Genomic DNA, 72,089 nt, shown 5'->3' on the forward strand with positions numbered 1-72,089 from the left:
AAAAAGGAGAGGAAATTTTGCCTTGACAAAAGGGCACTTTGGGCACCAAGGGGCAAAAGGGCAGGTGCTCGAGCACCCAAAGCCCCCCCCCCCCCCCCCCCCCCTCTGCACGTGCCTGGTCTTTTACAGTTAAATTGACAATTTTTTTTTCAGAGCTTTTTTTTTAATCGTTGGTATAGGCTACTTGTAATGGCGATTTCACAAAAACATTTAATGTTATTATCAAATTTGTTTTGCTTTTAAAACTAGAGCATTAATAAATAAAACAATACACAATTATTACAACTATGATTTATTTATAATTATTATTAATAGAGCTATTGACAAAGATGAACATTAAGAAAAATAATGTTGTAGTCAATTTCAATGAATAGTGTATATTATACAATATGGCCATTCAAACTTGTGGACTGAGTCAGGTGTGTTCTGATTAGGACATGTTCAATGCTTGGGAGCAACATGATGCTTTAAAATGGTTCATTTCTCTGCACTTCTCAAACGGTGTAATTTATGGACATCTGGTGGTGAAAGGACGAATAACACTTAACCAGAGTGCTGTTGGTACACTCTAACCCAGTATACCTGGGTACATCCGATTTCAAACACTTAGAATTAAAATGACTGAAAATATTTTATAGATGGGCTTAAAAATAACAATAGTATAAAAGACAAAAAAGGCAACAACAAAAAACATAAAACAGTGTACGCTATGTGCATATTGAAGTCATTTTCACAATTATATCAAATGCAAGACATGAACATGAAGAATAAATCTTTATTCAGGCTACTTATCTATCATTTATGTTATCATTATTTAAGAATGCAGAGACAGAGAGAGAGAGAGAGAGAGAGATTTCCATGCAAGAGTTCAAATGCTAATAATATAATAATAGTCGAATTCCAAATCTTTAGTTTTACAGAGTACATTTTCTTTAAAACACATAGCACATCTTTATCTACTTTATGTACCGTTCATGTTATTTCAGAATGCAGAGAGAGAGAGAGAGAGAGAGATAGATGTCAATGAATGAATAATAGCTGAATTTATAATTTTATTTTTTAACACATATAGCATATTAAATTTACTTAAATCTCTCATCAATTTCAAAATGAAAATGGTAAAAAAAAATATGAATGCAAATTTGGAAACGTAGGCATCAGCCGAAAATGGAAATAATATGCTTCAAATGTATTACTAGAAAGATATCATCATACTTACACCCTTTATTTCTGCAGAATAGAACCTATATGCATTTCTGTATACTTTTTAATGATGATTTTACAAAAAATATCTATCAAAAAAAAACTATAGTAAATGGCAAATGGTGTATATTATATAATATGACACTTCATAGTGTTTAATTAATATATAATTTTACTAAACTACTTTACAATTCCTTTAATCAATCTACTTTTACTAAAAATAAAAACCCCTTTATATTCTTAGAGTCTTATGTTCTTCAAATTTTGATATAAAGATATAAATTAAAGATTACTAATTACATTTATGATTGGAACTCGCTTTACGGTTGATCTCCTGATGAAACACCTCTTCACCTTCTCCTTTTCTCCAGCTTATTTTGCTGTCACTCTCCAGTCCCATGATCTTTAGCTTTTCACTGATCTAGAGAAGACCGAAAAAGAAAGAAAAAATAGTCAAATGAGAGTTGCTTGTCTGCTCAAAACTCTGAAGCACAATGCTATATGATGTTCTGAGCGTCTGTCATGCTACTGTTACGCATTCAAAATTTGACCCTGAAACTGAACACAGTTTTTAAAGCAGAGACAAACCTCATTCAGAATGGCAGTCTGTAGTGAAGGATCATTCAATGTACATTCTCCATTACAGGACAATTTCAGTCTGAAAATCTGCTTTTTAATTAATGTGTCATCTAGAAAAATTAAAAGAGTTTATCATCATCAACACAGAGGATACATCAATAAGTGAAAAGATATGACGGTTGTTTGTAATGTCCGTTTCAAGAATTATCTATAAATCTCTTTAAATCATTTGAATCTGTTAACTGTGGAAACTCACCTCCATGGCAGATAAAAGGATGCTGTAGATCACAGCTGTATTGAGCCCATTTCCCAGAATTGGTTGTTGACATGCCGACACAGTCACCAGATCCTGAACTCTGGGATGGTTGTCCTGCTGCCCAGTTTCTGAAACTGAGATTCCACCGATCAGACCATTCCCAAGAGTCCAGGAACAGACCAATCCAGAGCGATGATTCATTATTACTGATCAGATTCTGTTGCTCTGCGCTGCTGATACTCGCCAAATCAGTGTGTTGTTTTCTGCAGTAACTCTGAGCATCTCTCCATGTCATAGCAGTCTCAGTGATGATAAAACCAGTGCTGTCTGTTCAGAAACACCAGATATAGACCAGCCCTTAGTCCAGGATCAGCTAAAGTTTGGGGAAAATGAACCAGATTTGAGGACTCACCATTGAAACACACAACCGGGAGAACGGTGCTGCAGCTCTCATCGTACCAGCTTCCATTAAAACTCCTCACACACTCCCCATCACCGTTTGGTTCTCCTGGATTCCAGTTACTGTACTGGGACAGTGAGCCCATAGACCAGACCCAGTGATACTCTGTTCCATTGTGGAGACCTATCCATACTGAACCACTGTATCCAGCATCCACTGTATTTACCAGTAAACTCACGTCGATCATGTTGTCAGCAGTGGCCAGATCAGTGAATCTCGCTCTGCAGTAACTCTGAGCATCTTGCCATGTCTTACTTTCATTTATAAACTGGTACTTGTACTGGTTCCTGCACCCTTTAAGAGAGAAATATTAGGATTTTAAAGATAATAGATACCTGAAGATAAAATGACAAACATAACATTTTTGTGAGCAATTTATAAGCTGAATCTGAGCCAAATAAAATTTGTAATAGTCTTAATTTTATTAGTCTAATAATAAAGATGGCTTTAAACATATCCAACGTGATCGGAAGCATAACTATGTTCTGAGGTGGTGATTTCGTATTCATTTCTACGATGTGAATTTCTCAAAAATGTATAATTAGAATTAAAACTAAGCATGAAAACGAATGAATGAGATAGTCTAATTTGTATGAATTCATACAAAATTGTCAAAACTTAAATTGCCATGAGATTGTTACTTTCATCAATACAACCGTTCCCTGAATTGCACCCGTGATCTAACACAATACTTTACTGTTTGAGCTACACTATGTTATGTGGATAGCAGATGAACCCAAGCGCAGACAGGATGCAGTGACAAAATTTATTATGAACAGAAAACAAAACCCACGAGGGGGCAAACAACACTGGTAGGGAAAATAAAGACTAACAACACTAGACTAAGACTGAACAGTAAACTAGACAATAAACTCACAGCAGATACAAGACTAAACAACTGTTAGACAAAACTCTTACGGGATACTCCCAAGGATGATTACAAAGTATGACACAACATCAAATAATGAACCAACACAAGACTGCAAACACAAGGGGATTAAATAGGGAACAATAATAACGAGGACAGGTGAAACTGACTAGACAATAATGACTAGAGGAGGGTAACAAGGGGGCGGAGTTACATAACGAGACAACACAAGCACATGGCCCAAACAACAGACCATATGCTTGTACACAAAACATGGGTCTGTCACTATCCTGCCACAAGACCAGGAAAAATCAAGGACATGATGGCAGAATCATGACACACTAACGCTGTATAAGTAATTTGGAATCTTTTGGGCAGTTAATACTTAATGGATTTTTATTTTGAACATATGGGGGAATATCATAGTGCATCTCGACAAAAATGTTACAATGAGTTCTTATTCAATTCAAATAGCTTTTTTGTTTGTTCATAAAGTTTGTTTATTACAATAGAGTGGTGAAGTAATTATGTAATTTTGTAAGCCAGCCCAGAAGTTACAGTAGCATCACCCTGGCCTGGTTCACTCGACAAAAAACAATTATTTTTTGATTTTTAATATGATTTTTCCAATATGATTTTTCCATTGGCTTTTGGATAATTTCAGAAAATAAGGTCTATGACTAACAGAAGCTTATGGTTCTTACACATTTGTTAATCCTGATAATTTTCACAAATGAACACAACAAATGAACACCACAAATGAACTGGTTTAAGGGTATGTTTACACAACAACGTATGCTTAAAATGGAAAAGTTCTTCCTTTGAGTTTTCCACGTACAGACATTGTCAAAACTATCCCCCATTTATACTGATCCGTGAACACGACTAATGCTGTATTCTGCTGCCAGCACATAAGATGGAGATGAAACACTATAGATTGAACACGTAATACGCATGTACATGACGTCATTGTTGTCAGAGATTTGCGTGATTATTGTTTACATGGAGACCGTTTTCAAAAACTTGCACTTTGAAACGTGTTTTCAAAAGTTTACATTTTCAGGCGACCAAAATGCAAATAATGGCCCAAACACCAGTAAATTGAAGAGTGCAAACCTTAGTGAATCACCTTGCATTATTCGCTTATTCATTTAAATACTCTCCTTCCATAAATTTGCCGTCTGAAAGGAAACTCCTACAAATGCATATGCAATAAGGTCAGCCGGAAAAATAACTGTTTCTACTCCTTTTAGTAAATTCTGACAGTAGTCTTTTAATGACAAAAGAAGGCTTCCACTGGCATTAGCTGTTAGTAAATTTGGCCCTTAATGTCCCAGACAACCTCTGTAGTCCCATTTTATTCCTCTTGAGATTTATTTTTAAAGCTTTTACTTGTCTTATAAAAGGCTTATAAGTGGCTAAATGGGACCTCGGAGGTTGTCTGGGACATTAAATATCATCAGCCAAACAGGTAAAAACGTCTACTGACTAGTTGCTTTCACGGCCTCATTGTGTTTATAATCGTATGCTTGCAAACTATTATAACTCGAACTTTCATTGAATTTTTTTTAAACCAAGACTGAAAGAGTTGTCAGAAGCTTAGTGATGGAAGCTTCCTTCCACACTTTCTGTGTAGGTGTCATTCTGTTTAGCATGATCTAATTTATTAGATGCTCACATCCACCATGGCAGATAAAAGGATACTCCAGATCACAGCTTTCATGAGCCCATTACCCAGAATTGTTTCTTGACATGCCGACACAGTCACCATATCCTGAACTCTGGGATGGTTGCCCTTCTGTCCAGTCTCTAGAAGAGGCTCCATTTATCAGACCATTCCCAATAGTCCTGGTACAGACCAATCCAGATGTAATATCCAAAAGAATCTTAGTTATCTGTTAATTTTCCTCAGGGTTGTGGATGGTGGGAAGATCTGTGTAATACTGTCTGCAGTATCTCTGAGCATCACTCCAACTTTTAGTGCTCCTTACCAAGATGTATCCATTATTTTCTATTGAGAGATGAATAAAAGAATCAGTTCATAACTCTTCTTTCCCAGTTAAACAGCAAAAAAAAAATTAAAGAAAGGGGAACTCACCCTTGAAATTACACAATCTGCATCCTCAGTTGGCTCTCCTGAAGCCCAGTTAAAGTAAGAATTTTTGTTTTCTCCATTAGACCAAGCCCAGCGTTTCTGTGTCCTTCTTTTCAGTCAATCCACACTGATCCACTGTATCCAGCATCCACTATATTCACCAGCCTGTTCACATCATCCATGGTGTCTACAGTAGCCAGGTCAGTGTACTTCTCTCTGCAGTAACTCTGAGCCTCTGGCCACGACATTCTCACATTTATATAGTGGTACTGGCGAGAAAGAGCAGAACTGCCCCAGAAGAGCCCTGTTAAAACCAACATAAACCATCTATATGTGTACACATCATTGTAACGACTGAGACAAATCAGACATAATTATTTGTTATAATTAACAAATAATATTTAAAGCTCACTCTGGGATCTGTGGTCCCATCCCCCTAACAAGGGCAAGAAGGGACTTTGGTTACCATGACTACGATCAGATAAGTTGGTTTTATTGCTGTTAAAAAATGTGGTCACGTGGTCAGCACAGAGAAGACAGAAACAGACTTTAAAACGGACTTTGCTGCATTAATGATAGACGGACTGATCTATAAACGAACATGCATCCCAGAAACTGTGTGAATGATTTACTGTCTTGTGTACTATGTATTTGATACGACGGTATGCATTTTATAATAGAACCAACGGTCAATGTAACCTCACCTATACATGTTTGGTCTTTATAAACTGGTACTTTGAAGATTGAAATGATCGTGTATATGATATGTTGATAGCTGTGCAACATATTAGTATAACAAGAATCTTTCATAGTTTCTTCATCAGCAACCAATCGAGCTGCACATGAGCAAATGAGCACGCTTGAAACAAAGATTCATAAATCAAATTCTCCTGCTTGGAAATTCCACCTTTCCTATTGGTCGAGCCAACCCTGAGAGATGGGACCTTACTCAGGCTTTAAATTGCATCTACACAAGCCCTTCCCTCTCTTGGCCTTGGTATCTTCGGGGTGCTGTGCTGTGCTGTCCTGCGTGGCCTCAGCATGGCCCCAGGGCAGCAGGCCTTGACTCACAAACAGCTTCATTCAACGCAGAAGAAGTCCATCGCAACTCCCACCATTTGCTCTGTGTGTCCTCTCTGGCCCAGGGCCGGCCGGCCACAATCTGCCCTCCAGCCATGAGAACAGAGTCGAACTAACTACGTAAGTTCATCATATCTTCTTCATCCAACGGAGAAGAAAATGATTGCAACTTCAACGTTTGACAATCACAGAATAAGTCAAGACTCTTTTTCTGGAACTTCAAGAAATGGTTTTACTGCAAAGGCCATGCAAGTATACATTTAATGAGGTGCTCCTAAAATAATAAGCTGATGGTTCTTTTCATGTTCAATGAATCTTTGCGTAGCTTCATTTCATTTCCGGTTTCATTCTGTCATTCACCATTTACCCATGTATGTGTAATTGTTTGTATGTTAGTTATGTTTTTGTTAATAAAACGTATGCACAATATGTTTTTGGTTCTGATTCTCTGCTTGCAACAAATTTTATTTTACGATCTTGATCTTGTTACATGCTAAGAAAGATTTTTTTTTCTGTGGCCATGAAATATATACTTTTCTTAGAATAAATGAATAATCAACAGAGTTTGTTGGACGAACTGATTGATTGTTTGTAATATTAATTTAGCTACATCAAGTTAATCCAAGTAACTGACCCAAATATTCATAATTAATCATAACAAGTTATGAGTTATTATTAATATTTCCCCTTTGTGCTAACTTGTTACATCATCAAAAATGCAGATTACAAATTGCACACTAACCTGACAGCAGCAGCAGCACAAACAGACTCCTGTCCATGACTGAACACACAGACCCTCTCTGCTGGATTCTAATAAGAGATGATCAAACTTATATTTTCTGTCACAGTTCTGTAAGGAGTGAATACAAATAGTACATTGCAAATTTATTGTGACTTCACATACTTCATGTCAAGAAATCCATCCCAAATATGTTTAATTAAACATTAGAACTTACCAAACCCTTTTGTTTGTATTAATTACATTTTTTTGTTTAACAATTTCTGCATTTTATTCTCCAACTTTTAATTATTGTACTACATTATACTATACTTATATTACATTAAACTTTGAAAAGGAACTATTTTAACAATGTGCATAGTTTAAAACTGGTCCATACAATTTTTGAAAGACAGTGTAGTGTAACCTTTAATGGAACTGATACTTTCTCATTCTAGTAAGATTGAATCTGCTGGATCATACAGGATTAAAGGAAAACACTTTTATCCAAAGTGACTTACAGTATACTTTACATCTGATCAGTTCATATATTCTCTGGGAATCGAACCCATGTTGTTAATGACATGCTCTAGTTTTTGAGCTACAGGAACATAGAGTTGCTGTACTTGAATATTGTTGGTTCTTATGATAATTTGCTGTTACTCATTCATTAGTCACTTTGGATAAAAGTGTCTGCCTAATGAATAAATCTACATGTAAATGTAAGTTGTCCAGGTTACTGACATCAAGTCTTTGAAAAAGATTGCACTTCTATTTATATTTAAACTTCAGAATGAGACTAGGAGGTTCAGTCTGCACTATAATATGGCCTTTGGCCTCTGTTGCAGGTCTAACACAAAACAATATATGCAAATTTTTGTGTTGACAAGATGCAAGTCATTTTCATATTGAAATGGCTTTTTCATTGAAGATATTTCTGCACGTAGCATCTTATCGATGTACAAAACATTCCATGTGAAAAAAACAACATCTTGATATCTTGACACTATGGTTTAACACGAAATACTAACATGTAAAAAAATAATATAAGTTATGCCATTAAAGTGATAGTTCACCCAAAAAAAATAATTTTGTCATTACTTACTGACCCCAAGTTGCCCAAAACCTGTATGAGTTTCTTTCTTCTGTTGAAAACAAAAGATGATATTTGAAAGAAGGTTGGTAACCAGACAGTTTACGGCACCCATAGACTTCCATAGTAGTAAAGAAAAAAAGAAAAAAAAATACATCAACTTTTTGTTTACCAACATTCTTCAAAACAGCATCTTCACATTCTTGTGTTCAGCACAAGAAAGATATTCATAAAGGTTTGAAACAACAAGAGTTTGAGTAAATGATTACAATTTTCAGTTTTGGATTACCTATACCTTTAAATTATCATCATTTATATTATTACTATTATTATTATTTTTTACATTGTTGATTAGAGGAAAACAATGAGTGTTGCAACGTAGTTTATTTCAAATGAATGTGTGAGGTACCGAGTGGCACCCCAAATACTGGGATGTGTAGGCTCACTAGCTTTAGATGGTGGAAGTGGAAAAGACGGTTACCAGAGCTCAATTGTTCCAAAAATAGAATAAAGTTTATTTATATTTTATATTTTATTTATTTATATATAAATTTATAGTTTATTTATATTTTGAAAAAAAAAATCAAAAATATATCAAAATAGCACAATGCTTCTAGCTTTCAACAATAGTACAGCAAACACTTTGTACATAGCCTCACCGCAAGCTAGTACTCACCCTCCCTCTTCTTAATGCAGAATGAGGCCCTCTTAAATAGGCCAAAGCATTAAGCCAAATTGGCCTGTTCAGGACCAATTGGACCATACCAAAAATCAGGGTATTACTTTTAGCCTAAGGCCATAAATAATCTATCAGCTAAGTAGAAAATAAACATTACATGGAAATAAAATAGTATCATCATATCACTATCATTTTATACAACATTTACACCACCTATTCACACCACCCATATACATACAAAACATTATTACAAACAAACACCCCTATGACCTATGCTCTGCACCTTCTGCCCTATGACAAGGATAAATACCGCCCCTACAGCGGCGCGCGCATCCGCATAGGAGCAATCGAACCGGACCGGGATGCAGGAAAGGCGTGAGTCGAAATATGTATGAATTCACTAGGATTTTAGCCAGAAACAGGGAGTAAATGGGACATGAACTAGTGGGTACCGCACTACATGTCATGGAGGTGGTAAAGTAGTGTTACCTTCCTCAGCTTTCTTACACTCCGAACCGTAGTTGAGAGCGAACTGACATCAATATAACAACTCGGCTCGTTGCAGGTAACTTGCGTTTAGTGGTCCGGGCTAACAGAGCTGAAACACGCAGTGAGTCGTCGGTTGATTGCAACAATGAACTCGGCTTTATTACTCACAGCGGTACACATTCACGGGCATACAAGGCACTTTTCTTGCTAGCATTCAACTGGAGCATAGCCTGCATCATTATGTTCGCACCGTAAACTTAAGACTGCATTTTCTCCGCCTCCGCTATACTTTTTGTTTACACTCGCATCATCCACCTGCCCCACTACGTCACACATACGCATTTTTCCCCAAAAACCTTAAAGGGGAAGCAGAGATGACAACACTACCCCCACTCTGGAGAATGATTAAACCTTTAACATATCTCCAGCATCATTACCCTGTACACAGGAAAATATTAATTAGACAGTGATCAAACAAACATCCCCAACCATGACCCCTTGTTTCCACAGTCCTTGAAGGGCTCTCCTCCAGTGGAAAGTTAAGGTGAAAAAGGAAATGTCCATAAAACGTCCATTAAAGCATATCGCATACTCCTTCGTTTGTACATGTAAGCAAATGTCCTAAACATGACACTTATACATTCCCTGAGAAAAATGTGACCACTAGTTTAACTATTAAACTCCACGTTAGCATAAAGTTACTCTAGATTGCAGGATTTTGAGTGCAAAAATAGTGCAAAATATTCTGTTAAATAAATTAACAAACTCCCCTTTTTTTTTTTGTACATCATGTTTTTTTTTTTTTTCACACCCATACTCAAAGTGCTTAGCAGTAAACATACCCAGGATGCTATAACAAAACTATGCAGCCCACTAGTATCCAAATTACCGACTGTTGATAATAAACAATTATATTTAACCCATACCAACTTCACATTTAAGCTCAACATAGTCACGTTACTTTGGTAATAATACAATACTGGAACTCTTTTGCTTTGACAATACAGGAACTCTTTTGGTTTGACAATACAGGAACTCTTTTGGTTTGACAACACAGGAACTCTTTTGGTTTGAGGAGGGCAGCGATCCGCCTACACCCAACCTCAAACAGATATGCTCAGTGAACAATCCAATCACCAAACATGTTAGGAGCTCTGCGGACCCTCCGGGGTCGACGCAGAGGGGTGGAGTTCAAAAGAGGGCGAGTAGCTTGTCCCCCGGCCTCATGCAGGGTCCCAGCTTCATCCAGTGAAGGCCCAGCAGTGCGGCAAGGAAGCTGGCTGCTCCTCGGTGAAACTGCCAATGATGGTGGTAAAGAGAAAAGACCTGGAAGGGACCCCACCAAAGGGTCTTCAGTCTCTGGTGATGTGCCCCAAAGGTCAAGGGGACTGATATCGATTTCCGAGGAGCTGGTGTCTGACAACAGGGGTAGCGCCTCCACTGGTGTCCACATTTCAGCCTCTTGAAAAACCCAGCTGTTGTCCAGTGTTGTCCTTGAGTGGTAAGCTTTAAGTTTGTCGTGATGAACGACTTTCATCTTCGTTCTCGGGCCCCTTTTAATTCTGTAGACCAAATCGTCCAGCACACCCACCACGAAGTACGGACCCTCGTATGAAGGCAGGAACTTTCGCACTTTATTCTTTACTCTTTTTGTTCCTTTAACCAGGAACCATACTGCATCACCGACTTTGTGTTGGACTCTGCAAACATTCTTGTCGTACTGTCGTTTGGCACGCTCAACAGATTTTCCCAGTGCCTCCCGGGCCAACTGGTGAGATAGCTCGAGCCGTTCCCTTAGCTGTACAACATAGGACGATGGGGTAGTAGCGTTGCCTGTGTCAGGTGGCAGCCCAGCAACAAGATCCACCGGCTCTGTAATTTCCCGTCCGAACAACATCATGTTAGGCGTTAGGCCCGTGGAGCTGTGTTTGGTTGCACGGTAAGCCATGACCGCATAGGGGGTCATAATGTCCCAGTCCCAATGACATCGTTCTGCTGTGGTGGCTAGGATTTTCTGCAGGGTGGCATTGAAACGCTCCACTTGGCCATCTGACTGAGGGCGAAACGGTGTGGTCCGTGTCTTGTCGATTCCCAGCAGCACACACATGCCCTGGAACACAGCTGACTCGAAATTGGTACCTTGGTCACTGTGTAAGCACTGTGGAGCTCCGTACCTACACACCCATTCGGAAACAATCTTTTCAGCCACTGTCGTTGCTTGTTCGTTGGGAACGGGATAGACTTCCACCCATTTGCTGAAGTAGTCCTGTACCACTTTTATGTAGCGGTTGCGCCTTTCGGTTTCATTTAATGGTCCCATTAAATCAACTGCAATCTGTTCGAAGGGGGCACCAACTCGCACTGTGCCCATGGTGGCTTGAGGTGTTTTCTTAGGACGGGCTTTAGCAGCACAGCTGGTGCAAGTGCGACACCACAGAGTGACGTCATCCCTCATATTGTACCAGTAGTACCGGGCCTTGAGACGTGCAAGGGTCCTCTCTCCTCCAAAATGGACAGCCGACTGGGCCATCGTGCAATTGTTCTATCACTGAGGTGCGGTACTCTCGAGGCAGCAGGATCTGTGGATAGAACACCCTTCCATCCGTGCAGTAAAATTTCCTTAGCAAAACTCCCTCTTTCTGGTAGAGCCTTTTCCACTGTGACCAGTAGGCTTTGGTGGCAGGGCTGTAGGGTGCTATGTCAACCCAGGGTGGCCTACACCTCCCCTCGTCCATCCACTTCTTCACTGGTGCTATCCCTGGATCAGCTTCTTGTGCACTTATTAACTGCTCTCGGGTCCAACCACCGAACAGGTTAACTTGGCCTGGCTCACTCACCCTGTAGACATTTGCACGAAACGAAGAGCCAGCCTGATTGTCACTAGAAGCGTCCACTACCCCCACTGGCGTTGCTCTGCAGGAGATTCCCCAGCATCCTCTGAAACTGGACTCTCGGCCATGTTGCACTGGATCCCTTTGTGCTGGGGCTGGTTACTGAGGCTAGGCTCTGGCACTGTGCATGGGCACGACGTCCCGCAGGGTCTTCTGGAGAGTGCGTCCGCATTTTGGTGTTGTCTCCCTGGACGTTGGATCACCTGGAAGTCGTACTCTGCCAGTTTTCCCAGCCAGCGAGCAAGCTGGCCCTCAGGCTCCCTCATCCGAGTCAACCAGCGTAGGCTGCTGTGGTCAGTACGTATGATGAATGATCTCCCTAGCAGGTACTGCCGGAAATGAGAGGTGAAATCGACAACTGCCAGAAGTTCTCGTCTGGTGGTGCAGTAGTTTTGCTCTGTGGCTGACAATCTCCTACTCCCATAGGCGAGTACTCTCTCCTCACCTCCTTGCACTTGGGAGAGGACGGCTCCAATTCCGCAGTCACTGGCGTCTGTGTCAAGGAGCAACTGGCCACTGTCGAGGGGATAACCCAACACGGGTGCTGACGTCAGCCGGCTTTTCAGCTGTTCAAACGCCTCCTGGCACTCGCCCGTCCAGTTAAAGCGTGCATACTTTTTCGTCAGTTCATGGAGAGGCTTGGCAACGGAGGCGAAATCTTTGACGAAGCATCGGTAATATGACGCCAGGCCGACAAACTGACGCACTTCAGATACGTTTTGGGGTGCGGGCCACCCAGCCACCTTTTGGATCTTTTTGGGGTCGGTGGCGACACCATTGGCGGAGACGATGTGCCCCAAGTAAGCTACTTGCTCTCTGAACAGGACACACTTGGAAGGTTTAAGTTTCAGATTAGCTGCGCGTAGTCTGTCGAACACTTGACTGAGCCGCTCCAACATTTCGGTTCCGTCCCGCCCCAGGACAATGATGTCATCGAGATAGACCAAACAGGTCTCCCACTGCAGCCCGGCCAGGACACGGTCCATGAGCCTTTGGAATGTGGCCGGTGCGTTGCACAGTCCGAAAGGCATCACATTCCACTCAAACAAACCCTTACGGGTGCAGAAAGCAGCGGCCTTTCGGGCTCTCGGTGTCAATTCCACCTGCCAGTACCCTGATGTTAAATCAAGCGTGCTGAAGTACCTGGCAGTGGACAGTGTGTCTAAGGTGTCCTGGATGCGGGGTAGTGGATAAGCATCCTTTATAGTTCTCTCATTCAGGGGCCTGTAGTCGACACATAACCGAAACGTCTGATCCTTCTTTCTCACCATGACGATTGGTGCAGCCCAGCTGCTGCTGCTGGGTCGGGCCACACCAGTGTCCAGGCTCTGCTGCACCTGCTCTACAGTCTGTTTGTCCCTAGCCATCCGGCGCGGTTGCTGTTCCACAGGCGGCCCAGGGGTGGTGAAAATATCATGCTGCACGAGGCCAGTACGTCCAAGGTCAGTGGGCCCCGTAGAGAAGACGTCACTGTAAGACTGTAGCAGGCGGGCCAACTTCACCCGGTCGTCCTCGGGCAGACTAGCACAGCTCTCACTATACAAGACCTGCAGGTGACTGGGTAAAGAAACACAGACAGAGTTAATAGGTTCAGGGGCCGGTGAGGCCGGAGGCAGCTGGGTCTCCACCTTCCTCACCACCATAGCTGCCTGTAGAATCCCTGCCACGGCACCTCTCTTCAATGTGAGAGGTAAGGCACCAAGGTTGAAAACTCTGATGGGAACGTTGGTGGGCCGCTGAGCCTGTACGATGATGTGAGCCACTAGAACGTGGTGCTTTTCTATGAAACCCCTGGTTGGGCTCAGCATCAGGTCTCCCTCAGTAGCATGGCGCAGGTGGGCGGTGCCAGGCACTACATACTCACACCCCGACTCCAACACTGTTGTGCGGGCCACTCTGACAATGTGCACCCGGGGCTGATGGCTTTGGTTAAAACGAGGTACCTTTTCTCCGAAGAGGGTTATCTCACGGCGACCATAGTCGAGCTGGGCACTTGTCTGATGTAAGTAAGGGTGCCCCAGGATAACCTCGGTGTCCTCTGCGGTGTCGGCCATGATAAAGTTCACATTGGTAGCCCTGCTCCCAACTTGTACCGGTAGGTTGACCTCCCCCAGCACTGCCAGACCACTGGGCCCAATGCCCTGCAGGACCTGTGCGACAGATGACTCTATTTGGGGTCTGGACTCTACGGGAATAGAGTTAAAGAAATGGAGAGGCAACACATTCCTCTGAGCACCAGAGTCAAGCAGAGCACACATTTCCAGTCCATATATCAATATTTTAACACACATGTCATCTCCTTGACTCGCCGTACAGGTGACCACTATACCTGTGTCAGGTGCTGTGTTCTTGTTGACTGTCCTTGCTGATTGGCCTCGCTGTCTGGGTCGACGGGGAGAAGGGCAATTTCTCTGGATGTGCCCCAGACCAGAGCAGTTGTGGCATTGCACATCCCCCATTGGCGTTTTGACATTTATGTCCCTTTTCTGGCGCCACTGCTGATTAAATCTTGGAGCCCTCTCTGGCGAGTCGATGGACCAAACAGTTACCCCCACTGGCTCTTCACCAGCTGGCCTGCTGTTATTTTCGCGTACTACGGTGGCCCTGGCTCTCTGATTTGCAAGACCACGTTGGCCAGGCTGCATGAACTGTGTGACTGTTCTGGCGGCCCTCTTGGTGGTCTCGTAGCTGTGTGCGATGTCATATGCTCTGGCTAGGGTGCGCGGCTGCTTCTCCAGTAGTTTCTGCACCACCTCAGCGTCGGCCAGGGCGTTGGTGAAAACCTCCACACTGATGGCGTCCTGCTCCAGCTCTGTACGGTCAGCATACACAATGGACACTTTCTCGTAAATGTCATCCCTTAATAGGTGCAGGGCTTCGTTCGGCCCCCTAACCCTCTGCCTCAGTTCAATGCCGATGGCGGCCGCATGGTCGGACCGCGGCCCGTAGGCGGTCTCTATTTCAGCCACAATTCGCCGGTAGCTCCAACGGTCAGACCTGGGATTTTTATGGACGATAGCTCCAGCCGCGCCAGTCAGGCCGAATCTCAGTTGAACCGCCATCGTCGTTTCTGACCAATGGTTTGCCCGCGCACAGCTTTCAAACCGGTGAAGAAAGTCTTTGCACGAACCCGTTCCATCAAAATGGCCTGGCTTTAATATTGGAATTCTCTCTTGATATCCATAATGTTCATCATCATTAATGTCCATTATTTCAGCAGCTGGCACCGTGTGTGATGACCGTGGGCCCGATTTGGCCCTTTCCACAGCTGACTGACCACATTGGTATTGATCGCGGTGTGGGACATAGTTATCATTATACCTTATCACTTCACAACGTCCCGCGGCCCGGGCCACGCATGGTGGAAAAGGTGTCGAAGTGAACTGGGAAGGCAATGCGTGGGTCTTGGAAAAAAAGGTTTTGTACTGCACAGTTCACAGAAGTGAACGGGTTAGCTAGTTGATTAGCGGCACGTCGGGCAACCGTTGGGCCGGGGCTATTTTTCAGACTGTGCGGTAAAACTGCAAAGGGGCTGGCCGTCATATGCGTTGAACAGTCACAATTTTGCTGATAAAAGTACATGGACTCACCATCTGTTTTATTCTGTGGTTCCACGGGCATTAGGAACGGGTTAGTCACCCGTGATGGCGGTGGTGTGGGGAGCAAAACTAGGTTGAACGGCAGCATCCGGCCATAAACAATCTCTCTGTCCTTGGCTAGCGTTTGCTCCGTGCCAGCCGCGAAGGGGTTAGTGCTGTCAACATATTGACCATCTCTGTGATTAATTTTGTCTATGTCAGTGTCTCTTATATCCGTTAAAAATGGGTTTGTGCTTACGTTAGTGGTTTCCATCTCGACAGGCCTCTTCATCCACGCGCTAGCTTTAGCTCTAGCCCCGAGTGTCGTCATTCTGGGTCCGACGAAACTTTTCCCTTTATTTCTCGCTTGTTAGATCCCGGACGAGCCCCCAGTGTTACCTTCCTCAGCTTTCTTACACTCCGAACCGTAGTTGAGAGCGAACTGACATCAATATAACAACTCGGCTCGTTGCAGGTAACTTGCGTCTAGTGGTCCGGGCTAACAGAGCTGAAACACGCAGTGAGTCGTCGGTTGATTGCAACAATGAACTCGGCTTTATTACTCACAGCGGTACACATTTACGGGCATACAAGGCACTTTTCTTGCTAGCATTCAACTGGAGCATAGCCTGCAACATTATGATCGCACCGTAAACTTAAGACTGCATTTTCTCCGTCTCCGCTATACTTTTTGTTTACACTCGCATCATCCACCTGCCCCACTACGTCACACATACGCATTTTTCCCCACAAACCTTAAAGGGGAAGCAGAGATGACAACAGTAGGAAGTTATAAGCAGCGACAAATTAGTTTTGAGTGTTGTGAATGAAATTGCGGACTAACCGCACTACAAACAAATCCACGCGAATGAGTTAATGGCGCCTAGCCTCGCGCCAGCCTTCTCTTTAAACATACCCCACCCCCACCCCCCCCAGGAGCGTGTGGGTGTATGTGTTAGCAGATGCATATGCAAATGTCCAGAGTCTCTCCCGCTCTCGCGTGTAACGCCATTCACAGTCAATGCGGGAGTGCCTAATGCTGCGTTCACACCGGACGAGAATAGCGCGTCAGGCGCGAGTGATTTCAATGTTAGTCAATGCAAAGACGCGTTACGCGCGTAAAAAATTCCTGCGGCGCGAGTGAGGCGTGGAGCGCGGCGCGGTAGACGCGAATACGCCTCATTGCTTAATGGCGCGAATTGAGCGTCTGGCGCATTACGCGCGAATGGTGCATTTTGTGCAATCACGCGTTTGACGCGAATTCGCGTCTGCCGCCCGAGTTGAAAAATCTGAACTTTGGCGTCAATTCGCGCCGCGTTAACCAATCAGGAGCCTAGCTGCTTGCTGCTGTCACGTGGTCAAGTATCTGGATGCTGCAATACATTATGGTTCTAATGCACAACAAAGCAACTATTTTATCACATAAAACTTGATTTCAATATATAGACATTCATTTTGTATTGAATGCTATTTATTCAATATCTAGATTATATCAAATATTATTATAATGTGAAGACAAACATACTGCATTATAAGTTCATGTCTGAACAGTGTTGTGTGTGAGAGAGAAAAAAATCACAGGACAGATTAATCACTTTTGGAGGCTGGCTCCATCATCAAAACAAAAATAAATGACAGATTAGGTGGATGAGGGCGAGGGTGATCCTCGCTCCGATGCGGGACAAAAGGTCATCAAGCTGGGCGCGGGACAGGTGGAAGTACCGTTGAAAGCAGCTGTCATCCAGGCGCAGCTCCTGGAGCGAGTAAATGGTGAAACTCGCCACACTGGGTCGAAGGGTCAGGTGGACACAAATACGGCGACGATGACCCCTATGCCGCTGTCAACATAAAAAAGATGGCCGCCAACGGGTTTCGATTGACGCGCGAATGGATTCAAAGTGGTCGAGCGTATAACTAGACGCGGTAGGCGCGAATATGACGCGCTATTCGCATCCGGTGTGAACGCAGAGAAACAGTGAGAAGTGAGGTTCACTTTCTCACAGAATGTAACAAAGAGAAAACATGACCATTTTAAATCTTGAGCATGAATATACTCTGGAGATCTAATTTAATTTTACTATTTATTTAGCCATTCTCCATCACCAACCCCCCATTCCCATTTCATTTTAAACATTTTAATTCACAATGGTAAACATAAGAAGCAACAGCAATTTGGAAACATGGAAACACACAAAACATATTATCTATTACGTTTATAGAGTTTAGCCTACTGTGTGCATGGCAATTGCAGGCTGTAAAGGGTAAGAATTGTTGAATTAACTTTAAGTGTTCATTTGTGAAATTTTAAGTCAACTTTAAATGTGAAGTTGTATTATGTGACAACTTGAATATTCAAGTTATCTGAATAAGTTAAATACAGGAAAGTAAAATGTTAAATTTCCATAGAAAGCTCCAACAATGTTTTATTTTTTATTTTTTTAACATTACCATTATGGTAAATTACGGTCAAATGTAAAATTGTAATTTCTTACCTCAATTTTTTTGGGGGTAAATCCTTCATATTTTTACACAGAGACGTACGTACAACTGCTAAAGTCAACTGGAGGGTCATATACATGTACAAGTGTGATGTCGAAGCACTGGTTATTTCGGGATAAACCTGCTCATAAATGGCAAGTAAAAAACAACCCAAAAAACGATGTTTGGTTGCCGTTTATCCCGCCCCTCGGATTGAGGTATGCCAATTGTGGGTTCCCAGACCTAACATCTTGATGTAGGTCTGGCTTGCCAGGCTATGGTGCTCGTGCTGTTCAGTTTCCCACATTCCTCAAAATATCTTCCTTTGTGTTCAACAGAAAAAAAGAAATTCATACTGGTTTGGAACAACCTGTGGTGAGTAAATGATGACAGAATTTTCATTTTTGCATGAACTATCCCTTTAAATGCTTTTGTTCACATGCACATGTAACAGAATATCCAATTTGTGCATATTTTACGAGGTGGCTAATTTGTACGAATTCGTACGCTAATCACTTGTACGGATTTAGCTAAATTGTACATATTTAATGAGTTGCCCAATTCGTATGAATTCATACAAATTACCTACCCCTGACACGTTAAAGGAGCAAGAAAGTGAAACTTTGCACATGCGAAAGAGAACGTCTGCGCATATCCAAATACTTATTTTAAATGCACAATTGATTTTCGTTCGCTCAAAATATTTTCTTATCTGCGAGATGAACATTTCCCCGCAAAACTCAATTCATGCGCGTGCGAAATGCCTTTTTGCACACTCAAAATGTGATCTTGCGCGTGCAGAATTGTGACCGAAATCTAATCCCATACGTGAACATATGGAAGTTGACGGAACATTCTCGGCCACCGTACGTTCGTTACTAAGTAACCAACAACATCACGCGAACACACGTCGTGATGGAGAAGGTAAGTTGGAAGAAAGCTTGTCTAACATTTTTAGGCTAGAACATTTAATATATGGCCCATCGTATACAGCATTATTGATGCAGTCAAAAACTCTACAACTCAGTGTTGTAGTACTCGAGACTCGGACTCGGTCTCAAGACCATATTTTAATGGTCTTGGTCTTGTCATGGACTCGTGTGCATTTTGACTTGGTATTGACTCGTACTCGAACATATTAGGACTCGGACTTATTCCCGAGTCCACTCGAGTCCAATTCAAAATATTTTTCATAATTACTACTGTATGTTAACATTTCTTTAAATTGATGTTTGATTGACCCGTCCAATGATTGGTGATTTTCTTGTGCACAACTGCGCATGACTTGAGACTAAAACGTTAGCGCAAAGGCAGCAGGACTCAGGTCAGGTCAGGATGTCATGAGCCTCTAGTTCAACTATGTGTTGAAAATGTCTGCTAAATCATCCATTATTCCGTTTGCATATAAGAGCCACAAATAATTCATATGCAGTAAGCAATAATGAAGCATGTAAATTCTGCGGTACCGAATCAAAGGGAACAACTTACAATTTTCATTGTCATGTGGAGAGAAAGCACAAAGAAAGGTAAGTTTAAGAACTCATAATTTTTGTAATTTTCATACATTTTTTGCATTTTGACAGCTAATGCTTAGTTAGTTCGGTGTAGAAGTCTGCAAGGGACTACTTTTTTCATCCCGCACTCCCGCCATGTGCTCTCCCTCACCCGTGACCCGCCCGCTCTCGCTTCTGTTTTATGCTGTGTCCACCTGCCATCCGCCTGTTGTGATCCTGCTTTCCAGAAAGTCACATGCTACATTTGTCTCAATTGTTATTTTAATATTTACTTATTACAACGTAGGACTAAAGTGTCACAGAGAAAACCATATCTCTTTTAATTAAATATTAAAATTAATATAGATACGATGTGGTACAGTAATGTTATGTGTACTAGAAATGTTATGTGGACTTGCAGTATAGAGTGGTACAGTAATGTTATGTGTACTAGAAATGTTATGTGGACTTGCAGTATAGAGTGGTACAGTAATGTTATGTGTACTAGAAATGTTATGTGGACTTGCAGTATAGAGTGGTACAGTAATGTTATGTGTACTAGAAATGTTATGTGGACTTACAGTATAGAGTGGTACAGTAATGTTATGTGTACTAGAAATGTTATGTGGACTTACAGTATAGAGTGGTACAGTAATGTTATGTGTACTAGAAATGTTATGTGGATGTATATATTGGTACAATGATGTTATGTGGACAAGAGCACGTAATACTGACTAGTGACAAGTCATAATTGTAATAAAATTACCTTAACACCACCTACAATGTGGCCTTTTTACCCTTAACTGATAATATTTTTTAAACCAATATCACTCTAAGTAAATTAGGTAATCCAACCTCTCTGGTCTTGGTCTCGACTTGGACTCAACCCTCTCTGGTCTCGGTCTCGACTCGGACTCAACCCTCTCTGGTCTCGGTCTCGACTCGGACTCAACCCTCTCTGGTCTCGGTCTCGACTCGAACTCAACCCTCTCTGGTCTCGGTCTCGACTCGGACTCAACACTCTCTGGTCTCGGTCTCGACTCAGACTCAACCCTCTCTGGTCTCGGTCTCGACTCGGACTCAACCCTCTCTGGTCTCGGTCTCGACTCGGACTCAACCCTCTCTGGTCTCGACTCGGACTCAACCCTCTCTGGTCTCGGTCTCGACTCGGACTCAACATGCTCTTAACTCGGTCTTGACTCGGACTCGAGTGAGATGGTCTCGACTACAACACTGCTACAACTACTTTGTAGCCAGGCCAGAAGCTTTGGCTCAGTTTGGCTAGCTTACGTTATCTGAAACTAAGGGAAATGTTAGTGGGTATGGGAAGGAATGAAGATGTATTTCTTCATTTTATTTTAAATTATATATTATACTGTATTAATAGTCTTTCTAGTTACATTAATATATTATACTGTATTAATAGTCTTTCTAGTTACATTAAGGCTACATGTATTAAAGCAGAGTGCTCTGGGTAATATTTTATATCCCGTCAAAACATACAATAATCATTGCCATTGCATTTGTATTTTTCAAAGATGTCAGGGAAAAAGCAAAAAGATATTTTATCATTCTGGGCACCAAAGAGTAAGGCCCCTGAAAAGGTTGCCAGATTAGAGGAGGAGACAGTGGAAGAGGTGGTGGCAGAGACGGTGGAGAAGACACCAAGTGAGTCAGTAGGAGAGACAGTGGAAGAGAGCACACAGGAGACCGTGAAAGAGTCAGTGGAAAGGACAATCAAACACTTACAACACAAAACACATGTCATAAGCTGGAGTGTGTGTACACACACACAAACACACTCACACACCTTAATACTCTAATATGTCCATTTGTTCACAATGTCCCACCACACAATAAATCATTATACCACTTTGACTAGACACATTCAAAGTGCAAAAAGATATGTTTTTCCAAACTGTTTGGAGCAATTTGTTATATTTTTGCATATTTGTTATTTTGAAATATAACATTAAAGAGTATATTTGATGTGATGAATTGCTCTGTCATTTATCAGACTTACCAATTGTTATAATTTCAATTTGTGCAGGTTAATTATGAACGGTAAAATTGGGGGCGGGGATGGGTGGGGGCGGGGCTCCATTAGGTCTCCTCCCCTAACCGCATGTGATCTCACTCCAAGCTTTTGATAAAACTTGAGAACCCTGATGTAGTTTAATAAAAGTTCAAGCAATAGTCCACAGCTGGAGCTGGAGCAAAAACAGCAAAAAGAAGTACTCAAACAAAACCAGCCCTAAAGGGTATTCCAAAAAAATATTCCAAAGATACAAAAAGTCTTAGAGCAAAAAACTCCAGAGGAGAAAGACAAAAATAAACTGAGAATGGAATAATCCACAGGCAAAAAAACAACATCAAAAAACAACGTCTCAGAGTTAGAGAACACTTACTTCAGAACAACTAAACACCAAGCAAAGAAGCTATGAGACAGAGTCACTTAAATAAACACGGCAGAACAGACACAGTGAATTACAAGCTGAGTAAGCTGGACACGAGGGCACCATGAGGACCTCTACAGGCCAAAACACAACATGACAAGCAAAATACTGACATGTTTAGTCCATTGTCACTCCCTCCTATGTCTTAAAGGTATAGCGGAGGATCTTTCCGAATTTTAGAGAAGACCCACCCTCTCCAATGTTTTTTTAAAATGCACATGCGCCTTTTAAACGTGTTGAGTGACCGAGGACTCAAGACATGATATGCAATGGAGAAGTAGCTTGTTGCATTTGTGTAATAAATACTATGGTGAACACATTGTAATTATCGAAAATTGAACACACAAGGTTTTAGAATATTTCAGCGTGATACCATTTACCATTTGGTCATAAGGCTACTTTAGACAAATTGAGATGTTTACCGTGTCTACGCGGTGCATGACTTGTGCCAGGGCTAGCATCGCTAATCATAGCTTACATTAACTTTTACTAGCAGTGATTTTAAATGGATTTCTCCAAATAGCATGACAAACTTTACCTGTCTTGTAACGTTAGAATCTTCGCGACTGCGGCATCAGTGGGAAGTCCAACCTGTGCTTTTAGTGCACGCCAGCGTGTGAAATATTCACCCAAAATCACTCTGGTCTTTTTTCTAAATTCTGCAGCCTTTCTCTTCTTATCATACACTTCGTATAAATTTTTTCTCTTTCGACCCTCAGCCATTTTCAAAGGAATGGCTGAAACCGTAACTCATCACACATAAAACACCTGAAAGTGCGCATGCGCAGAAGGGACGAGCACGTACGACGGCCTTACGTAAACATATCACCAGAATGATTGACACTTAGGTGGACCAATAGTATAGGCTACCCACCCGGAAAAAGAAAATCCTCCGCTATACCTTTAAATAATATGGTAAAATAAATAAGAGATCTCTTGGCAAAATAACTGGTGTCTGTGTCCCGTGAATAAAACAACAAAAGGGGAAAAGCATGATTTTTAAATCTACACTAATGAATAAATCTACATGTAAATGTAAGTTGTCCTGGTTAGTGACATCAAGTCTTCGAAAAAGATTGCACTTTTTTGCATCAGAATGAGACTAGTAGGTTCAGTCTGCACTATAACATGGCTTTTGCCCTCATGCAGGTCTAACACAAAAAATATATGCAAATTTTTGTGATCACAAGATGCAAATAATTTTCATTTTCAAATGGCTTTTTCATTGAAGATGTTTCTAAACGTAGCATCTTATCGATGGACAAAACATTCCATCGTGCACAGAATATTCCACATGTACAAAAAACATAATCTTGAAGATATCTTGGCACTACGGTGAGACACAAAATACTAATAAATAAAAAATATATATAAGGTGCGCCATTAAAGAAATAGTTCACCCAAAACTTAAAATTTTGTCATTACTCACTGACCCTCAAGTTGTTCCATACCTGTATACATTTCTTTGTTCTGCTGAACACAAAGGAAGATATTTTGAAGAAAGTTTGTAACCAGGCCGCTTTGGGACACCATTGACTTCCATAGTAGGAAAACAAGTACTATGGGAGTCAGTGGTGCCCGTGCTGTTCAGTTTCCCACATTCCTCAAAATATCTTAATTTGTGTTCAAAAGAAATTCATACTGGTTTGGAACAACTTGTAGTGAGTAAATGATGACAGAATTTTCATTTTTGGATGAATTATGCCTTTAAATGCTTTTTTTCACATGCACATGTAACAGAATATCATTTGCTGATTTTTGTAACAAGACATGAGTAATTTTCATATTCAAATAGCTTGTTTTCCTTTCTGTACCTTGCAACACTCTGCTGGTCAAAACAAAAACAAAAAATCTAATTTTGTAATGTTTTTATGCCGATGCTAGTTGTATACATTCTTAAAAATAAAGGTTCCAAAAGGAGGTTTTCGCATACAAGGACCATTTTGAGTTCTCTGGAGAACCTTTAAGCAAACTGTTCTTAAGAGAACTTTTTAAGAATCTTAAGAAACTTTTGTGGAATAGAAAGGTTTCATGGTATATTAAAGGTTCTATATGGAATCATCAATGCCACTAAATAATGTCCTGGTTGCGTATGCAACCCCCGTTCCTTGTAGGAGGGAACGGAGGACGTAGTCGACGGTCGACTGAATGGGGATCGCGTCAGAGAGCCAATGTTCTTTGAGTACTATTGAACGAGCCAATGTAATTGGCGTGTGTGATTCACATCACACACTCCGCCCCCGCGGCGCGGGTATAAATACGGAAGGGGATGCACGCACTAGTTGCTTTTTCGCTGAGGAGCCGAGCGTAACCCGGGTCAGCGGTGTTCCAGCGGTAGTGGCAAGGGGACTACGTCCTCTGTTCCCTCCTTCAGGGAAAGGGGGTTGCATACGCAACCAGGACGTTCCCTTTCAGTCGATAATGTCAGACGTAGTCGACGGTCGACTGAATGGGGATAACATTTGAAAACGCCACTAAAGCTGCCACCTTCAAGTGCCTAGACAAAAGCCTCCTGATGCCCCCGCAATTTTTAAGGCGGGGAAGGACAGGTCTTAGGCCAGGGAAGTCACTGCTGTTCCTACAGGACCACTGGGAAAGCATTCCCCGTACATTGGAAGGAAGGGATGCTGCGGAAGCCAGATCCTACCCGAAGGGAGGTAATGTGGAGAATACACATATGAACTGGGCGTATGACCGGGCAGTACGACATATGGAATGTCACTGGGGTAGCTCCAGCCTAAGATGGGGGGAGACTCACCGACAGTGACAGCAGAGAGACTCTGCCGAGGGAAGCCACGGGCTCGCTGTAGGGAGCTGTATCGTGGAAGAATACACATATGAGGTCGCCGTAGGGACCGCAACATTTGGACCCAGCCTAACACAGGTTCCACACTGATTACAAGTGGTAGGCCTAACACCAGACGTTACGCACGTCAGCTTGTGAGAGTTAGCCGGCCCCAACTCCAGGCACAATACGTTGCCGGAAAGTGAGCAAGTCCCTACCCTCTAGAAGAGACCATGCGAGCAGGAGAACTGATATAACAGAATTTTTAACTCACTGCCTGCAGTGGCTCAGGGGTGTTCTCTGCAGTGCAGTTGCACCAGAGATAAGGCCCAATAGGGTAAAGAGGGACGCAAGGATTTACATTACCTTGCTCCTCAGGAACCTGACGATCAGGACGTGCTTCTCCATGCTTCTGCATCATGATGACCGTCGATTAACACTTGAGGCAACATCATTTTGAGGGTGAAGGAAAACAGCCTACTCCAACCCATCTTGCAGGAAGAGAGCACTGAAATGATCGAAAGCTTTCAGGATCTCAATTGGAGAGAAGACCAACTTAACGACTAGGTTCCACTTCTAAAGGTGTAAGCACGCAACCCATTTCTAGGGGGTGCTCTCAGAAGTGATGGTAACTATCACATGTCCCTGTGATAGCCACCTGAACCTCCGCGTTCAGACATAAGCCCGCCTGGAATCTACAGGGGTGAACGCGGGTGCCATCGTGCCCCGTCCCTGAAAAAGTGTTCAGGGGAAGTCAGGAAGGCTGTCGATGGCAACCAGGTCTGGTAAGGGGCAACTATGAAGACCTGCTCCCTCCTGACTTGGCACCATAGGTGCAAGCGACGGGCGCAAAAAGACAGGAGCACTGCTCAACACAACATGTGAAGATCACTGAGCTTCAGGAGCATTTCTGCTCAGCACTGGAGAGAGATAAGTTCACTGAGCTGCAGGAGCATTTCTGCTCAACACTTGAGTGTGAAGAACTTCACTGAGCTACAGGAGCATTTCTGCTCATCTCTCGAATGCGAAGAACTTCACTGAGCGAAGAACTTCACTGAACTAGAGGAGCATTTCTGCTCAGCACTGAGTGTGAAAGGATCACTGAGCTTCAGGAGCACTGCTGCTCAGCACATGAGTGCGATGAATTCAATGAGCTACAGGAGCACTGCTGCTCAACACCTGAGTGCGATGAACTTCACTGAATTTTGGAGGATTTCTGCTCAACATGAGGTGTGATGAATTCACTGACTTGAGCAGGCGCCAAGCGACCATGAGTCGTTGTCGCTTTTAGGAGGCTCACTGGGGAAACGCATTTATGCGGGGCCCTGGGGCAGCTGAGAGCCAATGTCTGTCCAAGGCTAATCCGCTCGGACAACACTGGAAAGGAGATGAAACCGGAGAGGCAACTGGGCGGCTCTGGAGTGGTCATGACCCAGCTGGACCCCAGGGGATGGAGTCTCCACTCACCCTGGATCTAACTCGCGTGAGGCTCGTCTGCGGCACGACTGCGTAGTGCGGAGATAGTGGAATAAAGCGTCCTCAGAAGCTTCAGACTCCAAGGAGGAGGTGACGGGTGAGTCGTGACATGCGAGGGAAGCTTAAGCAACGGTCGCAATGTCCAACAACTCAAGGCACATATGCCCGTGTAGTCGAGGGTCGCCCAGGGCCCCGTTAAGACAAGCCCTTTGTACATGGCCCCTCGGTTGATGAGAGTTTGGCAGCAGACCGGTGTAAACTGTAGTCACACAGGGCGGGCTGCTCTGCCACGGTCACCTCGGAACTCGATCGTGAAGCTAGTGCTGAAGCGGTCATCATATGGAGGAAGCCAACGGCTGCATCTACCACATGCCCCAGGAGCAATGTTCCCTCTAAGCTGCGCGCGTGCGCGGCCGCGCACTTCTGATGCTGAGGCCGCGCACTTCTGAAGCCGCGGCCGCGCAGAAAAGATTAAAATGCCACGCAGAGGACTGACGCGAAATGTGTGGGGAAATCCATTTGATTGTAGTTTAAGTGAGAAATAATTTCAGTGCTCTGGTCAACCGCTATAGAGTGAAAACTGGTGAATGCAGTTTACAGGTTTCATAGAAAGAGAATGATGTGAGCACGTGTGATTGGCAGTGAGTCTTGCGTGCGGACCAACTAGCTCAATACGAGAGGCAACGAGAAACGCAAACATGAGAAATAAAATCACATCATAATGTTTTAAAGAAGAGTGGTTTGATTAAAGTGGTAGAAATAACTGTTGATGGACACAGAACGGTAACAATTACACACCCACCCGCGTGCAAATTCAAAATAGGCTATCATTAGTTTAAATCTAAGCTTTTTTGTGTGTGTGGGTGGGGGCATATTCACTTTTCTTGACAATATTTAGCTATTCAATCTATTTAAATGCTTCAGTTTGTTATATATTATAATAATATAATATGTAAAAAAATTGAAGCATTTAAACTGATATATCACGTCAAATACTTCAATACATTTTTTTTAATATTATATTATATAAGGCCTATATTTTATTATATTATAAGCCTAAATAAAGAATCTCACGGGCTCATTGCCATTCAAAACTTTGAAACCCCCTGCTAAAGAAAATATTGGAAATTCATAAGAAATAAACAATCATTTAACTTTGATGGTTTAATGCTTCCTGTACACAATTAATTGACTGTACAAAAACACTTTGTTTTTCCCAAACCATCTCAGTGTAACAGCTTACTTTTCTTTCATACTATATTCTATTATTGTAAAGAATTGAGCTGTCCTGCAGAAGATTTTGTAAATTATTTTTCATAGGATTTCTTGGTAAAGACTGTACAGTTAACAGCACTGTGGAAAAAATATCAGGTAACCTAAATGTGCTTCATTTAGTGACTTCTTAATTAACTGCTTGTTTTTCAAAAATATTATTTAATTCCAATAACTTACATCAAGGGTCAAATAAAATAGAAATCCCACATTCAAGGTTAAAAGTTACAACTGAATGTTGAAACCTCTGTGTTTCTACATATGCTGTACAGGTCAGGTATAAAGAATATTTTTGCTCAGGTGGTGAAATATGGCCGCCCAATAGAAAAAAGTTTTGCTCAGAAAGAAAAAAAAATTTGAGGGAACATTGCACAGGAGTCTCTGAAAGTTCTTTAAGTGGGACCCTTTCTCACTTCAACACCAGCTGAACACACTCTCATTGGAGAGACGTGTTGGACCGAGTCCATCTCCAAAACTGAAAAAGAGATACTCAACCCGTGGGTGAGATTACTCTCTCCCAGTTGACCTGAAGACCCAACGGGCTATGGAGCACTCGAAGGGAAGGACTCTGTACTGATGTACTGTATTGTACTGTACACGGTCTGGATTACCCTTGTGCATGTGCATGAGTGCCCTGGCCTGACAGACCTGAAGGAACTTCATGGCACGCAAGAGGAAGCGGCTTGCCCACAGACTTTGTAAGCTCTGCCCGTCGGAACGAACAAAAACTCACAGGCCTTAGGGGGGAGACAAGGAACCCCCCAAAAGGCAGCGGCCGCCGGACACAGGTGCACCTGTGTCGACAGACCGCTCCATTGGAGGGATATCCTCGCAACCCTTCACCGCTCCTCCATCAAGGGTAGTGAGGGGGAAAAACTATACAGGCAGTTTCTGGCAGAGAAAGGTGCCGTCCACTACCTGGTAAGCTCTCCATGCATTTCAGGAAAGAATGGCACTGGGGTGGCGAGCTAAGAACCAGCGCGGCCCGCCCCGAGATACCAAACTCCAGATTCCAACCAAGACTGAACGGGACACGGTGGAGGTTCCACTTGAGCCCGGCAGCCTCGGCGGCCCGGGTCAGCATAGCTGACATTTCTGGATCTGGCTTGGGCAATGTTACACTCCCAGAGGGAGATAACACAGCCAAGTCGTCATTTACCAGTGTTGCCACAGTTACTTTGAAAAAGTAACTAAGTTACTTTACAAGTTTCTTGATTTTAAAAGTAACTAAGTTACTTTACAAGTTACTTTGATTAGTTACAACACCCCCGCCACCTCAAAATAAAAATGACAACCGGTTTTGCCAACACTCACTTTATTGGAAGTGTATTTTTAACAGTAACATCAACAATCTATTTCCTGACATTTAAAGTTGAACTTAAACTATTTCCTGAAAAAACACATGTTTTTACAAAAAAATAAAGACAGTCTTTCTTGACTTCACTTAATATAAATACTTGTTTTTATAAAAAATAAAATAAAGACAGTCTTTCTTGACTTCACTTAACATAAATACTCGTTTCAATAAAATATAATAGTCTTTCTTCACTTCACTTAACATAAATACTTGTTTTAATAAAGATATAAAATGTAGACTATACAATTTCTTGACCTGACATATTTAACTGTTAACACTGTAATGACAAAACTTACTATTTATAATCTACATTATTTATAAACGTAACTATTAATTTGTTTAACATGTTTTATCAACATTGAACCTGTTGTTCACAGCATTAGAGCAGCAAGGAGTGGTTTTACAAAACAAAACAAGTGTGTAACACCACATGTAGGCTTATATCATAACTACTTTTGTTACTTTGGCCTAATCTTATGTTGTAATCCCATGTTATGAGGGAAACAGTGGAGTGAGGCGAGTAAACCAGTGGTTGTACCTCATTAACAGAAGCTTCTCAAACCTTTTGTCAGAAAGTCTATTTCTTCTAGGAGTGAGCACCAAACCTCCCAGACTAAAAAGCCGCTCCACAGGAGCACTTGATGGAGTTGGAGTGTTATACTTCAAGACAAGGGCGTAGGTTTAGGGGGGGACGCTAGATACTTGTCCCAATCAATATTTTGAGATGACAAATTTGTCCCCACCAATATTTAGCAAGCTCCTTTGAACTGCTATTTTGATATTTGCGCTGCATTTGGATCTTTGCGCTGCTATTTGGATCGATTCCAACGGCCAGGACGACGACAGTACAAGATACGCCGTAATTTGATTGGCGGCGGGGTATCTGACAGGCAGGCTACACGCGCGGGCCGGGACTACTTTTAGTGCTTGCACTCACGGGCAGCGAGCGGGTCGGGTCACGGGGGGTGTGTGCCTGTGTGTGTGTGTGTGTGTGTGTGTGTGTGTGTGTGTGTGTGTGTGTGTGTGTGTGTGTGTGTGTGTGTGTGTGTGTGTGTGTGTGTGTGTGTGTGTGTGTGTGCGCGCGCGTGACGAAGCCGATGGTAAGTTACCAGGGCTGTCTCTCTGCCTGCCATATTCAAAGGCCAGAGTAAAACATTTTAATATTCCGTTTTTGCCCCTTTTTGTACTTTGTAGATCAGCTATGTCACCCAAGAAGAAGAAAGGGGACATACGAAGCTTTTTCATAAAGCAGAGTGTAAGTAGGCAAAAATAACTAGTCACACAAATAGCAGTTAGTAGTAGTGACTGACCAGGCTTTCAAATGCAGATTCTACTGTGGAAAATAGTATTAACTGGTGATCCTGGTTACCCAGGATATTGTTACAGTTAAACCTAGCTTCTGCAATCTTTCAAGGTTAGGAGCATTAATTAGGGGTGTGCAGCACGGATAGACTCATAGAAGTCGGGCTATCATGATAGAATGCTAACTTACGTTAGCAAGTCACTGAATGTTAATTAGCCTACCTTAACTTAGAATCTTGCAGTCATAAACAGTGGATCATCTGAGACATTTTTCGTTTCTACATTCTGTTTATGTAATGTATTTGTGAGTGTAGCCTACTTGCTAGACACATGTGCTGGAAAAATATGTTGGCAATGTTAAAAAGGCAAAAGTTAACACTGTTGGTTATTCAAATATAATGAATCATTATTTGATTGATAATATCCAAATAACAATATCTGGTAGGAGGGTTAAACTTGCTAGCCATAGGATAGACTACAAAATTAATTTACCATTTTGTATGCAGGAAATACAGCATCAAACCACAACAGATTTACATTTATTCATTTAGCAGACAATTTTTATCCAAAGCGACTTACAATTGAGAACAATAGAAGCTGTAAACCTAGGATAACAATATGCAAGTTTTATGACCCTTCCCAGTTTAATCTAATGCACTTTTTTTTAAGAATAGAATGGGGGTGAAGGGGGAGGGGGGGATGTCCCCACCAAACCTGAGACCAAACCTACGCCCATGCTTCAAGAAAATTTTCCTTATGTTTGAAAACTGATGCAGAATCTGAAGGTCATAGGCTGACCTCAGGTAGTCCATGACTTCATTTTCTGTAGAATAGGTCTCCTCTGGCTCTGTCTCAAAAGTGAAAAAGTCCATCTCACCTTGGCTGGCAGATGTGGTGGGCACACTGGTAGGGCTCTGTGCTGTAGGAGCAGTTGTACGGCGGCACTCTGCTATCAGAAGCTCTTTTACTCGCTCCCTCCTACCTGCATCTCTCTGCCATCTGAGTTTGAATTTTGGACAACTGACAGCTGCGAGAAGGGCGTCTTTGTCGTCCAACACACTGCCAAAACGAGTCTGGATAGCCTGAAAAAATATAATATTTATTAATGCCTACAAGACCTACTATTTATTGTGTCATTGAATTACTTACAAATCATGCTTAATGTGGGTTCAATATTATGGATTTAATTTTGTTTTAGATTACTTACTGACATTTGTATTTTTTTTATCTTCTTTTGCAATGATAATGTATATTCTGTTCCCTCTTCATGACTAGTGTGATGCAAGAAATTTTAATTAGCTTAAAAGAGTGAATATACCTGCACTATGGCATTTGGAAGGCCTGCAGTCATCCTGGAGAGGGCATCTTTCACATCCATAGTCTTCTGCATCAGAACTTCAAGTGTGGGCAGTAAAGTCCCATAAGGACAGTCACCTTGTAAAATATCAAGTGCTGCAGACAGAGGCTTCATGGCGGTGCAGTACTCATGCAGAAACTGGTACTCTTTGTCTTTAAAGCACTTAACTCCCAACTTGGTGCACAGAGTATTCAGCGCACACATGGGGATATCTGCAATTCTCTTTACCGCATCAAAAAATGAATTCCACCTAGTGGATGTTGGTACCAGGAGCTTTCTTTTGCTGACTTCCTCCACTGTTTCTGATGCAAGGGTAGATCTACTTGATTTGGTCCAAAGAGCTGTGCATTTTGCTGTGCTGCTCCTATACACAGCCTTGCTCTCTGCATTGGAAGTTAAATATTTATCCAGATCATTTGTGGAAATTAGGTTGATGGTGTGTGAAGCACACCTGTGGTGCGGGGGAAGAGAAAGCTGGCATTCACTTTGATCCTCAGCTGAGAGGATTTCTGCCATATCTAAAAAAGTGACATCATCATTTGTGGGGGTGGACTCTCCCTCCTCCGTCTCATCGTCGGACTCTGTGACAGGCTGATAAACTTTAAAAGCCTTGACAAAGTTGGATCCGTTATCAGTCACAGTTGCAACTACTTTGTTGAGTAGTCCATATGAAGAGTGAATGTTTTCGATTTCTGCACCAATAACAACATACGTGTGTCTACCGCGAATTCTCCTACATGCCAATGCAGCCTTGTTGCGCTCAAATGTGGATCTACTGATCCAGTGGAGCGTTACTCCCATATAACTTCTGTTGTTAGCGGTCCAAATATCCGCGGTAGTTGACACAAAGTCGACATCATTCAGCGCGGCCTTCAGATTTCTCTCCATCACTGCATACTCCTCCTCCAAGTAAGAAGAAAAAGCTGTTCTGTGAGGCAGCGCGGCATTGACAGTAGTAGGGATCTTGTTTATTATGGCACGAAACGAAGGCGAATCAACCGTGTTTAATGGCAGCATTTCCTCCACAACAAACTGCCCGACCAACTTCTTCAACTCTCCCCCACTTACTGGTTTGCACCGAAGTCCAGCTTTTGTTGTTTGGGTGGTGGGGGACCTGCTCTCTGCTTCGCATCACCTGGTGGGACTTGCTCTGTAAGTTTGACTGTGCGGTGCTGCGACTCCAAATGTTTTTACAAATTCGACGAAGTGTTTCTGTAGGTAGATAACACTTTGTCGCCACCAGCACAGAGTTTACAACGGACCTTAATGTTGCCATCTTTAGCTGAAACAAACTCAAAATAGTGACTGTATTTCCAGCTAGAAAAAGCGCATCTCTCTCCTCCCTCCATTGTTGTTTACGTTTGTGTCGCTGCGTGGTACGTACACGTGACGTGACCTCATGTTGAAAACGTGACTTGTCGCGCACACTCCCCGAGATGCAAGAAGAAATAAATATATATTTTTACTAAGGAAAATGACAAAAATAGTAACGCACAGTGACTTGGATAAGTAATTTTAATCTGATTGCTGGTTTTGAAATAGTAACGCGTTAGATTACTCGTTACTGAAAAAAGTGCTCAAATTAGAGTAACGCGTTAACGGCATCACTGTCATTTACAGAGGCCAGCTCACCCTCCGATGCTGCTATCGACATCTTATCCTCTGGGGGAACCCTCATTGAAAAAGCTGATCAGTCCATTACAGAGGGACCAGCATGCTCAACAGGAATTCCATCGGCTGCGGTGTGATGGAGGAGTGAGGAGCCCACAGGGAATGGTTACCGGGCGAGACATCCAACACTACCCTCTGATCACCCATCCCACACGGCACCCGGGGGTGGGGCATGGTAATGGTGTCTCGCCCTTCGCGGGCGAAGGCAAGTCTCGATCTAAACACCGCGGCAGTCATATTCCCGCAATGAGAACATGAGCTGTCCACAAAAGCTGCCCCAGCATGCCGAACATATAAATATATGTATACATATTTATATACACATAAATACATAGCTCAAACAACACATGATGCAACAATTGTGACCGTAAGAGAGGAAAATGGAACGACCACATCCAGAAACGCACAGGTGGAATGACATCTTGAAAAAGACGCAAACGCACCGTGTTGCTCTTTCAGAAAATAGGACCGTCACCAGTGCCGGAGCACACAGGGGAATGACCGCGGCAACACTGAACAGAGAACTGAAAACAGTGAAGCACTCACTTTTCCGCCCTTTAACCAGCCGTCAACACACACAAACATTTAGAATTTGTTGCTGTTAAAACAGAAGTTGAGAGCTCAAAGCTCATGATCACCGCTGCACTCGCGCTGTAGAACACCAGCACGGGAGAGTGTGATGCGAATCACACACGCCAATTACATTGGCTTGTTCAATAGTACTCGAAGAACATTGGCTCTCTGATCCCCATTCAGTCGACCGTTGACTACTTTTGACGTTATCCACTGAAAAGGAACCTATATATTTTTAGTGTGTACTAGTCTAAAATGGGCTAAAAACTTTTTTTTTAACGTTTCTTTATTTTTTTAAATGTGTATAACTGAAAAATCTACATAAAAAATAATTTGATTAAAACAAAGGTTCTGACAGTTGACAAAAGTTGAACTTTTTTGCAAAAATGCACAATGCTTTCTTTAGAAGAAAAGTGCACCTACACACCAACTCCAAAACTTCATCTCAACTGTGAACCTTGGTGGACAGAGCAACATGGGATAGTGTGATTTGTTGCCTCGGGGTCTGGGCACTTTGCAATCACTGAAAAATCAACCAGTTCAAAAGTGTATCAAGACATTTTACAGGAGAAAGGCAGGACGGCTGTAATGCAACAAGACAAGGATGCAAAACCCTGTTGGAATTTCTCCGTGTGTTGTTTGTTTTGTTTTTGACCCTAACCTTGTATTGACACAAATTCGTGACCATGCAGCACTGGCCCGATCGGGACAGTGACAGTTCCTTCAACTGTCCAGAACGTCTTTCACGCTGAAAGGCGCACCTGCATCCACCATATAAAACATACTTTTTTTCGTGATGTAATTACTTATTCATTCTTTAATGTTAACCTTTTTATATCCATAATCTCTTCTATGAGATGAGATCTTTCTTTATTATAACAAACACATTTTAGAAGAACATGCTAGACTGTTTCTGTTTCTGAAACTGCATTGATTTGGACTTCAAAACGTTGGTTGCCATTGAAGTCCATTATTTGAAGACAAATCCAGAAATGTTTTCCTCAAAAAACTTAATTTCTCTTCCACTGAGGAAAGAAAGACATGGATATCTTGGATGGCATTGGAGTGAGTAAATTATTAGGACATTTTCATTTTGAGGTGAACTAATCCTTTTAATAAAATGTAACGGCTTATTTGCAGATCATGCATAGACTATTAAATGTAATGTGCATGGCTTGTAATAATTCATAATAATGTCAGACTAGGTCAAAATAGGCATTTTGAGCAGTAGTATGAAAAGATAGATAGATAGATTTAGTTTAACCTAACGCAGTACATGTAATTTTTAAATAGAATCAAGTGCTGCCGAAAAAGAAGCATCTTCAACAACCGTTTCTTGAAAATGGCTAGGGACTCTGCAGCTCTGGTTGAGTTAGGCAGATAATTCCACAAGCAGGGAACAGACCAGGAAAAAGTCAGAGAAATAGATTTTGTGCCTCTTTGATGTGGCACCACAAGACAACGGTCGCTTGCAGAGTCTGGAGTAATGAGTTTATAGGTAAAAGAGAGCAGAGCCAGTGGTTGTTCTGTAGGCAAACGTCAGTGACTTGAATATGATGCAACTGGCAACCAGTGCAATTTTGTGAGGGGAAGAGTGAGGTGTGCTCTCTTCGGCTAATTAAATACCACTCTGGCTGCAGCATCTGGATCATTTGCAGAGGTGTGACAGGACAAGCTGGAAGACCAAAGCATTACAATAGTCCAGTCTGGATAGAACAAGCGCTTGGACAAGGAGTTGTGTAGCACGTTCGGCATTATCCTGAATATTGTAGAAGCATTTAATTTATGTATCACTGGACAGAAGAGAGGCTCTCAGGTGCGAGCATAAACGTCACATCTTTTGAATGTCTCGGCAAAAACATCCCAAGCCATTACATGTGAAGACTAAAATTTCATTTTTGAAAATAATTCTTATTTAATATTATCTATCTGTATTATTATTCTTTATTTAGTATTCATAATCAGTTGTATTATCTTATGAAGTTTAAAATGCATTAGTAGACTGTAGATTGCATGGACACATGTGTTTATGGAACATATTTTAGACACAAGGAGGGTAGCTGGGAGGATTATGTATTCTGCTTAAGGGTATGATATGCAATGTTCACTTAGCAAAGAGTTCCAATTGTAGCGCCCCCCTCAGTATGTATATTGATGAGGGCAGGGCTTTTGGGTTCTTTTAATGTATTTATCAAATGTGTTTTAACCCTGATTAACTCAGTTTTAAATGTTATCTTGGATCCCTCTTTTAAAGTACTCACCTGAACTATTTTCAAACCTATCTATGAATTTACCCTTTTTAAATTATACTTTTTAATAAAGATTTTTAACCACACGTGTCTGTATATCTCTCTCTTAGAATAAAAGATAACCTCTTTGCAGATAAGTATTAAAATAACACACCACAAGGTTTTAGATTGTGTTAAGGTGTGTCTGGGCCCACAAAATATATTGGTTTAAGTGACTTGGATGTGGTAATTGAGTTTTCTGAATTAATGCATTTGCAGGTTATTAGGGTTTAACTTGTGTCTGTGCATTTATATAAGATATAGTATTGACTATATTTTCCTTTACGAAAGAGGGACATTTTGTGTTGAAGGTTTAAAAAAGGACAATCATCTTTTATTTAATTTCTTATTTTGTTGGATATAATAATTCCTTTGAGTAAATAATTGAGATATATTTTTCTAAAACCTTGTGGTGTGTTATTTTAATACTTATCTGCAAAGAGGCTATCTTTTATTCTGAGAGAGACATATACGGACACGTGTGGTTAAAAATCTTTATTAAAAACTATAATTTAAAAAGGGTAAATTCATAGATAGGTTTGATAATAGTTCAGGGTTAAAACACATTTGATAAATACATTAAAAGAACCCAAAATGTCATGAGGATGGAAGGAGAACCCAGGCGCAGACAGCAGATGACACTCAAATGATTTATTTTGGACCAAAACAGAAAACAAAACCCACGAGGGGGTAAAACAGGACTGGAGCAGAGTATAACAAGACTAAGACACGATGACAAACAAAGACTCTGACTTGACAGGAAACAAACTCACAATACTGATTAAACAGGTCTTCAGACAATATACTCACAGGGATTAACACGCAAAGTTAGACAATGTACCGACACAGGACAGCAAACACAAGGGGATTAAATAGGGAGACACTAATGACAAAGACAGGTGAAGCTGACTAGACAAGGACAGGTGAAACAGACTAGACAATAATGACGAGACGAGGATAACAAGGGGGCGGGGTAACATAACGAGACAACACAAGCACATGGCTCAAAACACAAGACCATGTGCTTGCACACAAAAACATGATTCTGTCATGATCCTGCCTCAAGACTAGAGAAAATCAAGGACACGAGGGCAGAATCATGACAGAACCCCCACCTTAAGGAGCGGCTACCAGACGCTCCTCAAGGGGACATCAAACACAGGACATGACAGACTGAGACATCGACACAAACCAACAAAACATGACAAATAACAGTAACGGCAAACACGAAAACACAACAACCGGGTTAGGATGAAACATTAAAAATAAAAAACAAGGAAGAGGTGGTGGAGGAAACACAGAGTTCATGGGGGGTGGTCCAGGGTGAATGGGTGTGCTGAGGGTCTTCGGTCCACGGGATGAGGAACGAGGAATCCGGGCTGGCTTGGAGGGGGACACACGAGGGGGGGACTTGGACAAAACAGTACGGGGTTTAGTGGCGACAGGGAAAACAGTCCGGGAACTAGTGGTGACAGGGACAAACGGGGAAACAGTCCGGGGACTAGTGGTAACAGGGACAAACGGGGAAACAGTCCGGGGACTAGTGGTAACAGGGACAAACGGGGAAACAGTCCCGGGGCTGGTGGAGACAGGGACGAACGGAGAAACAGTCCGGGGGCTGGTGGAGACAGGGACGAACGGAGAAACAGTCCGGGGGCTGGTGGAGACAGGGACGAACGGAGAAACAGTCCGGGAATTAGTGGAGACAGACTGGGATACTGCTTCAGTGGTAGCAGCAACAGATTCAGAGACAGAGGGTGAGGAAACGGGACTCCTGACGGGAGACATAGCAGGCGAAGGGGCAGGACTGGGTGCAGCGATCACAGCGGCAGGCTCGGGGGCTGGAGACAAGACAGGACAAACAGGGACTTCGAGGATTTTAGCTAGACAAGACAAATAATCAGAGAGGGTCTTGGCAGCAAGGAAGATGGGCATCTCCTGACGAGCAGAAACCGATTTCAGAACCTCTTTTGCGGCTAGATCGGCCGCAAGTCTCTCAGTAGATTCTGGGACGGCGCTAGCTGGAGCGGGCTCATGGACGGCGCTAGCTGGAGCGGGCTCATGGACGGCGCTAGCTGGAGCGGGCTCATGGACGGCGCTAGCTGGAGCGGGCTCATGGACGGCGCTAGCTGGAGCGGGCTCATGGACGGCGCTTGCTGGAGCGGGCTCATGGACGGCGCTTGCTGGAGCGGGCTCATGGACGGCGCTTGCTGGAGCGGGCTCATGGACGGCGCTTGCTGGAGCGGGCTCATGGACGGCGCTTGCTGGAGCGGGCTCATGGACGGCGCTTGCTGGAGCGGGCTCATGGACGGCGCTTGCTGGAGCGGGCTCATGGACGGCGCTTGCTGGAGCGGGCTCATGGACGGCGCTTGAAGTTGCGGGCTCATTGACGGCGCTTGAAGTAGCGGGCTCATTGACGGCGCTTGAAGTAGCGGGCTCTGGGGCAGCGATCGCGGACTCAGGGGGAGACAGAGACGGAGGACAAGAGGCTCCCTTCCTCCTCTTCTTCCTTCTGGGTCGCGGAGCTGAGTCCGTAGCCAGGCTTGAGACCGGTAAGGGGGGCGAAGAGGGAGACGAAGCAGGTGCTGGCGACTCCACCGCAGGCAAGGGGGATTCCGTGGAGGACGACTCAGACGCTGACTCCCACGACAAACGTCTTCCACGCTTTCCACGGGGGCTGACGGACACGGGTGATGGATCGGGAGTCAGGGTGGAAGACGCTTGGTCCTCCTGTGTCACGACGGCTAACATGCGACCCTCAGGGATGACTGGAAGTGTGGCAGGAGGTGAAAAACCAGGGGGACCTGGCTGCTCCTTCCGAGACAAGTAGTCCACCATGTTGCGAAACGGACGGCGGACCAAACTCTCTCGTTCAGCAAGGGGAGGGAGGACTTTGAGACCCGCGACGAGGTAGCGGTTGACCAGGGTCTCCGGCAGGAAGAACCTCCTCTCCTCAACAACCTGGGCGTACCTCTTCAGGGTCAACTCACCCTGGGGAGGGAAAGGAAGCTTGCCATTGGAACTGTCAGAGATAGCCACGCGCCACCACAGTTCCGGGTCAGAAGGCTGAAGATCAGCGGAGAAGGACTGAACGTCTGCTGGGTTCTTTTCTGGTCGGTACATTCTGTCATGAGGATGGAAGGAGAACCCAGGCGCAGACAGCAGATGACACTCAAATGATTTATTTTGGACCAAAACAGAAAACAAAACCCACGAGGGGGTAAAACAGGACTGGAGCAGAGTATAACAAGACTAAGACACGATGACAAACAAAGACTCTGACTTGACAGGAAACAAACTCACAATACTGATTAAACAGGTCTTCAGACAATATACTCACAGGGATTAACACGCAAAGTTAGACAATGTACCGACACAGGACAGCAAACACAAGGGGATTAAATAGGGAGACACTAATGACAAAGACAGGTGAAGCTGACTAGACAAGGACAGGTGAAACAGACTAGACAATAATGACGAGACGAGGATAACAAGGGGGCGGGGTAACATAACGAGACAACACAAGCACATGGCTCAAAACACAAGACCATGTGCTTGCACACAAAAACATGATTCTGTCATGATCCTGCCTCAAGACTAGAGAAAATCAAGGACACGAGGGCAGAATCATGACACAAAAGCCCTGCCCTCATCAATATACATACTGAGGGGAGCGCTACATAAAATGGAGGCACCGCTGGGATAGTCTTGGATTTTTCAGTGAAAAAATAAATAAATAATAGAGTTAAAAGGTAAAGTGACTAATTAAAGTTACTAAGCTAATTTACAAACAGTATTAACATGGAAAAAACTGAACTAGTGTCAGAGTTAAAATGCTGGTGCCGTGGTGAGGGTTTGGATGAGACGCATGCACTTATGACCATCGTCCCAGAAGATGTAGAGATCAGTGAAGTGGAAGAAACACTGGGAACTATCGAGTCTTTAGGACGGGTGCGTGTCCGTGGGAGAAACTTCAGTGCAAGACTAAACCAACGGATGGTTTTGTGTGAGAGTAAAGAGACTGTGCAAGAGGAGAGTGTTCAACCTGAAGTTATGCCTATTGATGGTGGAGAGCCGTTGCCTGTTATCATCATAGGAAGGGCACAGGCAGCTGCTGAAGAGTTTAACCCTCAGAGAACTAAGACCTATTTGGTCCGTTTTCTCTATTTTTACATTTGGGCTTATAAACTATATGTAATGGAGGTGGAACACTATGTGTTTGGTATCTATGAATTCAGAAGACCCTAAGGTAACATAAGCACGCATTTAATATGTTTATAAAGGAAGTATGAGTGAAAATGTACAATAAACTACAGAATTTCAAAAACGGAAATTCGATTTTTGGCATTTATTTCTGAAAATCACACAACAATAGTGAACAGTTTTTGAACAAAAAATATATTTGTCAAAGCCTTTGCTTGACAGACATGTGTAATTGTTAAATAAAATGTGTAAAGAACAATGAAAAATGTAACTTTATTTACAAATAGTCCCAGGCGTTTTTCTTAGGAATGCTTAGAATTTTCTAAGCAATGTTTTCTCCTCGTCACTCTCCAGAAATTGTTCCAGAGCTTGTTCCACCGTAAATCGTTTACTGCTTGCCATCATAAAAGTGCTAAAACAATAAATAATGCTATAATTGTATTTGTATGTATATATATTATAATTGTTCGGTCTCTCTCTCTCATATCTCTGCGTGCTCTCGCTCCGTAAAGCCTTGTTCATACTCGATGCGTCCGTTCGCTTTCTGTCGTCTCCTCCACTCTCGACGCTGTTTGCATCATGTTACTACCCTTGCGGGGCTACAGAGTCCTCCGATTTGCTAGAATACGTCATGGTAACCTTCCTCTGATTGGGTAAGAAAAATATTCCTCCATCGGCAATTTTTCCATTGGTTGTTGCTCGTGTATCTGCCAAACTACATCGATTTCATTGGCCTTTGACGAAGTGGTATTTCGCAACAAGGAAGTGTGTATACAAGCCGGGTAAGTTATCACAGTTTTCAGCGGAATCTGAGGAAGACGCCAAAAAAGACCGCGCCTCCCTTTCATTAATAGTTTTTAAGATAATTACACATTTGTAAAAGTATGCCATTTTGGGCGGTACCGCCCAATCCGTCCCCAGAGGGTTAATAGTAAACTAAAAGGGTTGTTGCAGGCTGAAGGGAAAACCTGGAGGACGTCAAATCATTATTCCCCAGTACACCCCCGCCCACTAGCTCCACTGAATTCAACCTTCGCGCTGTCGGAGATTTGTTGGAAAAGACAGCCAAACCAGTTGATGGTGGGAGTTATGGTCAACTACGCATGTTCTCGGGAGCCCTACCCACGCCTCTAGGTGAGGAACCATTTGATCATTGGCTAGAGCAAGCATTGCTTATGGTGGAGGAGACTGAATGCTCCGATAGAGAAAAAAGACGCAGAATTTTTGGAAGTTTAAAGGGGCCTGCACTTGTGAAAGCAGTGCGGCACGCCAATCCTGACGCCAGCCCAAAAGAGTGCTTGGAAGCCCTTGAAAGTGCTTTTGGAAGTGCTGAGTCCGGTGATGATCTGTACTTTGCTTTCCGATTGATGCAACAGCAAAAAGGAGAGAAACTATCAGATTTCCTTCGACGTCTAGAGAGGTCTCTAGCTAAGGTGATTCAAAGAGGTGGCCTCCCTGCTAGCGGCAAGGATCAAGCCCGACTGGAGCAACTGCTAAGGGGTGCTATCGCCTCAGACCTGATGCTGATCCAGCTGCGCTTGAGAGAAAGGAAGGCTGCACCCCCAAACTTTCTACAGCTGTTGACTGAGATTCGTGCTGAGGAAGAGTACGAAACTTCTAGAAAGAAGCTCAGTGCCTCAGTACATCAAGTGCATGCTAATACAGAAGTGGATACATGGCAAGCTGAGATCCAGAACTTAAAGGCTGAAATAAAAGAGCTAAAAGTAATTGTTGCATCAGTAGTGACCAAATCCACTCATGTCAAAGATGATTACATGGAGGTTAAAACCATTAGTGCACCGCCTGGCTCTGAGAACCGGCAAGATGCTGAGCTGGCTGCCTTGAAAAAACAACTGAAACGACTAAAACAGAAAACTAGCAACAAGATGCCTGAGCAAGATGCTGCAGTTGCTGTTTCAACCATGGAGGCTTCTAAACAGGTCCCCAACTCCCCCAAGGGAGCACCGAAAAGGTCAGAAGAGAATTTCTGCTATAGGTGTGGTGAGAGCGGACATTTTGCTACAAAGTGCGGAAACCCTGAGAATCAAGCCAAGGTTATCAGAAAGTTAAATTCATGCTTTGAAGTTGACAAAAGACAGACCGCAGTCTGGGGATGCCACCCCCAATTAAGTTAACTGTGGGGTCAAGAAAAGTGCTGTTACCTCATCAGAGCCGGCTGACATCCCTGAAGGCTTGATTCGTCCACCCAGCATAGTACCTGTGAAAGTAAATGGACATTGCTGTGATGCCTTGCTTGATAGTGGCTCTCAGGTTACTATCTGACCATTATCTTTGAGTCTTGGTATCAAACTTACCTGTCTGATGTCCCAATTCGCCCCGTGTCTGGTTTAGCCCTGTGGGGACTAAGTGAATCTGAGATCGGTTATCCATACCGTGGGTATGTAGTGGTCGACATTGAGTATCCAGCAAAGGTTGCAGGTGCCGACCAGACGGTGACAGTTCTCGCTCTTATCTGCCCCCAGCCCCGAACTGCAGACCAGACTCCTATCATTGTGGGGACCAATGCCAGTCACATCCGACGTCTTGTACAGCAGTGTAAGGACAATGGCATTGACATCACCCAGACACTGGGGATATAAGCCTGTTACAGTGACAACAAGCTAACAGCGCCTGGCATGGCCACAGCCCTGGAGGAGGAGGGTGATATTGGTTGTGTGTTATGGCAAGGCCCTGGCCCACTGACTCTGCCCCCTGGTGGTGACTGTACTGCAGTCTGCAAAGTTGAGTATAAGCTCCAGGTTGACAAAGAAATCCTGATGGTTGACTCATCTCCTGTAGCTCCACTCCCATCGGGTGTGTTAGTTCAGCCCACGGTGGTGCCCAGCGAAGAGGTGAACATCAACCATTTCATAATCTTGGTCCAAAATGAGTCCTTGACCAAATCGCCACGGCCGAGGAAGATAAGGAAAAGACGGCATTCATCTGCCCACTGGGTTTCTTCCAGTTTGAGAGGATGCCGCAGGGGATAACTGGAGCCCCAGCCACCTTCCAAAGATTAATGGAGAAGGCTGTGGTTGACATGAACCTTAACACAATCTAACTAAAAACTAAAACACCGTAGCAGGCCTGATGTGTTGCTTGTGTTCGTTGTGGCCCAAAACATAATGGCCCCTTCAATCGTCAGCGAGCCAACAAAATGAAAGATACCTTGAGTTAGTGTTTCTATCCCGTCTTTACCAGTAATCACCAGAGCAGACTCAGCATCCGATCAACATTCCCACACAAACTCCGGTGGTTTCTCTTTTCTCCTCCACGTCTCCAGTAGAGACGAGAGAAATCTAGGTTGCTCCAAACTCCGTCTGAATATCTTCCCTGTCTTCAGGTCGAAAACAGCAGATAAACCCCTCGAAATGTTCAACGGAGGGACTCAAATTTTAACTAGAAAATGTCCTTCACTTGTAATGAACGGACTCCAACCTATACTTATACAACCTATACGTTAGCATTAGCAGTAGCACAAAAGTAAACAGTCGATGAACTTTGTGTAGAAATTCCTCCCGTTTCTCAATATACAGCTTGTCACTCTTCTCACTGGTTGTTGTGCAAACAATACTAAGCCACAAGTTATACACTGGGTTGTGCACTACTAATTCACAAATTAACTCAGAAAATCTCTGTCACGCTCACTCGTTTGCTTCACTCTCTCGTACTTTTTCCTTCTTTCTTTCAACTCGTTGCGCTGACTCCACCCACCTGCTCTTAACCCCATAAATGCTGGTTTAGACAGTTTTCAGAAATACATTATCTCTTACCTAAAACAATAAACATATAACAATTTTAAAACTGCTTTTAATATTTTTATTATAACTTTTCTTTTTGAATATATTTCAACCTTTTTAATCAAACTATTTATATGCTCTAATTATTAGATGATAGACCTATTACAAACATCACTTATAACCTTATGAATTTTTAACCCGGGTTACACAATGATGATGATTCTTCATATTCGTACAGTTGGCATGCTCTTTGCAAGAAAAGGAATATTTCAACTGATGCAAATGTACCGTATATCATTAATGTATACGGTACACTGAGAAATAGTTTTTTAATGTGGAAAGTGGATTGTACCATGTGCATTAGGTATACATTTCATTTTTAAACATGAGCAAAATGTTTTTCCTACCTTACAAGGAAGTTGAAAGTCGCTCAGTTGTGTATTTAAGATGAAACACAGAAACGCATAGACCTGGCATGAATATAACAACTTAAGTTTCTCTCCTGAAATATATGAAAAAAAAATTCTTGGCAAGATAACTGGTGTCCGGTCCCATGAATCAAATAATAACGGGGAAAAGGCTCAATTCCAAGTCTACACATGAATATTCATACATATAGCTCCTTTAAGATAAAGTTTGGCGTTAGCTGTAGGGTTAGGCTGAGAAAGGCTGAATTTCAGAAAAATGCATCTATCTGAATTGATTTACAATAAAAGGGTATTGGTCGGTTGATTCTGTTTTAAATAAATACAGATTGATGATTTTTAAGCCAAAACCTATCCCTAAACCTAACTATAACCATATTTGAACTTATTTTCTGAATCAAAAAGTGTATTGAATGCACATGGTGCAAATTTCCTAAATACCAAACCAATCATACAAATTAGTAATTTGTATAAATTAATTGTATTAAACTTTTAAAATTTTAGAGTTAACATTGAAGAATCATTTCCACACATTAATTAACACCTCCAGACCTTAAATCCATTGAAAGTCTTATTCTCTGATAGTAAAAAAAAGTTTGCCTTTTTCTAAAAGAACATTATAGCATTAAATGCTTTTATCATTAATCATCATCTATCATTAAATGCAGGTCTAACATCATAAAAATAATTTAAGCCAAATATTAAATCTTAGATTGGTCTAATTTGTCACTGAAAAGTAAGACTGATTATCCCTGACTAACTTCTAGTTGGTCATACTAGTTCTTAAGACACATTCTTTACACAATGGCTTTGTTTATGCAACTGGCCCCATTTTCTGATTTTATGCTAATAAGCTCATCAAGATATTTTGATACCATCAAGTGTGAAGATTATCATGATTACAAGGAGTACAACTCATAATAGTTATTATTACTTTTTCTGTAGAAAGGGGCCACACAATCTTAACATAGTATTATTGCTTGTTTGGAAGTGAAAATGTCCTGAATAATGAGTTATTTCTAATGGGTAAATAATAAGCTACTGTACTGATTTTATTATCTACATTTATTTTATTAGTATTTGCAGAATACAGAGAAAAAGAGTGAAAGAGTTACTATTCCCATGCTAATGAATTAATAGAGGTTCAGTTTCTTTTATGGTTAGGTTTTCAGTTTCTTTTAAAACTGGCTATTAGTCAGTTTTAAAAGAAAAAAGGTTTTGACGGATCTATAGTTATCACTTGAAAATGAAAACAATATGGACAGGATGATTCTATTTATATTTTCATCAAATTTATTATGAGAATGAAATAAGCATACATCACATATCAAATAGACTTACATATATCTCAAACCCCCTTCGAATACAGTACTCTAGACAGTTTTATACTGAAGTTTACCATTAATGTCAATTTTACAAACATATTTGTGGATTTTATTCTAAAATGCATTTACATTAATAAACCATAGCTAAATTTAGCATAGAAAACATTTAATCCTGCAAGAATGTAATCTGTTCCATTTAACTGATTTAGTTACTGTCTTCTAATTAAAATTAATTCACAATCAATTCCAATAAATATAAAATTTAACATGTCCTTACTTGACTTTTAAATAATGCATATTACTAGGCCTAGTACTACTACCACTACTACTACTACAACTTCCCATTTCCCTCTTAAAAATATAGTTGATATTGATATATACTTGATATTCTCTGAATCAGTTTTAAAGTTTACTTTAAAAAAGCACATTGATAATTACGGTTTATCACATCGATTATTTGAATAGGCCATATGGTTGATCTCCTGATGAAAAACCTCTTCACCTTCCCCTTTTCTCCAGTTTATTTTGCTGTCACTTTCCAGCCCCATGATCTTCAGCTTTTCACAGATCTGGAAGACCAGCAAGAAAGAATAAAAATAAAACATCAACAGCAGCAAGAATATTGATGCTATGAAAGATGGTTGGTTGGTTTGTAAGCCCGTCGGCCCAATGGAGGTTTTCTGATAGAACGGGTGAAGGTCTCTGCGTGTTACTGTCTTTCCGTGTGGCAAAGTAATTTAAATAAATGAAATACATTTTTTCATATGTACCATCTCGTTATTTCATCTGACTCCATAAATGAAAAGGTTTTAATGATATCTGTGCATCATTAAATGTGAGCGAATGTTTGACTATTCTTTTTAACTCTTTACTGAAAATAATGTCAGTCAGTTAGAATAAAATCAAATGTTTACAATTTATTATGTCAGAAAAATGTATCATGCCAATTTCATAATCAGTTCAAAGATAATAGATACAAAACATGAAATGTTCTGGAATAAAGAGAGAAGATGCAAAGCTTGACATTTATAAAATACATGTGAAGTGTTTTGCATGGACTCCGCATCACAGGCTAATTTGAGTTACAAATCGCCCTGATCCTCTTGTTGCAATTCATTATATACCCAGACCAAGACAGAAATTTATGTCACATGGAATTACCTTCTAGACACACCATCCTATGTGTGCAAGATATTTCTAAACTCTTAAGAACTTTATTACTTTATGGTTTACTTCTTTGGGAATCAGACATGTGTACCAGTCGCACTGAGTCATTTCAAATGATACCAAACATGTATAAAACTGTATGATAATAATTCATATTTAAACCATATAAATTTTTGGGTGAATTTCAGGTGTTCTCAGCATGAGAGAGAGGGAGTGGGCAAAGCGGAAAAGAAATGTATTCTGAGGTGAGACTTGCGTCTCAAATGGTGATGCTAACTTCACAAGAGACTGTTCAAATGTTAATTTCCAGAAAGGTCCTTTGTCTTCTCAGCGAGTGGTCATTCCTCAACCTGCATTTTCTAATTTCTAAAGTCTTACAGTTGGCTATAATGTATTCTTAAAACGTTTCACCCAGTGAATAAAAATTGTGTTTTTGAACCATATGACCATGAAAATGAACACAGTGTTTAGGCCAGATACAAACCTCATTCAGAATGGCAGTCTGTCGTGAAGGATCATTCAATGTACATTCTCCATTACAGGACAATTTCAGTCTGACAATTTGCTTTTTAATTAACTTGTCATCTGAGAAATACAGTGTTAAAGTCATCCTCAACATAGAACATACATCAATAACTGAAAACATGCAATCCTCTTGTTTGTATCATTTGAGTCTGTTAACATGGAAAAACTCACCTCCATGGCAGATAAAAGGATGCTGTAGATCACAGCTGTATTGAGCCCATTTCCCAGAATTGGTTGTTGACATGCCGACACAGTCACCAGATCCTGAACTCTGGGATGGTTGTCCTGCTGCCCAGTTTCTGAAACTGAGATTCCACCGATCAGACCATTCCCAAGAGTCCAGGAACAGACCAATCCAGAGCGATGATTCATTATTACTGATCAGATTCTGTTGCTCAGCGCTGCTGATACTCGCCAAATCAGTGTGTTGTTTTCTGCAGTAACTCTGAGCATCTCTCCATGTCATAGCAGTCTCAGTGATGATAAAACCAGTGCTGTCTGTTCAGAAACACCAGATAAAGACCAGCCCTTAGTCCAGGATCAGCTAAAGTTTGAGGAAAATGAACCAGATTTGAGGACTCACCATTGAAACACACAACCGGGAGAACGGTGCTGCAGCTCTCATCGTACCAGCTTCCATTAAAACTCCTCACACACTCCCCATCACCGTTTGGTTCTCCTGGATTCCAGTTACTGTACTGGGACAGTGAGCCCATAGACCAGACCCAGTGATACTCTGTTCCATTGTGGAGACCTATCCATACTGAACCACTGTATCCAGCATCCACTGTATTTACCAGTAAACTCACGTCGATCATGTTGTCAGCAGTGGCCAGATCAGTGAATCTCGCTCTGCAGTAACTCTGAGCATCTTGCCATGTCTTGCTTTCATTCACATAGAGGAAGGAGCGGTAAGGAGACTTAGGCCCTTTAGCAAATGGAAATGAGGAACATGACTGTAAATATCAGGGTAAAAAAACATTACATCTTCAGACTCAGAATAAAAAGCATGCTGAATTGCACCAATCAAATAAAAAAATGCATCGCATTAAGGGAACGATTTATAGGCCATTTCGAATCTCTCACGGAGGAGCGGAAGCATAAAGGAGAAGCGACGACAGTGGAGATCGAGAGAGGCTAGGCATGGACTATTTTATTTAATGTTTTGTGTTACTACATGTGGCGGCTGTCAACCGTGAAGGAACCGTGTGCCGTCTTTACTTTCATTTTTGTATTTGTTTAATTTTTTATTATTAAAAGTGTTGAACGTTCGCCGGTTCCCACATCCTTCTTTCCACACCATCTAACCTTGCTACAGTGTGTTATTCTTCTTGGTTACAAGTTAAGGAACCATTGGCATTATTGGAGATTGACTGAGTTGTTGTTCTGGACATGCTGGCGCCCAGAAACCCAAATCTGAGACCCGGAAGGTCACTACGTGCCTAACTTTAGGGTCCGAGTGTCAGCTGCCTAATCGATGGAGATATGCTTCCGTCTATCTGTATATGTGTGGAAAATGACAAAAAAATATCTATTTCTTAGCCAATCAGAAACTGCAACCTGAAGTAAGGACGTAGCTTAGAGCTTGGTGTTGGGTATAAATGCTGTGATCTTTGTATTTGTAAGCGGGGCGGCCAACGAACTCCTGTGTGAGAACTCCTACCTAGCCAAAGTGATAAGATAAAATCAAATTCTGCATCAAAATTTGTAGACAAGACAAGTAGTTTGTTTAGGCATGGTTTGTAAGGAATTACAAACCTGCGCACATATATTCAAACGCACATAACTATAGAATCAATTCTTAATGCGCATGTGAACGCCATCAGCGTCTATCACAGGTTCACGCTTAAAGTCTGTTTAGAGAGAACGGTGTCGTCTTAGCGGCCCCTAATTTAATAACAAATGATCATTTAGACGGAAGTGAATCAATCAAAACTAACTTTAGCTGGAAAAAACATTTTTCAAGAACCACTATAAAACCAAACCAATCTCTGTTACCTTAAAAGCTGTCTACATTGTTAAAAGCGCTATATAAATGAGGATGACTGACTGACTGTGAGTCTTGAAGCGGACTTCTGCTGATGAAACTGCAAACTAAAACTTTTCTTTAATTTATTATAATTCTGAATCCGGGTCTTCATTCATCATATCTGGTTCTGGGTCTTTGACTGTAAAACCCCTTACAGACTGGTTCAGTTTTATGTCTGTCTGTTTATTTTTCCTCTCTCCTTGCTTTTACTTTCACTTTCTTAGCCCTGCGCCATTGGTTCTACTCCATAAATTATTGTTGAATGCGATGACGTCATAACAGCTTCTTTCCCAATCGCTGGAAATTTGACTAGGCTACTGGTAGCCTTTGACTATGTATAGGGTTGGTAAAACCTTCATATTGTATTTTCACATACTGTATGTCCTGTGTGTTACCTAACCAATTCCGCATATATATGTATACAACGGGGAGGGAATGAAAGGAAAGATAAGAATATCACGTGATATACTGTACATTGTGCATCCTGCAGTCAGTGATGGTATGCATTGGGCACACTAAGTAAGAGTAAAACCTTGTGGTATTTTTGTTTTTAATTTATGAGTGTAGTTTATGGGGCATCTTTGGATACTGAAGATTTTATTCTTCCTTTTTTTTCTTTCCTTTGATTGCACCACAGTTGCTGCTTCTATCCCCTGTCTTGGTTTTCTTTATTCTTGGTTGGAAATAATTACTGTGAGTTGGTGTAGTTTTTCCCCATTCCAATAACTCTGTATTAATATTGTGTAGTGTTCGATCAGTGTCGTGCTTTCCTTCCTGCAAGATGGATTGGAGCGAAGGCTGTCTCCCTCCACCCTAAAAGTCTGTCACCGCCATTGCCGTACAGCACGACTTTGTTGAAGGTAAGTCTTTGTGGAGGCACGACCTGATCGTCAGGTTCCTGAGAGGAGCGAGGAGACTGAATCCTCCTCGCCCTGCTCTCGTTCCCTCTTGGGACCTCGCAGTGGTGCTAACTGCCCTGCGGAGTGCTCCCTTTGAGCCTCTGCAATCAGTGGAGCTTAAGTTCCTGTCAATGAAGACAGCGCTCCTGGTTGCACTGGCCTCCATCAAGAGGGTAGAGGACCTACACGCATTCTCCGTTGACGAAGCGTGCCTGGTATTCGGGCCGGCTTACTCTCACGTGATCCTGAGACCCCGGCCTGGATATGTGCCCAAGGTTCCTACCACTCCCTTCCGGGACCAGGTGGTGAACCTGCAAGCGCTGCCCCTGGAGGAGGCAGACCCAATCTTGGCACTGCTCTGTCCAGTACGCGCCCTCTGCGCCTCTGTAGACAGAACGCAGTGTTTCAAGACCTCAGACCAGCTCTTTGTCTGTTATGGTGGGAAGCTGAAGGGAAAGGCTCTTTCAAAGCAAAGGTTGTCTCACTGGATAGTGGACGCCATTGCTTTGGCTTACCAGCAGCAAGGTCGACGGTGCCCCCTTGGTGTGACTGCCCACTCCACCCGGAGTGTGGCGTCCTCTTGGGCTCTAGCGCATGGCGCCTCGCTAACAGACATCTGCAGAGCTACAGGCTGGGTGACACCGAACACATTCGCCATATTCTACAATCTCCGAGTGGAGCCTGTGTCCTCTCATGTACTCGCTTCAACCAGCTAGTACTGGACCCGCTCAGGTGTCTTCGCTTGCTCGCCATTCCACTCCTCGGACTGGATACATGCGATATTTTCCTCAGGTGAGCTTCTCCGAAAGCCCTGAGTTCCTCCAGCAGTGCTGACATCGGCGCCAGTGTCTTTGCCTGCGCGTCGGCTAGGTTCCTCCCGTGTGCATGGTCCCTCCCCTGAGCGACCCCCACATGTATATTTCCACTGTAAGCCTCTCTGAGCATGTGTCTTTCCCTTGGCAAGCCACCTTGCCACCCCTGGGGTTGAAATATTCCACCTGCGGCTGGACACCCCAGTGTTCTCCATATGCATCCGTCGGATCATATGTGTATTCTGTAAGTCCCCCCCCCCTGTGGGTTGGCAATAATTGCATATTTCCCTAAACCTGGGATATGCTCTCCAGTGTACCTTGGTATTCCTGTGCTAAATAGGAGTCCTTCGTCCGTGCCAGTCTCACGACAGGGATCTCAGTTTTACGCAGGGCAGGTGAAGGTGGCGTGATTAGACTGGTAACCCCATTCGTCGTCATCCGACGTAACTTAGGAGTGACAACGAAAGGGAACGTCTCGGTTACGTATGTAACCCTCGTTCCCTGAGTAGGGAACGGAGATGTTACGTCTTCCTGCCACTTTCCGCTGTACCGCGGGGATCGCCTGAAGCTCAGTCTTGGCTCTTCAGCGAAGAAACATATCTGCATGTTGCCAGCGTCTTCCTTTTATACCCACGAGGTAGGGCGTAGATATGCTATGCAAATTCTGCAGACCCATGCCATTTCTTTGCCATTGGCTCGTTTTGTAATACTCGAAGTTGATAGGCTTTCTAAGCGAAACCCCATTCGTCGTCATCCGACGAAACGTCTCCGTTCCCTACTCAGGGAACGAGGGTTACATACGTAACCGAGACGTTTCTTGCATTGTCACAACAATCATTCTGTCTAGTGTGATCTGATTTGTCAAAAAAAGAAAAGACAAAACAACTCACCTCCATGGCAGATAAAAGGATGCTGTAGATCACAGCTGTATTGAGCCCATTTCGCAGAATTCTTTCTTGACATGCCGACACAGTCACCAGATCCTGAACTCTGGGATGGTTGTCCTGCTGCCCAGTTTCTAAAGAAAAAGCTCCATTTATCAGACCATTCCCAATAGTCCTGGAACAGACCAATCCAGACCCATGAATTAAATGGAACAACACTCTTTATCTGGTTTAGTTCCTCAGAGTTGTGGATAGTGGGCAGATCTGTGTAATACTGTCTGCAGTATCTCTGAGCATCTGTCCAGTTCTTCCACATCTCTAACCTAACGTATCCAGTGCTTGCTATCAGGAAAAGCAAAATAAGAATAAGGTCACAATTCTTCTTAGCTAAACGTAATATTTGTTAAGTTACAAAATCACTGTATAAATGTATAACTCACCACTGTAGCACACAAAGTGAAGCCCATTTGAGCACAAGTAACTAAACCAAACTCCATAAGCTAAATAGCCACATTCTTTTTCCTTCTTTGGTTCTCCAGCACTCCAGGCACTGTACTGTGTGAGTGTGTTTTCTCCATTAGACCAACCCCAGCGTTTCTGTGTCCCTCTCTTCAGTCCAATCCACACTGATTCACTGTACCCAGCATCCACTATATTCACCAGCCTGTTCACATCATCCATGGTGTCTACAGTAGCCAGGTCAGTGTACTTCTCTCTGCAGTAACTCTGAGCCTCTGGCCACGACATTCTCACATTTATATAGTTGTACTGACGAGAAACACCAGAAGTAGTCCTCAAGAGCCCTGCAAAAGTGACTTTTTTATACAGATTGCACATTCACTCTTCCTTGTAAAACATCTAACAAATATAACACCAACCTGACAGCAGGAGCAGCAAAAACAGACTCCCGTCCATGACTGCTCACACACGTCCTGTTAATATCTGATTAATATCAGATCCAATGTGTGCTGATGTATTCTAATAAGAGATTATCAAACACACATTTTCTGTTACAGAAATTCAGTGTGACTTACTTTGTCAATAAATGGACCCCAAATTCTCTTAATTAAACATTAAATTGCATCAAGAAAGCACAGAATCTGCTACAGAAAACTCTACAGCCGCCATTCACAGTATTCTACACATTTCCTAGTCTCAGCCTTCCTAGTCGGACACACTCACTGTAATGCTGTTTTTGTAATGACAAGACAAGTAATTTTCATATTCAAATACTGTAGCTAAGTTTCATTAAAATAAAGATATTTCCACATTGCAACACATTCATTGTCAATACTTAATGTAAGTTAACAAAGCAAAAGTAAACAATAAATCAAAATGCACTATTCTAAAAAATTACTCCATAACATTTTTACAACAAAATCTTCAGAACAGCTAAAACACACCCACCTTATACATTTCCATAATATATTGATTGTGTGTCCATTTCTGAGTCCTTTGAGCCACTATACATTAAACTATTTCCCTTCCTTCAAATCCACACCAACTATCATTAACCCCGTTGCCAGATCTCTACAGGAAAACAAGCAAGATAAAACAAGCACAAAATAAGTAACTTGTCTTGGTGTTTTTGTTGTTGTTTTGTTTCTTTAAACCTCTTTTTGGAGCGTGACAACTGTGGTCAATAGATACTCAACAAGGTTGAGTAAATTCGTTTTTTTATTATTACTTTTTTTAAATAATTAGTAAACTAGCCGTACCTGAGTTAAGCCTATGGAGTAGTCTGGTGGGTAGAATCTCTAGTTTTTATTTTTTCCTTTAGTATGTGACAAGATTTCTAAACTAATTAGTAAATGCTTCTGAAACTGCAAGTAAACAATTATAAATAAAAACCTAAGGTGAATGGCACCTGAACGCACCAAATTACAGTTCTATAAAAAATAATTCAATGATATTTACTCCTATTAAAACATCATGAAATGAGGTGGTTCCGTCTGAAACGGGTTATATTCTCTGAAAGCAAAAGTCTAAAATGTTTACTTGTTTTGATTTAATTAAAGGGTTTTGCTCACAAACACATCGAATGCTTTAAAATTATATGCTGATTTTTGTGATGACAAGTACTTTCCATATTCAAATACTAATTTTCAATGAAAAACATTTTGGATGTTGTCATCATGATCATGTTCTTTTTTGTTGAGTTTATGTTGGTTATGTTCCTGTTTGCATGTCTGATTTCCCAGTGTTACTCATTAATTAGTCATTCTGTTCAGCTGATCTTGATTAGTTCCCTTCAAGTTAGGTTCAATCTGTTCCTTGTCCGGTATCGTCAATGTTAAATTATTTATTTTTTTGATTATTCCCCTACGATCTCCTGTTTTTTTGGGGGATTTATTAAAATGACTATTTTGTTGGAATCCTTTTTGTCATGTGCTTCACTTTAGCCACAGCTATGTGACACATGCATTATGTCTTTACGATACTTTCACATCAAAATTAATCAAAACATGTAGCCTAGGTGAGATAAAAATGGAAATAAATCACTAAATCACTTAAAATGTGCAGATGATTATTAAATTAATAAAGAAGCCTCACCCGCTGTGATTGAATCACAACTTCTATCATCTTTGTTTGGCTTAACATCATCACACTCTAATTTTGCATTCCCACTTTTTTCAAAATGTTTACCTAAATTCTAGTATTAAATGCTTTTACTCATACTTTATGCAGTAGTAAATTAAGGATACATAATTATTTGAGGACATTTTAGCATACCGCAGCATAAGGATTAAATTAAATTTGAATATGATGCCAAGCAAAGCGTGATTTTCATATTCAAATAGCTAATTTAAATTGTAGATCTTCTAGCACATTCTATCACATTACTAAACTGGCCACTTGTTTTGTCTACTTCATTTTTTGTAGCCATAAGAGTTCTACTGCTATTATCATATTACATACTGTAAATGTCTATTGTAAGACTTCATCTTGAAGACATACAGTATTTACTTTACAAATTCTACATCACTATACATGCTAGCAGTAAAAAAGGCAAGAAACCGAAACTGTATTCATGTTGACATCGTTGCGTAACAATAATATAATGAAGTATATTGATGGTTGAAAACATCAAATAAAGACATTTTAGGAACATTCCCAAAAAAAAAAAATCAAATACGCCCATAGGAAAAAATCTGTTTTGCTTTAGACAAAAGTAGATTAAAACAGTGGCCAGTGAGTTAATTTATACCGTGAATTGGGGGATATAAATAATGCATTGAAAATCGATTCCTAGCAAATAATCAGAATAATGAAAATTGAGTGTAAAAGGGAGTGAAGAGGACTGCTTGTGTCATGTAAACATCTTACTGTGATGAAGTCCTACTCTCATTATTAATGCATGTAAACGATGTCTCTGGTTCACATTATTAATTGATTTATTTTAGGCTTTTCAAATAATTCTATGTGCTTTAGACAAATATGAACAGAAATATCTTGCGTACTGAATGATTCCTCATTGCTGTTTGCAAATTTTTGCTTTTTTACATTTTCTAAGACCATCGTTTACCAATGCCAACAAATGCCAAGTAAAAAACTGTCTCAAGTTGTGTTAATGACAAACATAATTTTTTTTTTCTAATTATTTCACACATCAAATTAGCAGACCATTGACATCCTTAACTTTCGTTCCTGTGAAACATCATTCTTTCCTGAAAAGATAACAAACTTAGCTGTAGTGGGTATTTTAAGTCTTTATTGATGTGAAAATACTGTAAAAACAAAAGAAAAAAGAAAATGTTCCATCTGAAATAGTGAAAAATTCAATCCCAGCATCTCTCCATACCGTAGTATTAAATGCTTTTACTCATATGCAGGATAAATAATTATTTGAGGACATTTGAGCATACTGGAGCATAATATATATATTATATATTAATATAAGGATAAAATCACATTCATGTGAACACTAGGTGGGGACATCATCTCTGCCACTCAAGCCCGGAAACATACTGCAACCCTTAAACCAGTGGAAATGATCTCTGTCCCACTTTCAGTTTGTAAAACGACTCGGTTACTAACGTAACCTCGGTTCCCTGAGAGGAGGGAACGAGTATTGCGTAATGCTTACGCTATGGGAAAACTCCTTTTCTCGAGAAATATTGAAGTCTTTATGTAAAACGCATTGCAGCTGCACAGCATACAGCAATGAGCGAGGCAGCTCAGTCATTGGCTGTGCTGCGGCAACTTGCACGAACCAATGACGGGGCGAGTCTGAACCCGCTTCCAATGAGCGTGCTTCGCGTCCACGCGCGTCAGAGCCCGCCAAGATGGGCGTGGCCAAGGGCTATATATTGGGCGCCCCGTCGTCTGAGTTCTTTAGGTTCAATCGACTGAAGCAAATTGACCAAGCACAAGCACGGCAGATTACGCAATACTCGTTCCCTCCTCTCAGGGAACCGAGGTTACGTTAGTAACCGAGTCGTTCCCTTTCGAGAGGTCTCTCCTATTGCGTAATGCTTACGCTATGGGAACGCCATGTAAAACGCTGTGCGTGCTGACTTCGCTTCTATTAAGCCGGAGGCCGGTGCCTGAGCTTTTGAGCGAAGTAATTATCCAACGAGCCAGCCGAAGGCGGGCTTTATAAAGGGACAACGTGGAACGGCCCAAAGGGCGTCCAAAGACACACACAAGCACATTTTTATGTACTGTCATGTATGAAAAATCCTCCACATCAGATGCAAAGATGTGATTCTATGAGGGAGGAGACAATGCTCAGCATGTACACACCCCAGCCTATGCATAGTTAGACCGACAGTATGTTAGAGTGCAATGAGGGGACCTGTAGGTTATAAAACCTGATAAATGTGGACGGTGAGGCCCAGCCTGCAGCCGCACAAATATCTTGAATGGGTATCCCACTCGACCACGCCCACGAGGAGGCCATGCCTCTCGTAGAGTGAGCTCTGATGCCCAAGGGGCACTGAAGGCCCTTGGCTTCATAAGCCAGCGCTATAGCATCAACTAACCAGCGCGATATTCTTTGCTTTGACACAGCCAGACCCTTAGTGCGGCCGCCAAAGCATACGAACAACTGCTCTGTCTGTCTGAACAGGGCAGAACGTTCCAAATATACTCTGAGTGCCCTGACCGGGCAGAGTAAATTAGCGTCACCTTTGTCTGCTGGGGATGATAGCGCGGCCAAAGATATCACCTGTGCTCTGAAAGGAGTAGAGAGCACTTTAGGGATATACCCGTGTCTTGGCCTGAGGACAACCCTGTTGTCGTTAGGTCCAAACTCCAGGCAGGTAGCGCTTGATGACAGCGCGTGCAGGTCGCCCACTCTCTTGACCGAGGCGAGAGCCAGCAAGAGAGCAGTTTTGAGCGAGAGCTGTTTAAGGTGCACAGTTCGGAGGGGTTCGAACGGGGCACGCTTAAGTGCGTCCAGGACCGTGGCCAGGTCCCAAATCGGCACCGAGGGGGGGCGTGGGGGATTTATCCTCCTGGCGCCCCTCAGGAAACGAACAACTAGGTAGTTTTTCCCTAGTGTGCGTCCTTCGACCGGTTCATGTGATGCCGCTATGGCAGCCACATATACTTTGAGCGTGGAGGGGGTGCGGCCTGCCTCCAATAGCTCTTGTAAGAAAAAGAGCACACTCGGTACTTCGCATGTCTCAGGATTCAGGTTCCTGGACTTGCACCAGTCACTGAACACCTTCCATTTCTGGGCATATAAGCGCCTCGTAGAGGGCGCTCGCACCTCAGTGATGGTTCTCAACACTCCACTGGGGAGGTTCCCGGGAATCCGTTGAGGGGCCACGCATGGAGGGCCCACAGATCGGGGCGGGGATGGAGGATCGTCCCGTTGGCCTGCCTGAGGAGATCTAGCCTCAGTGGAATCGGCCATGGGGCAGATTGTATCATCTGCATCAGTTCTGGAAACCACGTCTGGTTTTTCCAGAGTGGGGCTACCAGGAGCACTGCACATTTCTCCTCCCTGATCCGACTGATGACCTGAGGTAGCATCGCAACCGGAGGGAAGGCATACAGCGGGCGGCTCGGCCAGACTTGGGCGAGCGCGTCCGTGCTCTTTGAAAAGAAGAGAGGGCAGTGCGTATTTTCCTTGGAGGCAAAGAGGTCGACCTCTGCTCTGCCAAAGGTTTGCCATAACCACTGAATCGTCAGGGGGTGGAGAGACCATTCTCCTGGGAGAACTTTGTCTCTGGACAGCATATCCGCTCCCTGGTTCAGAACACCTGGCACATGCGCTGCTCTCAGCGAGCGCAGGTTGCGCTGGGACCATAGGAGGAGCTCCCTGGCCATCGAGTGCAGGGAGCTCGATCTGAGTCCACCCTGACGATTTATATGCGAGACTACCGTCATGTTGTCCGTTCGGACTAGGACGTGCTCGTCCCTCAGGTACGGGAGCAGGGCTCTGAGAGCCAAAGCGACCGCTTTCAATTCCAGACAGTTTATATGTAGGCGCTTCTCCGGGTTTGACCACAAGCCGGAGACAGGCCTGCCCTCGTAAAGGGCCCCCCAACCTATTTTGGAGGCATCTGTCGTGATCATCTTTCTCCTTGTGTTTACACCCAAACTCACGCCGGACTGATACCAGTCGACAGCTTTCCAGGGCGTCAGGGCTTTTATGCAGCCGTGATTTGCTCTGATTAAAAAGTGGCCCGAGCGCCACGCGTGGGTGGGGACACGGCTTTTGAGCCAGCGTTGGAGAGGACGCATGTGCAACAATCCTAGCTGGAGTACAGCTGATGCTGAGGCCATGAGACCGAGCATCCTCTGAAACCGCTTGACGGGGGCGCGCGCGCCCGCTCTGAACGATGTTGCAAGGCGCCGGATAGTGAGCGCGCGCTCTGATGAGAGGCGCGCCGTCATCTGCACTGAGTCTAGCACTATTCCCAGGAAAGAAATATTCTGGCTGGGGGATAGCATGCTCTTTGCAAAATTGATTTTTAGACCTAGGCACTCTAGATGACTGATAATCCAAGACCTGTGTGTCACTAACTGGCTCTCGGATTGTGCTAGTATTAGCCAATCGTCGAGATAATTTAGTATTCGCACTCCCCGCTGTCTCAGGGGGGAAAGTGCTGCATCCATACATTTCGTAAATGTACGGGGTGCCAGTGACAGGCCGAATGGTAGTACTGTGTACTGGTATGACTGTCCCTCGAAAGCGAATCTCAGAAATGGCCTGTGATGAGGCGCTATTGGAATGTGAAAGTAAGCGTCTTTCAGATCCACTGACAGAAACCAATCCCTCGGGCGAACTTGCGCGAGGATATGCTTGGTAGTTATCATTCTGAACGAGCGAATCATTAAAGCTTTGTTCAGATGTCTGAGATCTAGAATGGGGCGGAGACCGCCGTCCTTTTTCGGGACGAGAAAATAGCGGCTGTAAAAACCTGCCTCGCTCATAGAGGGGGGGACTGTTTCTATAGCGCCTTTCTCTATCAGTTTGAGCATCTCGGTGCGTAGAACATGTGAAACATCTTTTCTCACTTTCGTCTCTACCACCGCTGTGAAGCGGGGCGGTCTGCGACGAATTGAAGCGAGTAACCGTGTTTTATTATGTTCAAAACCCATTTCGGCATGTCGGGATATTTTCCCAAGCTTTCGCTCGCACAGATATGGGCTGAACGTTGGCCGGGGGCGTGTCGCAGTGACGTATGGCTCCCGCCAGCGAATCGTTCTGTGTTAACACCGAGCTTACAGCTCTCAGCGGCGCGGACGCGCGCTGAGCAGCTCTGCTGAATGCCGAGTGCAGGGGTGCGTGTGAGATTACAGGCAAGCTCGCTGTAATGCTCACAGAGTGAGATGGGGAAATGTTTAACACTGTGTGTATAGTGCTTATGGGTGGGGGTGCATAGACTGTGGTAGGCACGCGCGCCACTTTCATAAAACTTCCCGCTCGTGGCGGGAGGTTTTTGGCCATATAAACAGTGTTTGTGAGTTGGGGTGCGTGCATAACAGCGGGCACACGCACTACTCTTATACAACTTCCCGCTTTTACTGGGGAAGTGTTTATAACTGTGGGAACAGTGCTTGTGTGTAGTGGTGCATACGTAACAGTTGGCACACAATCTACATTTATGGGGCGTCCAGCCTGAGCTGGGAAAACATTTGGCACTGCGTTGACAGTTTTGATATGTGGGAATGCGCACTTTGGTGTGGACACGTGACCCTTTAATGACACAGGCAGAAAATAGCTCTTTATGTGATTTCTGTGTGTCGCCGTAAAAACGGCGTTTGTTTGCAGGTGGGCGAGCTGTGTTGCTGGCACATTGGCTGCTGTATAGACATTTCCAGCCGCCTGTAGGGGGACTGGGTAATGCTTTAGACGTTTTGGAGAGAGCGGTACGGCTCTCGCGAGACACGCGCTCTCCCTTTTCCTCCCTGTAGCTAGGAGGACTTACGAGGCTCTGGGTTCAGCACAATCCTGGGCCGAGGTCCCCGTCGCTCGGGCGGTTGCTTCCTGTTGGCAGAGCGCGAAAATCCGTTTCAGGTTTGGGCTGAGAAACGGGGGGCGCCGTCTTAGCTCGCTGCTGTTGAGGCGGCCGTTGGCGGCTCTGCGATGAGCTAGATCGCTTGGGCAGGAAGTGACGCATAGCCTGTGAGTCCTTACGGGCTTCGGTGAAGCGCTCGGCGAACTCCTTCACCGCTGGTCCAAACAGGCCGTCTTGGGAGATAGGCGCGTCGAGGAAAGACGCCTTATCTGCATCCTTCATATCTGTTAGCGTCAGCCACAGATGGCGCTCAAGGACAGTCAGGTTAGCCATAGCACGGCCGATGGATTGGGCGGTGGCTTTTGTGGCTCGCAGCGCTATGTCAGTGGCGCTGCGTAGGTCCTTAAATGCCTCAGGCTCGGGTCCAGACTCGTCCATACTGCGGAGAAGTTTGGCTTGAAACACCTGGAGGACAGCCATAGAGTGAAGCGCTGATGCAGCTTGGCCGGCGGCGGCGTATGCGCGACCGGCGAGAGCTGAAGTGGACCGGCAAGGCTTCGAGGGATGAGAAGCTTTAGCTTTCCATCCAGCGTTGGAGGGTGGACACAGATGATTGGCCACAGCCTCCTCGAGGGGTGGAGTCCCCTCATAGCCTCTTTCTTTCGCGCCGTCCACGGAGGAGAGCGACAAAGAAAAAGAAGGCTTCAGGCGAGCGGAGTGCGGGGCTTTCCACGACTTCGTGAGTTCGTCGTGAACTTCCGGGAAGAAGGGGGAGGGTCTTTGTCGAGGGGCCTGTCGGCGCCCCTGCAGGAACCACTCGTCCAGTCGGCTGCGGGTGGGTTCTTCCGGGGAAGACCAATCGAGCCCGAGGTCTTCCACGGCCTTGGAGAGAATGCGGACGATCTCTGAGTCCATGCTGGAGCCCGCGCTCGTGCCCGCTAATGTCGAAGGCGCGGGGTCGAAGGACGAGCCCGGCCAGTCGTCGGATGCAGCATCACAGGAAAAACTGTCATCCTTATCTTCGTCATCCCCTGACGCGCCAAACGAGACGAGCCCCATCGCTCCGCTGGAGGGGTGCTGGTCCGCCTGTGTGAACTGGACTGGCGGCGGGGAGTCTTCGGGTGGCGGTGAAGCACGCGGGGATTGGCCCGGCGTGACATCACTGCAAACCGCGTGCTCCGGCAGCCTCTGTGAGCGGCGTTTTTTCTTTCGCGGCTCGACCAGAGGAAATGGCAGCACGGAAGAGGTGGTATGCTGTGCAGCTGCAATGCGTTTTACATAAAGACTTCAATATTTCTCGAGAAAAGGAGTTTTCCCATAGCGTAAGCATTACGCAATAGGAGAGACCTCTCGAAAGGGAACTAGTCACAATTATATGTTGCTCTCTAAAAACTGACATCATATTGATATTACCATGAACATTCTGCAACAAATTCTGCATTGTTTGAAAACTCTGACAGTGTTGATGTGTCAACATGTTTGAAGCTATTTAAGAGCTATACTATTATAAATAGTTTAAAGGTTCTCTAAGCGATCATGGGTCACTTTTTGTTGACGTTCGAACTATTGTCAAACAAAACGGAGGCTAGCTAGACCCTCCCTCCTCCGCATCTCGTCTCCTCCCCTTCCCTTCTGTGCTATTCCGTCAATTTATCAAAAAAAAGAATTTAACGTAACCCAGCTGTCCAGCAAAAACAGAGCAACCTGAATGTCGGACTGGAAGCCCTTATGCCGGCGGAAGCATCTTTCGAATGCTTTACCGATGTAATTTCGGTACTTCGCGCGTTCTTTATCCTTTTCTCTCTTCTTTGTAAGTTGATCTTCGGAACGTCGTCTCTTTGGTCGTGTGTCGGCCATTATTCAAACTTCCCTCTTGATGCTTCTCTCTCCTTCACACACCCCCTTCATGTGCAGGCGCACTAACCCCCCAGACCCACCCTCAAATACTTCTTGCCAGTGATTGGCTGGAACACTGTTTGTTATGTTTCGTGGTGCTGGTTAGCCAAGTTTGTTTTTGTTGCCGTTTGTGGAGCCTGTGGTGTCTACAGAGACCACGTTTTTTTACAGTGTGTTCAGGGGACAGGCAGCTAGCGGATAGTGCGGAGATGTTTGCTGTATGTGACAAAAAATATTTTGGCCTGACATCACTTAGAGCACCTTTGAGAGCATGAAAGGGCTAGATCAGTAAAAGAAGACTAGTTACAAAACAAAACCAGAAACAGGCAAGTTCATCATCACACTTAGATGACACATCAAGAGCTCTCAAATGAAGGATAAATATTTTTATATGTGGAAAAAGAAAATCTGTAAAGTTGTTTAAGCATTTGGACTATCATTTAATAATATGTATTCTCTTAGATAATAATTATACTCCTCATGGTGACTGTGGTGCAAATATATACATCAGAGAGTAATGTAAATAGGTTCAACTTTAAGCTGGTTTTCCCCCTTTCCTCATGCGTTACTTCCCACATGCTCTACAGAAACATTATTACTCACAAACGCACAATCACATGCTCACTTCTGTAAAATCATTACTCTAAATACTTGTGACACTTTTTTTAAACAATACTTGATTTAAACATTTTTTCAAACAACAATTACAGCAGATGGTGTTATGGAAACATTCTATAGCAATTATAGCTTGGGGACTTTTTATAGTTGTTTAAGCTGCATAAACCACAGCTCGTTCCTTCCGATACAACTTCAAGTTGTCACCATAAGGAATGAACCTTTTTACAAGCAATGCACTACAGCAAATGACTGACCATATATACAACTCAACTAGAACTCGAAACAAAGTTAAAGAAATAAATCTAAACCCAATAAAGAACAAAACTATACTTTAAAAAAAAAATCTGGGTAGCAGTATTTTTTATAAAACAGATCTTCCTCAAGGTTTACAAGTGTCTTTGTTACAAGCTAATATCCATCTTAAAGGGATAGTTAAGGCAAATTGTGTCACCTGTATGAGTTTCTTTCTTCTGTGGAACACAAAATATATAATGAAAAGAGTTTTAAAAGTAAGAAAAAAATACTATGTAAGTCAATGTCTACAGTCAACTGTCTGGTTACCAACATTCTTCATAATATCTTCTTTTGTGTCTCAATTCATACAGGTTTGGAACAACTTGAGGGTGAGTCGCCCATTTTTGTGTGAACTATCTCTTTAAACTTGCTTCTGATGTTTAAATGGTTTCAAGCTGGTTAAGATCCATGCTATCTGTCCAATCCGCTGGACTACACCAGATGGGAGGATGATATGGACCTTGTACACCATATTTTTAAAGCTGGTGTCAACTTGAAACAGCAGACCTGTTAATATATTTACTGCAAATTCTGTTAAATGCTCACTTGTTGAAAAGACTTCAGTATAAAGTTAACTTCCTGTATACACTTCCCCTTCTGAGTCGATAGAAGTGTGAGCGTGAACCTGCTTGAAGTGTTTATTAAAATGGCATCAACGCATCTACTTCTGATCTTTTTTGTGACGTTTATCAGTCCTATGATCTTCAACACAGGTACCAAGACCCTTTCAACATTCTTACTGATTAATATTTAATGATATAACTATAACTTTATTATATATAATTTTTAACTATAACTATAACTATTTTTAAAAAAAACTGAAGAAAGGGGAAGTTAATAGTTTACAGAAACATTGTTGTAATTTACTGATTAACAGACTATTTGGATTTCTATTATTTGGTCCTGATGGAAAATACATATGAAAGCAAGAAGATTTGATGTACCATGTTTTCATGCTTTTTTATTACCAATAAAAAACTGCCTAAAAATGTTTACTGATCATTAAGTTGCACCACAATAATCATAAAATCAGTTATTTAAACCGCAAAACTGTACAGACAGCAATTTGTGAATCCTGTATCATTTACCCCTTTGCTTTGCTTAGTATTGTTATGCTCTCTGTAAATGGCTGGACTTCATTTTCATAAAATAGTTTTCTGTGCTCAGTTTTGCCTACTTTATTTGAGCTTTACTGTAGTAAGCAGATGTATAAGTACCATAATGCTGCAGAAAATAGTTCAGTACCCATCCAGGTATCGACCAGGCTCAACCCTGTTTAGCCTCGGTGCGCAACCAGACTTGGGCTATGGGTTATATGGCTGTGTCAACCCTTATGGAACAAAAATATATGGGAATAAACTGCAAAATATAATGCAATATATTACAAAATACATTTCCATATCGGAAACTAGTGCTTATTTTTTCAATATACTGCAATATATTGACCATGTATGGCTTTATATTAATCAATATAAAATATTTATAAATTAATACAAAATTAGCATTTCAAGTTTTATTGTTTATTGTGTACATATATTGCACATACATATCTCAGAAAAGTGAGTACACCCCTCACATTTCAGCAACCATTTTAGTATATCTTCTCAAGGGACAATACTATAGAAATGAAACTTGGATATACTATAGTCAATGTGCTGCTTGTATAGCAGTAAAGATTTACTGTCCTCTGAAAATAACTCAACATACAGCCATTATTGTCAAAATAGCTGGCAACAAAAGTAAGTACACCCTAAGTGATGATAGCTGTACGTCGTTTAACCATGCAAAGCCACATGTCCTATTAATCATGTTCATGTTTTTGTCTGCTTGACAGGACCATACAAATTTGTGTATTTTGTATTAGAGAAGTTAGAATTTGGTGCTTTAAGTACAATTCTCTCATACTGACCACTGGATGTTCAACATGGCACCTCATGGCAAAGAACTCTCTAAGGATTTGAGAATTAGAATTGGTGCTCTCCACAAAGATGGCCTAGGCTATTGGAAGATTGGTAACACCCTGAAACTGAATTACAGTACAGGCCAGGGTCATAACAGAACAGAACAGGCCTCGCAAGGGTCGATCAAAGAAGTTGAGTCCTCGTGCTGTGCGTCAGGTGCAGAAGCTAGCTTACAAAAACAGACACATGAGTGCTACCAGGATTGCTTTAGAGGTTGCAGAAGCGGTCAGCTTGATAGTGCTCAGACCATATGCCGACACACTCCAATAAATCGGTTTGCATGGCTGTCATCCCAGAAGGAAGCCTCTTCTAAAGCTGGCTAACAAGAAAGCCCGCAAACAGTTTGCTGAAGACCAGTGTTGGGAACGTTACTTTAAAAAAGTAATTAGTTATAGTTACTCACTACTTACTCCAAAAAGTAACTGAGTTAGTAACGGAATTACTCTATAATAAAAGTAACTCGTTACCAGGGAAAGTAACTATTTGCGTTACTGTTAAAAAAAAAGTTGCTATATGTCAAAGAATTTTGATTTTTTTTAGCAGTTTTCACTAGTCAGTTGAAATGAGTAGAACAGACAGGTGTTTGTACATAACTTTCGATATTTATTGCACGTCGACAGACAGCAAGAGGTTTATCCTGCACTTCAAGTATTATCTTTGTAAGATAAGTAAACAGTTACACCATATAAAGTGCATTTAACTCTAGCAAATTAAATCAAACTCTCTCAACATGAGACAACTGGTCAAGTAAACAACCTGTACTTCCAAGTGTTTTTTTCACAACAAAAGTAAACTTTTAAACAACAAAAAAAGTGTGTTTATCTCTGTAGTCTTATTCTTACTTAAATAAATCAAACTCCCAATGTCAGACAACTGGTCTGAAATACATTCTGTAGCCTACTTCAAGTATTTTCTTCAAAAGTAAAGAGTTAAATAATATAAAGTATGTTTGCAGTAACTGTAGCAAATTAAATGAATAACAACGCCATGCGTTGCCATTTAATTTGCTATTAAAGGGTCACTCCACCCATTTGCATTAAGAGGTCCATTGTTAGACAACCAGTCATACTATTGAATGGTCGTGCAACATTCTTTCATTTTCCCCTGAGACGAGAGAAATCTACTATTTACCTTTTTCACTTCCTCCTACAATGACGCAAAAATCGTCATTTGACGTCATTGTAGGAGGAAGTGTAAAAAGGGGGGATTTCTATAGATAGACTACAAGCACAAATTCCCACCCTTTCAAACCCGCCCATAGGGGGTTGTGCCTAATGCGCTAACAGAGCTATCACAGATCAGTGGGTGGGACTTCACTTGCAGATACTGAAAGCAATATCAGCCATCTTGTTTATAAGCTAAGCTAACAAGCGCTGTGGATATAGGAAGTTACGACAATGACGGAAGAAACTAAACATGATATGGAATAGAGGATTTTGAAATTCTGCTGCTCGAATCCGCTGTTCGTGGCTATCTTTACGAGCCGCAATATAGTGAAGAGCAGCTGAGGCTGATGGAGGATCAGGAGGCGGCTGCCTGTCGCGGACGAGGAGCCCGGACTGGGTCGAGCTGAGGCGGGCTGCTGGTGCGTGTGCTCTCGCTGTGCGCTACGGACACAGATAGAGTCCGTCTGCTGCAGAGAATTTCAACGATCGCAATTTCTCCTGGACGAAATCTCTGAATCAGACGACCACACGGACGTTTGTGTTGTGATGTGAACCATCCTAGTTTCGCCTGACTGAACATCCAGGTATCATGCAATAATTCACCATATAGAAAAAAATACAAACGAGTAATTCACTAATGAGTTTGCCAATGTAACGGGGTTCGTTGTTGTGGGAAGAAGGAGGCTGGAACCGGCGAACATTTGAACGTTTTAATAGTAAAATAAACAAATACAAAACAAAAGTATAAGCCAGCTGGCCACACACAACAGAAACAAAACATAAAATCAGGCCTGTTCCTTTTGTGCTTCCGCTCCTCCGTGAGAGATATGAGACCGCTGCACAGGTTCATTATCACTCGCGTCGTCCTCTCACGTCCCTCGCCCTCGTCCTGCTCGCCACAGCCAACTAACTAGACATTTTTTGGTGAAATGAATTTCAAGCTCATTTGGCAGCTAGCCGCCTTGTAGACGGAAGAGTGATTTCTCTGATGTTTGCGCTGTTCTGGATTAGTGGGAGTGGCTTGCGGAGCTGTGGCTTGCGGAGCTGCATTGTGGGAGTTGTTGTCTTACATACAAATGCGCCCCAAAGTTATTTTCTGTCTTTTCTCGGTCAAGAGGGCACCAAATTCAAAATTTCTTTTACATTTCGACTACATATATAACCCACTTTCAATAAAGATTAATGTTGAAATGGGTGGAGTGACCCTTTAAATACGAGATCTAGCGCTAAAATGTGTTGTTTTTTAACTCAAGCTGAGCGCTCGTTGCCGCGGTGATCAGTGTCATGGATACAGTGTTCTCTGTGGCGCGCAGTCTTCACTCGGACGCGCGCTTCAATCTATCGCTGTTGCGGAGACTCTCTATTCATTCAGGTGAAATCACAAAATAAAATGTACACAAAGTGTCCCTGTTTGATATATAGACTGTAACCACTGATGAACATATTGAGTTTTGATGAGAGAAAAAAACTACGTGGGCGGATTCGAACCCATAACCTCTGACACGCTTGGCAAAAGTTCTACTATTAGACCATTTAAGAACTCAAACAAACATTGCGGATCGATGGATTTATTTACGGATTGAGCAAACAGGCTGCACAGTTTGACAAGTTTGTACCCAGCACTTCTCAAAATGCACTTCCGAATGCATCTCTGTCCCCAGCACCTTTCAAACCAAGCTGACGCCTGTGGTAACGCACCGCATTTAACGTCCAGTAACGTTAACGGCGTTGTAACGACGGGAAAAGTAATTAGTTAGATTAGCCCGTTACTGAAAAAATAACGTCGTGACCTAACGCCGTTCTTTTAAACGGCGTTATTCCAAACACTGCTGAAGACAACCTGTCCAAGAGCATGAATTACTGGAACCATGTCCTGTGGTCTGATGAGACTAATAAAACTTGTTTGGCTCAGATGGTGTCCAGCATGTTTCGCGACGCACTGGTGAGGAGTTCCAAGAAAATTGTGTCTTGCCTACAGTCAAGCATTGTGGTGGTAGCATCATGGTCTGGGGCTGCATGAGTGCTGCTGGTATTGGGGAGCTGCGCTTCATTGAGGGAAACATGGATTCCAACATGTACAGTGACATTCTGAAGCAGAACATGATACCCTCCCTTCAGAAACTGGGCCAAACAACATGATAATGACCCCAAAGACACCGCCAAGATGACAACTGCCTTGCTGAGGAAGCTGAAGCTGAAGGTGATGGAGTGGCCAAGCAATTCTCCAGAACTGAACCCTATTGAGCACCTGTGGGCCGTCCTCAAGCGGAAGGTGGAGAAGCACCATGTGTCTAACATCCAGCAGCTCCGTGATGTCATTATGAAAGAGTGGAAGAGGATCCCAGCAACAACCTGTGCAGTTCTGGTGAACTCCATGCCTAGGAGGATTAAGGCAGTGCTAGATTACAATGGTGCTCACACAAAATATTGACACTTTGGACACAGTTTTGACATAGTCACTTAGGGTGTACTCACTTTTGTTGCCAGCTATTTTGACAATAATGGCTGTATGATTAGTTATTTTCATAGGACAGTTAATATATACTGCTATACAAGCAGCACATTGACTACTCTAAAATATATCCAAGTTTCATTTTTATAGTATTGTCGCTTGAGAAGATATACTAAAATGCTTGCTGAAATGTGAGGGGTGTAATTTTTGTGAGATACTGTACAAGTTCCCATATAAATGTGAATGTATGTTCACACACACACACACACACACACACACACACACACACACACACACACACACACACACACACACACACACACCCACACACCCACACACCCACACACACACACTCAAGGAATGAGTTACAACAGATTTCTAGTTCCCAGCATGCTTTGCTTCTGACTGTTAAAGGAGAGCAAATGTTAAAATTAAGCGTTATTTAATGTGTTTTGCTCCATTTTAATATAGGGGGAGATCTGTAAGTGTTTAATGCTCTATTATTTTTTAATTTAAAATGTTTTCTGGTATGTCTGAGTTTTTGGGGTTACCATTGTGCTGAAGAGTAGAGCCTGTGGTTAAGTTGACGGTTGGGCAAACTTTTAGAATTCTAACTTCTATTTATTATAGCAACACTAAGTACGTTTTTTTACCTTAAAATAATGTTTCCAAAATCGTTTCAGTGGTTCATCGAGTCGTGACATGGTGAAATGCACTTATGCCACAGCTTTGCGGTCCTTTATCTGAAATAGCCACGCTATGTAAGATTGCCAGATCGGGTCGCGTTTCTGTAGTTCTAATGAGACATAAGAAAACTACTAATTTGACTTGCTTTACGGCAAGCATTACAATTGCTACAATTGCTCGTTTGTGATGTCGCAATACATCATACTTTCATAAAATCATGCATCATACTCTACCTTGTCTGTGGCCATTGTTGATTCCAAAGCTGGTGCTGGATAAACAGAGAGCATGTGCGTGCGCGTGCGACAGTAGGCTGCGGTAGGCTAAATTATTTACGACAGCGGTAATGGACAATTCCGCTTCCAACCTGTCGGCGACCGTAGAGGAAAAGATACTTGGTGTTGCTTTAATAGTAATGACTGCTGACTAAATAGTTAAGAACATGCAGTTGTACTTGTGTTATTGACAACTAGCTTGAAAATATGAAACATGAATGATGTAGATAAATAAAAGACATAAGAAATATAATGTATTATATATTTCTCATTATTCTGTGATTATGTTGTATGAGTACATATATCTGCAATATATTACACATGTAGTACCAAATTTGATCACATATACATCTATATATTATGAAGTGTATTAGTGAATATAAAATTACATACATTATGATATATTATTAAATATATTGCCACATATTTTTCAATATATGAAAAGCGGCAATTCCTTATGTATTCTTCAATATATTGTAATATATTAACACAATATATTATTCTGTATATTTTCAAATATACCGTTTAACCATTTAATATATTGATCATTCATATATGGGAAATATATTTCCCTTTCAGTCACTCACGTTCGACGTAGTTGATTTGTTAAACTGACTGGGAACAGGCTTAGGGAGCCTGTCATCTTCGAGTACTGTTAAAACGAGCCAATGCGTATTGGTGTGCGAGATCTGCATCTCACACGCCGCCCCTCGGGTATAAATACGGAAGTGGATGCACGCACCAGTTGTGTTTCGCTTCAGAGCCAATCGGTGTCAATGTTTCTGAAGAGTGTTGAAGTTTTCAACAAGCGAGTGTGTCGGTGTTCTTCTGGAAGATTCTCCCAGTGCTGGTGGTTCTACAGCGCGAGTGCAGCGGTGATCGCGAGCTTCTGAGCGCTCAACTCACAGAGCTCATTTCTGTGTGTATGTTGACTGTTGGTAAGAGGGCAAAGAAGTGAGTGCTTCCCTGTTCTCAGTTCACTCTTCAGTGTTGCTGCGGTCATTCCCCTGTGTGCTCCTGGAGTGGTGACGGGTCCCATTTCCTGAAAGAGCAATACGGGTGCGTTTGCGTTTTTTTCAAGATGTCATTTCATCCGTACGTTTCTGAACATTCCCTGTCCCCCTCTGACGGTCACAATGGTTGCATCACGTGTTTTAATATATATATATATATATATATATATATATATATATATATATATATATATATATATATATATATTCATTCAGCACGCTGAAGCAGCTTTTGTGGATATCGCATTGTCAGAACATGACTATCACGGTGTTGAGATCGAGACTCGCCTTCATGCGTGAACGTGGAGTCCCTATGGAGCCTGGAGCCGTGTGTTATAGGTGATCAGAGGATCATAGTGAGGCTTCGCCACCCGGTAACCAATCCCTGTGGGCCCCTCACTCCTCTATCACACCGCAGCCGGTGGAGCCCCCCGTTGAGCGTGCAGGTCCCTCTCTAATGGACCGACTAGCCGTTTCATTCAGGGACCCTCCAGAGGACAGGATGCCGATTGCAGCATCGGATAGTGAGCTGACCTCTGGAAATGATGACTCGGCTGCGTTATCGCCCTCTGGGAGTGTAACGTTTCCCTCGCCAGATCCAGAAATGTCAGCTATGCTGAAACGGGCCACCGAGGCTTTCGGGCTTAAGTGGAAGTACTAAGTCTTAAGTCCTCCACCGTGTCCCAAACAGTCTCGGTTGGATGACTGGTATCTAAGACCCCTAAGGCCTGTGAGTTCTCATCCGTTCCGACAGGCAGAGCTTACAAAGCCTGTGGGCAAGCCGCCTCCTTACTGTAGGTCTACAGG

General features: G+C 42.7%; 1 protein-coding gene, 1 long non-coding RNA gene and 1 pseudogene across 4 annotated transcripts in view; 1 reads left to right on the plus strand and 2 right to left on the minus strand.

Moving 5' to 3' along the window:
• Positions 1-761: 761 nt before the first annotated feature.
• On the minus strand, positions 762-7,362 carry LOC143731095 (macrophage mannose receptor 1-like; annotated as a pseudogene). Its single transcript, XR_013200694.1, has 7 exons — positions 7,284-7,362; positions 5,461-5,765; positions 5,041-5,416; positions 2,451-2,785; positions 2,039-2,365; positions 1,792-1,892; positions 762-1,624 (listed from the first exon to the last, which is right to left on the minus strand). The product of XR_013200694.1 is annotated as a macrophage mannose receptor 1-like (transcript).
• A 38,773-nt stretch (positions 7,363-46,135) lies between these two features.
• Positions 46,136-53,682, minus strand: LOC143731093 (macrophage mannose receptor 1-like). 2 transcript variants are annotated; one of them, XM_077221755.1, is made up of 7 exons: positions 53,385-53,676; positions 52,947-53,309; positions 52,513-52,848; positions 48,466-48,810; positions 48,054-48,380; positions 47,842-47,942; positions 46,136-46,759 (listed from the first exon to the last, which is right to left on the minus strand). In XM_077221755.1, exons 1-7 carry the CDS (start codon positions 53,419-53,421, stop codon positions 46,625-46,627), a joined length of 1,644 nt encoding a protein of 547 aa, XP_077077870.1. In that variant the 5' UTR covers positions 53,422-53,676; the 3' UTR covers positions 46,136-46,624. The 2 variants fall into 2 exon arrangements, with proteins under 2 accessions (XP_077077870.1, XP_077077871.1); XM_077221756.1 differs by lacking the exon at positions 47,842-47,942 and having other exon boundaries at positions 53,385-53,682.
• Positions 53,683-64,330: 10,648 nt separating this feature from the next.
• Positions 64,331-72,089, plus strand: part of LOC143731097 (uncharacterized) — an 11,086-nt gene continuing 3,327 nt past the window's right edge. The window contains exon 1 of the long non-coding RNA XR_013200696.1: positions 64,331-64,444. This is a non-coding gene — a long non-coding RNA (uncharacterized LOC143731097). The remainder of the gene's footprint in view (positions 64,445-72,089) is intronic.

Source organism: Siphateles boraxobius, unplaced genomic scaffold (assembly GCF_051911475.1).
Source record: "Siphateles boraxobius isolate OS27281-9 unplaced genomic scaffold, OSU_SipBor_1 86, whole genome shotgun sequence".
NCBI lineage: Eukaryota > Metazoa > Chordata > Actinopteri > Cypriniformes > Leuciscidae > Siphateles > Siphateles boraxobius.

Excerpts from the sequence above, each read along its gene's own strand:
- LOC143731093 (XM_077221755.1), bottom strand. The coding sequence starts at position 53,421 with ATGGACGGGAGTCTGTTTTTGCTGCTCCTGCTGTCAG. Across the intron at positions 52,849-52,946 it reads TCACTTTGTGTGCTACAGTG|CAAGCACTGGATACGTTAGG; the intron begins GTGAGTTATACA and ends TTTTCCTGATAG. Across the intron at positions 46,760-47,841 it reads AGACTGCCATTCTGAATGAG|ATCTGTGAAAAGCTGAAGAT; the intron begins GTTTGTATCTGG and ends CTGGTCTTCCAG.